The sequence below is a fragment of the Sylvia atricapilla genome, chromosome 16 (genome assembly GCF_009819655.1).
Source record: "Sylvia atricapilla isolate bSylAtr1 chromosome 16, bSylAtr1.pri, whole genome shotgun sequence".
Taxonomy (NCBI): Eukaryota; Metazoa; Chordata; class Aves; order Passeriformes; family Sylviidae; genus Sylvia; species Sylvia atricapilla.
In genome coordinates, this window is record NC_089155.1 from 3,960,997 (window position 1) to 4,032,401 (window position 71,405).

Consider the following 71,405-nt stretch of genomic DNA (forward strand, 5'->3'; position numbering starts at 1 on the left):
GGATCCCTGCCAGTGTCCAAGGCCAGAGTGTCCAGCAGGACTGGAAAACAGAACAGAAAGACTTTCAAGTGCTTCTGCATCTTTCCTCTGTAGCCTGTGCTCATTCTATCCTGCAGTTATTTTTAATTATAATTCAGTCCAAAAAAAATTTCTGAGACACTTCTCTGCTGCCACCATTGCCCAGCCTGTGTCCTGTTGGGGAGCAGCAGCAGCTGGCCCTGGAGCAGACCTGCCTGGCTCTCTGCAGGGACACACACTCACCACCCCCACGCTGGCCAGGCTTCTTTTAAAAGCACAATTATTCAAAGGAATCTTTGGCTTTGCAGCAAACCTCGCTGAGGCACAGAGGCAGCGAGAGCATCCAGCAGCAGAGGCAAAGGGTGCACATTATTCCTCATCATTTCATTTGTGCTTTAAGGATCTGCATATTTGTCAGAAGCCTTTTCCCCTGCCCTGTTCTCCTGCCAGCTCTTTGATCAGAGCCCCTGGTGCTGAGGCAGGGCAGATCCGAGCTGGGATGCCCAAGGCCAGCAGGGCTGGAGCCGTGTGGTGGCTCAAAGCCACCCTGGCAGATGGCACTTCCCCACATCCAGGGGAGAGCCCACCACATCCCCCCGCAGCAGGAAAGGTTTGCTAGCAGGGCACCCAGGCCAGGGACAAACCTGCCCTGCCATGGCACAGCGTGGCCAAGGCTCCCGGTTGTCTCTCAGGGGCTCTGCCTGAGACCAAAGAGAGAATTCAGATAAAAAATTTAAGTATCCAGATTTTTAGATTCAGCAACACCCTCCACTATTAGATTTAAGCTTCTCAGCTCTGAGGAAATAAGAATACTCTGGTGCTCCACAATTTTTTCTTATTTTTAATATTAATTTCTGAGATTATTATGGAATCAGGAAGATTTGCTTTCAAATGCTAATTTTTTTTTCCTTTATTTTTCTGAAAGCACAATCCTCTGAGCTGGCTGGCTCTGACTGTTTGAAGGCTTTGTTTTAAAATTATTCTTCCCTTCATAGAAATTTCAATAGCTACAATATTTCCATGGCTTAGGTGAGCCAAGAGCAAAGACGACCTCAAAGACCTGTAGCAACCCAGCTAAGCTGGGCTTTGCTTTGTGCACCCAAGGAGGCAAGAAATAGCCTGGAACTAAACTCAGGGAATGGAAAGCAGGATGGTTGTGTCTGGCAGTGCTAAAAAATGCAAAGGCACCAGGAAGGCACCTCCTGCATAACTCATCTGCCTTCGAGCAGCAGCTCAGGAAGAGGAGTTGCACAGAATGGGGGCCAGAAGTGAAGCCAGCTCACTGAAGCAGCCAAAAAAAAGCAGGATGGGCAAAAAAAGAAAAAAGGAAATATTTGAGTAGACTCAAGTATCCCAACAGATTTTTCTATTTTACCCAGTAACAAAGGAATAATTGGAAGGGTGACCAGGGTCCTTTCTACATGGCAGCACTCCCAGCACACAGTTCACACATCCAGCAATATTCTCAGGTTTAATTTTTTCCCTATGCCTTGCAGAGGCACCTGTAGGTTCTGGGATAACATCTGCTCTACCCAATGGAAGACGATGGAAAACCAAAATGGCACCAACTGCTCTAGAGGGAAGGTGGTCCATGGGTGGGAACTGAGTCTCAGCTGTGGGGAACTGGGCTCAGCTTTGCTCCACGTGGTGTGTGTGTGCACAACTTCCACCAAACCATTTCATTTTTCTTTATCCCATCCACTGTCTGTAAAGGGCAGTGTCTTGGGTTCCAATGCCAGATGTAACCAGAGATGAGCATTCTGTTACCAGCTGTTAAACCAGCTGGGGCAGTGTTCTTTATCCCTTCCAGGACCCATCCTCCCTCCAGGGGTATCTGCTGTTCATGGGCCAGCCAGGCTCACTGCAGGCCTGAGACAATTCCAGCATCCCACTGGCAGAGGCTCCACCCAGGGGGAGGAGCCCAGCATTCCCACCTGGATCAGCCCTGGGATTCAGAACAGCAGCACAGCCTGTGTGCACTGGATTCCCAGAGGGAGACCAGACCCAGCTCAGCCCCACTGGACCTTCAGAGGAAAACTCCATCTTCTACAGGATCATTGCTCCAACAGCCCCACATCTGTCACTGCAGGAGGACTGGACTGGACTGACCCCAACAGCCTGACCAACAGGGGTCAGGGTGTGTTCTGACTCTGCTGGTAGTTTCTTTTTCTGTTTTCTTTTTTTGTACTACTACATTTTTATTTTTTATATTCCTAATAAAGAACTGTTATTCCCATATCTTTGCCTAAAAGCCCCTTAATTTCAAAATTATAATCATTCAGAGGGAGGAGGTTTACATTCTTCATTCCAAGGGAGGCTCCTGCCTTCCTTGGCAGACACCTGTCTTTCTAAACCAAGACAGGTAGATAATCACATTTACCTACCACGGTTTTTGTGAGCCTAAAGACACAAAAGCAGTGAGGAGATCATGTTCAGGCATTCAGAGATACCTTAGAGCCACAGATACCACTAAACATTTTTTAAAAGAGCAGGGCAGTGCTGAGACCTGTCATCAGCAAAAGGATTTGGCTCAGCAATGACCAACCCCAGCTCCCAGACAAACACACAGTGACAGTGTTTTGTGTTTCAGAAATGCTGAGAGCATCTGTCAGTGAGCTTCCAAAAAAGCCCAGAGTGTTTGGAGTCACTTTAGTGTTGGTTACTCAAAGACACAAAAACAACTTAAAGAACAAGCTGTACAAGTCCCATAAGCCGCACTTCTGCCCTTTTCTTGCTACTCTTCACAAAATTAACTCAAAAAGCCTCATCTCTGCTTGCCCTTGGAACAGGGCCTCCAGATATATTTTACTGCCCAGTAAAGTGCAGCAAGTCCTTTTTATTTTATTTTTTTTTTTACTGGGTTTGCAGTCAGTGGACACCCAGAATAAACAAGGACCATTTTATTTACGGTTTTAATACTGGCCAGTGACTCCAAGGAGCTGGGTGGTGCTGCAGGGGAATCCCACAGAACATCTATTTTTACTCCAGGGACTGATGGAGCTTTTTCCTCTCAAGGCCCCCCTGCAACCCTGACACAGAGCAGGCTGCAGCATGAACCTGGCCCAGCAGCACTGTCAGTGCATTGCTGATTCCTGGCCCCATTTCCACCAGGATGAGCACCAAGGGGGATTTGGGGAATTCCATATCTTGTGCACCCCTCCTGCTGCCAGGCAGAGGAAAGAGAAGGCATTTATTAGCTCTGTATGTCCCACAGATAATAAATAAGCAAATAATAAATAGGCAAATGTGTATCCTAGCACTGATAACTTGGCAGCTTGCACCAGCACAGTGCCTGGCATGGGAAAGAAATAATTTATATTTAAAAGAAATAAGTCCTCTGCTGCTGTCAGTTCAATAGAAATCCATTGTACAGAACCCATAATTACAAGTATGGGGTCATCATAAGTCAATTTATTTCCTTTTTTCCTCCTTCCCAGTGGAGCTTTAAGGGAGGGCATATTTCTCTAAAGAACCCAGTGCATTTCAGTGACACTTGCCCCATTACATGAAATAAAGCACACCCCCTCACTTTCTACAGCCCTGCATGGAGCCCAAAGCCTGCACTAGAGTCAATTCACAGATCTGGAATAACTCCTAATGGAGACAGCATGACAAAATTCACTTAATATTCTCCTTGGATTCTAAATAATAATATTGTCAACGAAATGAAAAGCAAGCATTCATTTGTATGTAAAAACAGTTGGTTGTATCAGGCCTATTTATGCCTGCTCTGCCTTCCAGCTACAAAGATTTATGACTGAGCACCCAAGGGACCTTTATATATCTATCCACATTCATGCATTTTTTTCATTAACCTGTGTACCGGCATCTTGTACAACTTGGCATGAAACAATGATATGGATTTTTTTTTTTTCCTTTATATTTAGGCACAGGGAGAAAAAGTTCCTGCCAATAACAGCAATAAGGAACAAACTCTCTCTGGGCTGGTTTGTCACATGTAAATGCAGGTGTGTATTTAAATGTCCACAGATAGGGTGAGTAAACGTCCAGAGACATTATGGACACAGGTGTCTGTACACACACACAGGGGGCTTCTGCTCCTCCCTCTGCCTGTTCTTTTCCATCTCCCATTGCAATTCTACCCCGGCCTTCCCACCTTCTTGCAATGCCAGACTTGTTCTTTCAGAATCTCCCTGGTGACAGGACAGAAACAGCTGCAATAAATTACTCAGTGTGCCTTTTCTTTTCCCCATTAAATACATTTTTAAAAGTGAAAGTTTGAAAGACAGGAGTGTGTTTGTATAGAGGCAGAACAACCACCTTTATAACCCCTGGGAAATTACTGCTGGGTGAAGGAGGTGAAAACCAGGAGGATATGGAACAAAACCCAGGTGCTGTTCAGACTAAAGATACCACAGTTTCTTCGCTTGACCATTTGGGGTTTTTTCTTAATTTTTTTGATCAGGTTGACTATAGAGTTTCATTTGTTTAAGTTTTCAGCCCCCCAAAAAGAGACTTTACCCCTCACATCCCTGGCAGCTGCCTGAGCCCAGAGGGAGAGAATAGCCAAATCCTGCTTTGTATTCTGGTGATGAGGAGGGCAAGACTCAGGCGCAGGAGGGGCTGAGCTGGCTCCTGCAGGGATTCTGGAGCCATCAGGAAGCTCTACAAAGGAGAAGGATGGGACAGAATTAATCCTCTGCTCCCAACACCATCAAGTCACTGCAATTCCACCTCTAGAAGATGCCACTCTTCTGCCAAAGCTGACTGTTGAGCAACCAGGATCCCAACAGCAGCAAATGCCTCCTGCAGCTCTGGGACTTCCCTGCTTCATCCTAAATCTGCCCATCACAACCAGCCACTGCCACTTGCCTCATCCCTGCTCCTTGCTGACACCTCTCAGACACAGCTGAGGTGCTGGAGGAAACTTTCTACTCTATGTAGGATTTTTTTTTTTAATGGAAACTGAGCATTCTGCATTCCTTTGCAGAAGGTTGGGAGAACAGTCAGAATTTTGAAGGCATTGAGGAACAGGAATCCAGGAGATGTCTGTAATTCAGACCCTCGTGTGTATCAAATTCTGGTAAAGTTCAGATTTTCTACTTTAAAAAAAGGAAAAAAAAAACAACAAACAAAAAAAAAAAAAAAAAAAAAAAAAAAAAACCAAAACAAAACAAAAAAAACACCTCCCCAAGAGAGCCTTATTCTTCCTTCCTTTCTGCTAAGAAGTGCTAACGTTTGTTCTTTGAGGCTTGGCAGAGAGACAGACAGGAGAGGTTGAGGTTTTTCTGGAACAGCAACGCATCCAAGGAGCACTTGTATCCCAGCCATCCTCAGAGCTGGACTTGCACCCACCACAAATGCACTGAGAGTGCTGCTGCTGAGGCAGCATTACCCAATTGCTGTCACCCAGAGCAGTCCCTCCCTTCCCCAGCAGCAGCCAGGAATCATGACACCTGCCTGAAGCACTTGGCACCGAGGTGACAGGCTTCTTCTCCACCCTCTGCTTCCTCCAAGGCAGAGCTGAGCCCCTTCACTAACCAGTAAAACAAACACAGGAGCTGGGTGGAAAAGCCCAAGTGTAAATCTTTGTGGTTTTATACTCAAGTACTGTATTTTTTATGTTTAATAACACCGGTTGAGGCAGAGCAATCTGTCTCAAGACCTTCCCAGGTGTAGCTGTGGCTACACAGTACTTGCTCTCAGGCTTGAAAATTTCAGAGTATCTTCAAATTTTTTCTAGAAGTGGCTCTTCAGGTACAATTTTCAGCTAGGTTTCATTCAGTGCTCCTGCTCCATGGGTGCAGCCCATCTCCAACCTGCTAGCTGCAGGGGAATAAAGATGAGAACCAGCATCTGGATTTGAGAGCAGAACAGGGTCAGACAATTAGGATGGGCCACTCAGTTGACCAGGAAAAATCTTCCCACCCCTGGAGTTTTGTAGGACTCTTGCTGCAGAATTCAGGCCCTGATCTGACATCTGTGCCTTTGAGATGTGTCCCTAGGACCCACATCAGGGGCTCAGTGTGTTGGATACTTCAGTGGATCTAAGCAGCTTCCACAGAGGCTGTCCCAGGTTAAACAGCACCATGGAGGAATCTCACTTTTATTCTGCCCAACCCTTTTCTTCCTGTGGGGGAGTTTTTGGTCCAGAGCTCGTCCAATAAACACTTCAGCAATCAGCAGGACATGGCACTGCTTTATCCTCTGATAATGAGATAATTGCCCAGAAGGTCTGGGAACCCATTTCAGTCCTGAAAATTCTATATTTCTGCTTTCCCTGATAGAATTCCCTGCTCTGCAGGCTGTCATGGCTCTATACCCCATCCATCATGGAATATGGTGTTTTGTACACTGACTCTCAGAGACAAAATTTGGACCTCCAGGGGAAACTTCATCCTCAAATTTGAATATTCATTACACAGCAAACCTGCATCCATTCTGCCCTGGGCTAGGCTGACTGACAGATCTCCTGCTCTGTGAGGAGAACCCCACTTTGTCCCTAGGACAGCTGTGAAAAGTCACCATTGGAGCCCCTCCAGCCGCCAGCACAGGGTGTCAGTGTGTGCAGCAGCAGGGTGACAACATTCCACCCCTGCAGGGAGCCGGGCTGTCCATCCCAGGATGGCTCCTGACTTGATGGATCCTTCTCTCTCTCCAGGGAGAAGACAGGGAGCCTCTGCTTTTGTCCCTGGCTCTGGTCCTGAGACCACAGGCAAAACCAAAACCCCACAACATCCCTGTTTGCTGCACCTTGTCCAGTCACTCTCTGGGATCCTGAGCCATCAGGGTGAGAGGAGTCCCCTTTCCCTGCAGCAGCCTGACACAAGGGACTGTCCTGGGTTGTAGTTTAGGATGTATTCTGTCACCATCTTCAGTTAATGGCCCATCAGTTCCTTGTGCATGATTCACAGATAACTGCCTCCGGGTGTTATCTCTCTTAAATGGGCCGTCAAGGACCTCCTCTGTGACTCATCATCCCATTGGGAGATGCTCCACCCATGGGGAGGAGCCAAGCATTCTCACCTGGATATAAGCTGGGATTTGGGACAGTAGAAGCAGCCCTCACCTACTGGATTCCTAGAGGACTGGAGCTACCAGACCTTTTTATGAGATCACTGCTTCAGGAAGACCACCTCGTTTGGACTGCTTCCATCACCCTGATCAGGTTGTATTCTGACTCTGTCAGTGGGGTTTTTTTGTGTTATTGCATTTCTTTTTCTTTTTCTATTGTATTTCTGACTTGGAGACTCTCACTCTGTTTGTTTTCAAACCACAACAGGGACCCATCCCCTTTTCAGCTCAGGGCAGGCTTTGCTGAGCTCTGCTGTGACAGGCAGCGCCCCTGGGAGGACACACCGAGTGTGGAGCACAGGGAGTGCTCACTCCCAGGAGAGCCCAGGGGTGGGGAATGCAGCCAGTGAAGCATTGCTCAGCAGGATTTCCTCTCAGAAGCAGAGCCAAGGGCAGCACCATTTCCCACTGCCCAGGAGCAGCCAGTGCTGTGCCTCAGAGGGTCTCACCAGGGGGGAGAGGAGGACCCAGCACAGGAGGCACACATAGAAATGTCCTCATCCAACAAAACACAGGGTTGGCATTCCACAAGTCACATCTGCAGCCTTCCTGTTTGCTCCTCATGTACAAAACACCTCCGAGGCTTGATAAGGATTGTGCCACACTCTTCTCTGGTGCAGCTGCCCAGGTACACTGAGAACAGTGGTTTTCATGGCTAAATGGAGGGAAGAGTTGCAGAACATGATGTCAGCTGGCTAAGAACCTCCTCCCAGAGCTACACACACAATTATTTTCTCTACAAAAAAATCAAAGGTGATCCATCAATTACTGTCTTTTTACCCTACCTACTTTTCTATTATTTTGTACTTTTAAAGTGTTATATGTATTAACTAAACAGAATTTACAGCACACAACACTGATTTTCCATTAATCTTGCTTTGGCTGAGTCTGAAAAAAGTCAAACCTTTTTTTTTTTTCTGCCACAAGTCAAACATTTGCAATCATTTGCAGCACAACTGAGCTCTTTGCAGCACACTTGCTGGCCACCAGTGGCTCCCAAACCTATAGCAAAAGAGGTTTTTAATATTTGATATCCAACAAGGCTGGGTTGGACGGGGTGAATGGATCCCATGGCATGCTCATGGCAAACGGGTTGGAACAAGATGATATTTAAAGTCCCTTCAAATCCAAACCATTCTGTGGTATGTGGCTGTATCCATAGAAAACTCTGGAAATGCACATTACAAACCAGATTTCTCAACTGCAGACACATAAGGACTGTTGTCTCTATGCACCCTTTCAAGGGTGGGGAGTAAGAGGAAGTATTCCAAGGCAGGGATGACAAGGAGGGGCCTGGCTTTCTCCTGGGAAGTTCTTGCAATGCAGAGCTGGGCTGTCACACACACACAGGGAACATGGGTTCATCCAGCCCCATGGGAAGAGACCACCCCTGGGCTATGGGACAGCACCCACAGCCCCACAGAAATGTTCTGCACCTCCCAGAGCATCACCATAAACTGTCCCTCCCCCCAGCAGCCACTCAGAAGTTCCCAGATAAAAAGCCATCGATGAGGGTTAATGCATAATTAAGGTCACGTTTTCACACACGGGCAGCTCAGCATATCTGGCACTAACACCTTCAGACTTTTAAATGGCCAGAGACAAAAGTGACAGACAACACAAAAACCTGCTGCTCTCAGAGCATCCCAAAGTTCCCTCATGCCCAGTGCCACCAGGCAGCCTGGGGCACAGCTGTGCCACTCCAGACAGGAGATGCCATGGCTTGGGGACATAAAGCAGCACCAGGGGCTGGGGTCAGCCTGAACTCGCTCTCAGTGACCTCCCAAGCTCTGCATGTACCAGGCACAGTGCTGGGCTTGTCTGGGACGGGGGTTATTCTCTCCACAGGAAATGCTGTGGGCCTGCCCTGGGTAACACAGGGATGTTTTAGTCCCTGCTGAGCAGGACTGGCACAGACAAAGCCTCACTGCCCCTCATCCCACCCCAGCAGGGAGGAGGATCTGGGTGCACAAGATGTCAGAAGGGGATCCTTGGGACCAAAGGGACATCCCATATCACATGGCATCATGCTCAGCACGTGATGCTGGAGAGAAGCAGGAGAGGGGAACTCTTGGAATGCTGGTATTTGTCCTGCCAAGCCAACATCACCTGTGGCAGAGCCGTGCTGCCCTGGGTGTGGCTGAACACAGGCCTGCTCATGGAAAGTGGAGTGGGGAATTCACTCCTTGCTGGCTTTGTTTGTGTGCACAACTTTTGCCTTCCCTCTCGTGCTGTCTTCATCTCAGCCCAGAGGGTTTTTTTTTTACTTTTGCCCTCCCAATTCTTCTCTCACCCCTCCCATCAGAAAAAAGTAGGGAAAAAGCTGAGGGGGAGCTGAGCTTCTGACTGGGGTTTGATCACAACAGTGATTTAATAGTGAGTGAGGCAGAAAAAGAATTGCATCAGCCACAAACCACTTTTCCTTTTTAAAAAAAAAGTTACAGTTGTTCTGCCTGTTGTTTCCTGGTGTTCAGTGTGCTGCCCCAGGTGAAGTTTGCATCCAGCCCTGTAATGGTCCCTCACCAAGTCCCACCTGAGCAAGCCCAGCAGGGAGGGGACTGAGGGGGCACCTGAGCTCCCTCCCTGCCCCAGCAGTGACATTCCAGCCTGAGGAAATCAGGGAGGCTGCAGGTGCCAACCATCCCTGCCCACACTGACAATCCCACAGCAGTCGGTGCAGTGATTATCCCGCCCTGCAGAGAGCTGCAGGCACACCTTCAGAATGCACAGGTGGATATTAAATGCTCAGCCTTGCGCTCCTACTGCTCCACACCATCATTAGGACGAATGGGGGACTGGGAGAAAGTCAGGGAAGGTTGTGTCTTTTCGCTCCCCTGTGTGCTGAAGATTAATTTAGAACACATTAATTACATTTGGATGTGCCTGAAAGCCAGCAGAGCAATGAGCAAGAGTCCTGGAGGCAATTACTGCAACGAGAAAGTTATTTTGGCTGGGTTTGCTTTGCAGAGTGGGGCAAAGCAGGGGATGGGAAAAGGGGCAGAGCACGGAGCATTCCTCCTGGGCACAGCTCATCAGCACCGTGGGGTTCAGCTGCTGCAGCACAGGGACCCAGCCAGCCCAGAGCAGTGATCTGCCTCCTGAAGGGCTGGCAGGAGTGAACTGACCCAGCCAGCATAGACCAGTAATCCTGAAAGACTAACAGGAGTGAGCAGAGGATATCCAAGGCACTCAAGTGTAGGAATGTCCTTCTTGGTGCTCAGATCTCTATCCAAACACACATCCCTCATACAACTGCCCTCCTTATCCCTCATCCCTGCTGCCTCTTCTCCTTCAGAGGATTCTGACATCAAGAAATCCTGGTGAAAAACATTCTCAAAGCCAGAGGAGGCTAAAACTGGGACTAGGTCAGGTCTGTGTCCCATTTCAAAGCGCTTCACCTTCATCTCCCCCACAGCTTCTCACATACACCCAGCCCTCAAACACTTGTCTTGGAGCAGAGACATTTGACAGGAGAACGAACTCAATTTTGTATCTGTATCACCCAGGTGTTTTTCCCCTACACACCTCCAGCATTCATCTCACAGCCCTGGTGACTTAGGGGGAAAATAAAAAAAAGTCTGCTCTCACCTCATCCAGAGAATCAACAAAACTGGAGTTTTAGACCTGAGGAAATGCCCTTTGCACCATTGCAGCAGCTCCAGAAGTGGGGTGGAAATTTGGGATCGGGGTATTTTGTGTAAATGTTCCAAAGCAGGGAATATTTTGGAGGAAATAAAAATTTCCTTTGCCTTATCCACCATGTGAGGAAACTGCTCTTCAGGCAGAAACACTTTGTGCTCTGCACCTACTTAGTCCCTTCCTGAGCTGCTCCACTTTTCCCAAAATTCTCTTAAATTTCGTACAAAAGAAAAAATGCAAACTCTCTCCCCCATTTTTTGACCTACATTCATTTATCAAATTGTGGCTAAAAATAGCACAAACTATGCAGAAACATTTTAAACTGTTGGGGTTTTTTTGCACTTTTTCTCTTTAACCATCTATTTTAAAGGCTGCTCTAGCACTTTTCAAAACACAACAAACAAGGGGGATGTGGTGGGTGGAAGGGGACGTTGCCATCCCATCAGTGGGGCCACAGATGCTCCTGTAACTCAGAGACAGAACCCCAGGAAGAATGGGATCAGCAGAACTTCTGCACATCCCCCTGGAGCTGCTCACCTCAGGTCTGGTTTAGGAGCTGGCCCTGCCTCACTCCAGGTGCAGCTTGAACAGAACCAACCCTCCATCCCTGCCCCAGGGGCAGAACTCATGGAGAGCTCACTCAGGGAGACCCTGGGCAAGCAGCAGCTCTCCCTCACTGTCTTAGAGCACAGAGACCCTGTGGCCAGTGATGGGAGGCAGGAATGCCTCAGGTCCCAGTGCAAGTCTGCCCTCAGCCCCAAAATGTTCCCAGCACCTCCACAACCTGCTCACCTCCATGGTGAAACACCTTTCCCAGCATGGAAGGGAAGGTAAACAGCCTTTCCCCCACGCTTACTGAACTTAGAGATGAAGTCTTTGTGGGCATTTGTCTGGAAAAACTCCATTTGTCTGGATTTTAGATGAAGGAGGAACCTTTTCTGGTGGCTGCCCAGCTGCTGGAGGCCAACCCACAGCACATTCACAACCTGACAATGACACAGCCTGCCAACCATTTTCTGACTGCAGGAATCTCTATTATTTCCACACAGCAAACTGGCATTCTAGGAAAAGCAGAAGCAGGAGGATTGCCACCTGTCCTTGCCCAAGGAAGTAAAACCAGTGACTATTCAGCCAGAGACTGGAGAGAAACTATTGAATAAGTGGGTTAAAAACAAGGACTTTGCATGGAAATAATTACAGACAGATGCACTTGTGAGCAAAGCAGCTGCTGAGCTGGGGCAGAGGAGCTCTGGTTAGTCCATTACTGCTCTCCCAGCTCCTCTCACTCCTTACTCTGCAGTTGTTTTTGCAGCTGGTGGCAGGGCACAGGAGGAGGATATCACCTGTAACAGGGCCTGGAGGAGCAGTGAGGGCTGGAATGATCTCACCCTTGTAGTGCAGCAAAGTGCTGAGTGTTCCTGTCATCACAGCTGTGCAGAGGAGACTTTAACCTTTCTGTTTCACTCTCCTGGCCACAACCCAGCTCTCCATCTTCCTCCAGAGCTCTGGGCTGGTCCAGAGGCACAGAGGGAAGCTGCCAGCCTGAGGGAAGGAAGGATCTTGCCCTGGCACTAAGCACAGCCCTCCAGGCAGGTGAAGCACTGGGCTGTACCTCAATGCAGCCATAAAAACCCACAGCAGTTTCACCACAAAGCAGCTCAGCATCCCGGTGAGGAGCACCAGCACCTCCCCTGAAGCCCCAAACCCACATTACAGAGTGGTTTTAGTCTTGCTGCACACTGGGTTTGATTCAAACCCCACAGCTCAGTCCTGCCCATCAAATCTTCATTTCTCTCCTCTCCAAGCCCAGACCTTCTCCAGGCTGGCCAGAGCAGCAGGAAGCCACAGTGACCACGGATTTGGGAACTGATCATCAGGGCAGCACCGGAGAGGGGCAATTCAAGTGGATTTCAGTGTCAGCTTTAGGCTGATACCAGGAGCTGAGCAACCAGTGCTGAGGCTGGGGACAGCCATCCCTGGGAGCAGAAGAGAGGGGCTGAGCTGCAGCAGCCCAAATGCCTGCCCAGGGACCGTGTCCAGCCTTTCCTCCCCATCAGCCTGACCAAACCCTGTCCCAGCAGCCAGCCTGAGCCTCCTCCTGCAGGTCCCAGCCCAGCTGCACAGGGGCAGGCAGCCCAGTGCTCCCAGTGCCCACAGCCTCTTGCACTCACCCTGGAGTTCAGATAGTGCTGTCAGGTGCCAGGAGAGAACTGGGGGGACTGGAGCACCCTGCCAGAGCAGTCTTCTGTATATTATTATAATATTTATTTAAGGAAACCAACCCTTTCACTTCTCAGCAGGCAGCATCTCATTAAATGTGTTGGGTTACTGGCTGCACCAAGCAGCTGCTGAAGTGTTAGAGCTTCTTGTCACCTTATTACAATCTCCTGCCAGCTGCTTCCAGCACTCCTGCCCTCCCCTCCATCAGCCTGATTTTTGCACTCATGCTCTCCCAGTTCTTGCACCCTTCCCTCCATGCCCCAGCAGTAGCTGTGCTGCGGAACACACCATGGGCAGCCTCTCCTGCCTTAAAACCCTGCCAGCAGCTGGCAGCAGAGTGGGATCTTGCTCTGAGACCTGAAAATCAGCTCTTAAATCTTGCAGCAGCCTGGCACAACCAACCCCTCAGCCTTCAGGGGCTGGGAACAGCAGAAAGAGGATATGGTGTGGGGGGAAACTGAGTGAAAACATTTCTTCACTCTGGACAAATTCCAGTTCCCACAGAGCGTGGTCTGCACAGCCACAGCAGGTTTTGCTCACCTGGAAATGGTCCTGAGGGCATTGGCAATTTCCAGGGTTGTGGCATTAACACACAACCCCTTCCCCCTGCACAAACCCCCTACACACCCTCCCTGCTCAAGTTCTGCACTGGCATTTCACTGCTCATCTGCCCATGCTGCAAATAAGACAATTTCTGGGATAAATGAGATCAGCCCTTCCATTAATGAAAAGCATTAAGGACAAATAAAATTATACAAAAGCTGACTCACCTGCAGATAAAGTGTCGAGAATCAGCAAGAAGAGGCTGCTCTGACAAGGAAGATGAGCCAGGAACTCAGTCCCAGAGCAGGGAGAGACAATTTTGGGGGCAGCCCTGAAGCCAGAGCCAAGAAGCAAGGCCAGATAAGGCACCCACACCGCCCAACCAAGAGAAAGGAGAAAACTGAGCTTAAATTCACCTCCTGACTAAAGGCTGAAGGTGTGTGGCTCACCTGGTCCCAGGAGAGGCTGCTCAGGCTGTTGGAGCTTGGAAAGGTGTGCAGATCTCTGGGAAAGTTCCCCTGAACAGTCCTGGGGCTTGGCCTCCACCACAGCAGGCTCCAGAACAACATTAAGCTCCTCTTACACTTTGAGATTTCCTGTGGGTAATTTCACCCTACTCTCACTAATTAAGCCACAAACCCCTAGATTGAGTAATTATCAATGCATTCCCTGAAGGAGCTGTCCCCAGAGTCCTGCCTGTGTAGGAGCACATCACTCTGCTGCTCCTCAGCCACTGCTGTCAACCCAGAGCCACCAGAGTGTCCCAGTGTGACCAGTCCAGCATGGGGGCAGCAGAGTGAAAACCTCATCCACCCTTCACCATGGCCATAAATCCTGATTGAAACCTCTCCTCCAGCTGAAACCACACACTGCTGCACCCTCTCTCCTCTGGAGCCTCAGCACGTTTGTCCTCACGCTGGTCACATCCACTTGGGCCAAATTTTCTTCCTTTGTCTTTCTCCTCTGCTTCACTTACTGGGTGCCTTGAAACTAATCCATAATATGCAAGTTGTTGTTTTTTAGGCTGCGCATTTGCAACAGAAACAATCCAAACTCTTCCTGCTCCTCTAACAGAAAATGAATAAGTAAAAGTAAAAAAAAAGTAAAATCCTCCGAGAACAAGACAGGAGATGGAATTGCAGGTTTCAGGCAGAGCCAGATAAACCACCCCAATTTCTCTGGGCTGGGAAATGGGACAGAAGGGGGATCAGGCTGGGGTTCCCACACTTACACCAACCACCCTCAAATGATTCTGCAGCTCTTAACGACGGTATGAGAACGTGAGGATTTGTGCTTGGAGAATTGTTTCCATTAAAACCCTTTGGGTGCTTTTAAGGGCTCTAATTCATTAACCTTTCTTTGGCTGAGAACAGCTAATGGATATCCAGAAATGCAAGAAGCAATTAGACAAATTCATGGGGAAAAATGCCTATCAACATTATTAACCACAGCCCCTCAAGCAAGTGCCTGAGCTGCAGCAGAGAGAGCTGCTGTGGGCTGGGGAGATACAGCTGCTCTTTCCCCTGAATTCTCCCCATTCCCTTGGCTGCTCTTGGATATGGGGCAGGCTGACCTTTGCTCTGACAGGTAATCACTGTCCCCAAATTAATCATTATTGGTGGCAAAGCCCAAGGATGGCTGACCTTTTAGAGCCCTCACTCTATACAGGAAATATTCAAGTTTTCATTTGGCCACAAGGCAGCTCCTGTGGAGAGTGAGACTTGTCAGAGAAGGTCACTTTTGAGGTGCTGGTGCAGCTCAGCAAAGCACAGCCTCACATGGGCACCAGCCAGACACAGCTGGGACAGACACCTCACACTGGGCCTCCTCCTTCATCCCAGAGAAATTCCCACCCACCAGGACACAGCAGCACGGGGTGGGGTGGGCTGGCAGCTCTGGGATGATGCAGGTGATGGTGACAGGACTAATCCTGCCTGAGTGAGGCCTCTCCAAAAAGAAGTTCATTCGTGGAAATGGGAAAAACAAATGAGAGATGATGAATGAGAACATGACCCCTCAGCCCTGCCCCAGGGGATGAGACAGGATGAGGTCTGGATGAATCCTCTGGCTTTTTAGGAAGCAAAGAACCACCTGCAAATGCACATCCTGCTCTGCCTGGGACCTGGGCTATGCCAAGATGGAAAGTTAGAATTTCTAGGGTCCTTTGAGCCTTTTATGAAACTTGTCTCTGTGTGATGATCTCCAGGGAGACCAAGTTATTATTAAACCAGAGTGCGCCCCCTTCTTTCAGGATGCCCACAGTGGTTCCAGCTGGTTTTGTGGTGCTCCATGGATGTGGGTACCACCACACACCCAGCAGGGACCCAGTTCCCTCAGCTGCCACACAGGGACAAACAGAGAAAACCTAAAAGGAGACACAGACCAGAAGTCACAGCTATCAGCAGCCTTTAACAAATACCTTAGGGCTGCAGGGGTTTGTGTTTCCCAGATGTAATGTCCTGTGTACACAGTGTCCTGTGAGCCTTCTCCCTGGCAGTCAGGGTGTCGCTGTTAGGGACACAAAGAGCCACACTCACTCAGGTAGAGAGGTGAGCAGAGAAAGGAGGGCAGTTTATTATGATTTGGGGTTTAAATATGATTTGGGATTTGGTCAAGGACTGGGAGATGAGAGGAACCCCTCTCTGACCCCAGTGGTCAATTCAGCAGTCCATCACAGAGAGGCATGGGAAAACAATCTACTTTTGTTTATGTCACATTTGTGAGAGGCTCCACTAGAAATATGTAAATAAGATCATCAGAAGGCTAAAGATTCAGGGTGACATCAGGGCAGAGTTCAGGGCATGGCAAACTCAGAAGTGGGAGCCATGGAAGCTCCCCCTTTAGCCAGTGAGGGATGGAGAGCCCAGTTGAGGGTTCTGGCTGGCACCTACCAAATTTTTCAGGTCCCTTACACAGTGGGGACAGATCCCTGCCAGCCTGGGCTGCCTGACCCAGCTTCCCTGAGGAGGAGCTGCTGGATCCATCCTGGGCCCTCCTTCCCTCCATGTCTCTGTACATTTCCCAGCAGTTTTCAGGTGGCAACAGCAGATGCTCAGCTCTTTGCTCCAGACCTTCACCCAGAAGGTGAAGGGAGTAGCAGACGCTGGTGGATGTGGGTGAGAAACCACAGCACTGGCTCCCACAGAGGACAACCTGCAGGTTGCTGGAAGCTTGTCAAGAGACCTGGATCTCTGCCAAAGTGTTTCTGGGGCAAGCACAATGATTTCCAGCTGGGAAAGGATGGGCCAAGTCCTTCAGAGAGTGACATCCCTGCAATGCCTGAGGGAGAGCTGTGTAATCCTGCCAGGGGGGCTGAAGGCAGGAAGGCTGGGGCTTGGAGGTGTCTTCTGGTTGTGTGTGACAGGGACAAGACTGTGGGATCATGGAGGGAAGGCTGGAAGGAAGGAGCTGCCCCTGACAGATGCTCAGGTGGAGGAGTGGAGATGCTGAGCTGCAGCAGGTCCATGGAGTCTGTGCCAGATGTGTCCCCAGGAGCCACAGCTGGATGGAGGCTTTGACTCAGTAGCTCTGTCCCAGTTGCCTGGATCTGCTGGAGCTCAAGGAGAGAGATGTTCACTTTCTCCTCCTGCCTGCTGCCTGGGCAGGTCTGCAGGGAGCAAAGGTCTTGAAGAGGAAGAAGAGGAGGGCTGATTACAGCGCAAAACCAAATTAGAGTGCACTGAGGGGCATTTCTGAAAGTGCTCTTGTCGTTATTTAGCAGATGCAGAAGAAATGATATCAAAGAGACTGAAAGCTCAAACTAAAACAGACTTTGATGTCAAAATGGATTTTTTACAGTTGTAACAACAAGGCCCTTGGGAAAGTGCTGCATGGCAGTGTCAGGCTGTGCTGGCCCTTCCCTGGTCAGGCCCTGTGGCCCCAGCAGCAGCCCTGCTCTCATCCCTGCCCAGCTCAGGAGGGCAGGGACAGGGTCACAGTGCTGCTGCTGCTGCAAAGGGCTCCAGCTCTGCTCAGAGCTCACTCTCAAAGCTCTGCACAGGGGGGCTCAGCTCTGTGCATCTTCATTTTTGTTTCCCCTCTTCCTTCTCCCTTCCCCACCTTACATCTCCTCATATCATACCAAATCTATCATACCAAATCTATCATACCAAATCTATCATATCAAATCTATCATATCAAATCATCATATCATATCATGTCATATCATATAATTTTGTATTATCCTTTCCCCTGTTTCTTATAAAAATGCAAGAGTCTGATTTCTCTCAGATTCCCTCTTTGAATCACTTCAACATTTCTTATCAGGCATTCAGCATCATGAGAGCCTCAGCTCTGCTCTGGAGCTGACCTCCCTTGGCATTCCCAGCAGCTGCTCTGTCCAAATACCTGTTTCCAAGTCAAGGCACTCCTGGGGCGGGCTGGTGTTCTGGCTGTTGTGTTGTTGGGTGTTTTAATCACAGTTTATGAAACATCTGCTGTTTATAAATTATTTCTTTTGAATGTCATAATCTTTTCAGTTGTGTGAGCCAGCAGGCACCTTGGAGCAGCAGAGCAGAGCTGGCAGCTCCTGGAATTGGCAGCTATTCCAAGGGCTGTGCTGGGATGAGGTGTGCAGACCCCATCCCTGAGCACACACGTGTGTGCATGCACGTGTAGAGGGCTGGGAGACCTGGCACAGGGGGCCCAGAGCAGCTGTGGCTGCCCCTGGATCCCTGGAAGTGTCCAAGGTGAGGATGGACAGGGCTTGGAGCAGCCTGGGATAGTGGTGGCATCCCTGCTTATGGCAGAGGGTAGAACAAGATGAATTTTGAAGTCCCTTCCAAACCATTGCCTGATTCTGTGTACACACACAGCCCTTCTCTGTGCCACAGGAAACTCTTCAGAGTCACCTCCAGGCCACAGAAATCCTCAGAGACAACCACGACACGGGCACAAACTCAGCCTCCATCAACCCTGACACCCAAGGCAGGGACACACACAGTCAGCCAACGCACAAACACACTCATGCATTTGGGAATTCAGATGAGACCTTATCAGACAGACTTTTCCCAGGGGAATGATGCCCAAAAGCCTCTGATACAACACTCAGCCGAGCAACCAACCCACCTGTGCCCAGCCCAGCTCCTGTTCCCTGTGCAGGGCTGGAAATGCTGATGGACTGTGGAGGAGCAATGCCTGGTACTGAAAATCTGCTTATGAAAAGTTAGGAAAGTACAGGAAAATTCTGAGGAAAAGAAGCACGTAACTGATGCATTTGAACATCAAAGTGCTCTCAGTCAGCTCTACCCCATTATTTATGGTTTACTCATGGGTTTAATTTTTCTGCTTTGTTTTTTTGTTCATTTGTTGTTATTTCCTCGAGAGAACATGAGAAGCCTCTGGGGGATCAAAAGATTTTCTCATTCTGCTCAGTGAAAATTCTCTAATGGTTGTAAAAACAAGGCAAAAATCAATAGAGAATTATTATCTGCAGGGATTCAGCTGCTTTCTGCCTGAGTGGCAGCAGAGCTTTACCAGGCTGTCCCCTGACACTGGCTCCTGCTCTAGCACCAAGGAAGGCAGATTTTCACTGATTTTTATTTGGGCACATCCGAAGGTGTTTTAGCCCCAGTCCAAACCTTAGCTCACATCTCTGCAGGATGGAAAAGCCAAGTGGAGCTGGTAAGATCTAACTGGAGCTGGCTGGTTGAAGCTTACATCAGCTAGGAAGGATCAGCAGAAGACTCAGCAATTTATCCGCTTCTTTAAAAAAATCATCTAATTCCTTCTGCAAAAAAAACGCGAAGGAGAACCCATTTCTGCATTTGCAAGCTTCACCAAAAGCCACAAAAGACTGCTCTAGGGGTGATTTCTTTTTGGTTTAGGGCTTTTTGGGGGATGGTGAGGGTGTGCCCTGTGAACAATGACCAAGGTGTTGACACAACCACTTCCCAGAGTCAGGAGCAGGTAGTTCTTTGGAGGCAAGGACAAACTCCAACAGCTAAATACCCACTGATGGGGCAAATCACACTTATCCCCTAACCCTACAACTGCTCTCAGGAAGTTCTCTCATAGAGCAGCTTCTCCAGAGCACATCCTTTCTGTGGTGTGACATTGTCTCCGAGGTCAGGCAAGGTGAACACAGGGACAAAATTGGGTGAGAGCTCTTTGGTGCAGGCACAGGGGAGATGACCCACCAGAAGTGCCAAAACTCCCAGTTCTTTCTGCCAGGAAGGACTTCCCAGAAAAGAATCACAATTAAAAAATAAAACCACAAACTAAACCTCTTGAATGCCTTCAAATAAGAGGCTAATGATATTTTACAAATAAAACCACCAAACAATGAATGAGGAGCGGGAGGAGAGGCAATATAATGAATAATTAGACAATTAGGTTAATCCTCAGGAAATGAGCTAATTCCCAGGTAGATAACAGCCGGGGACTGATTAATTGTTATGCCCCAGGAGGTGCCACGCAGGGGACACATCCTGATTCAGATCTTCAGCAGGCAAAGTTCATCCTGCGGGTTTCTCCTCTCCCTTCTGGGGCTGGGTGGGCCCTGGGATCCTGCTCCACGGGGCTGAAGGAGGGGACAGTGCTGCAGGAGGTCACCACACACCTCCAGAGCCAGCAGGAGCAGGGACACAGAGCAGGATAGGAGCAGGAACTTGGATTTAATGGCTGTTCTGTGCAGCTGGGCTGAATTGAGCTCTGCCTGAGCACAGTGGAGGTTTAGGGACGGGAGGCACGTGCTCAGCAGGGATGAGGCAGCTCTTCCCCTGACCTAAGAGCCAGGACAAACAGCAAGAGCACTGTTGTGCCTACAGGCATTGTTTTTATCTCCTCAAGATTAGGATGGAATTTTAGAATCATATTTATCTTGCTTCAATGGAGATATATTAGGGATATAATGAAAGTGGAGTCTGACATTCAGATATGAATTCACCACGTTAGATCTGCGTTATGTTACCCTTTATTAGCCTCTCGTATGACATGATTGTTGTGGTTTAAAAACAAACCAAGTAAGAGGCTCTAAGTCAGAAATAAAATTTAATGAGAAGAAAAGGAAAATAAAATAGAATAAAATAAAATAAATACAAAAAGAAAAACCAGTGACAGAGTCAGAATACAACCTGATCAGGGTGATGGAAACAGTCCAGACGAGGTGGTCTTCTTGAAACAGAAATCTTGTAGAAAGGTCTGGTAGCTCCAGTCCTCTGGGAATCCAGTGGGAGAGGGCTGCTTCTACTGTCCCAAATCCCAGCTTATATCCAGGTGAGAATGCTTGGCTCTTCCCCATGGGCGGAGCATCTCACAATGGGATGATGAGTCATGGAAGAGAGCCTTAATGGCCCATTAAAGAGAGAGATAACGCCCGGAGGGAGTTATCTCTGAGTCATGCAAAAGGCATTGATGGGCCATTAACTGAAGATGGTGATAGAATACACCCTAAACTACAACCCAGGACAATCCACCCCTTATTCTATTACCATCTACAACATGCCTAAATCAATACATTCTTACAGATGAATGCATATATACATACAGAATGAAACCTTACACACTGCTCTCACTTAAAATTAAGTCTCCCTGTGGTACACAACGGGTTTCTCCATCTTTCTGCATTACCCACCAAGTGTAGCCAGGTCCTTGAGCAAAGACAATCCCATGGACGGGTCTGCCTTTACCTGAAGTGGGATTAATCCAAACACTCTTTCCTAAAATGCCCTTCATGTGTACCACAGGTACTTTGTCTCCATCCACTGTGTGTAAGGGTTCAGACTGGGCAGGACCACCTCGATTGACAGACCCTCGGGTGTTAACTATCCATGTGGCTTTGGCTAAGTTTAGTTCCCAATTCTTGAAGGTTCCCCCACCAAGTGCCTTCAGGGCAGTCTTTAATAGTCCATTGCACCGTTCAACTTTCCCGGCAGCTGGTGCATGATAAGGAATGTGGTATATCCATTCAATACCATGTTCTCTAGCCCAGGTGTTTATAAGGTTGTTCTTGAAATGGGTCCCATTGTCCGACTCAATTCTCTCAGGGGTGCCGTGTCTCCACAGGATTTGTTTTTCAAGGCCCAGGATGGTGTTCCGGGCAGTGGCATGAGGCACAGGGTGGGTTTCCAGCCATCCAGTGGTGACTTCCACCATGGTCAGCACGTACCGCTTTCCTTGGCGTGTTTGGGGAAGGGTGATATAGTCAATTTGCCAGGCTTCCCCGTACCTGTACTTCAGCCATCGTCCACCATACCACAGAGGCTTCATTCGCTTGGCCTGTTTGATTGCAGCGCAGGTTTCACAGCTGTGGATGACCTGTGAGATGCTGTCCATAGTAAGGTCCACCCCTCGGTCACGGGCCCATCGATATGTTGCATCTCTTCCCTGATGACCAGAGGCATCATGGGCCCAACGAGCTAGGAATAATTCTCCCTTGTGCTGCCAATCTAGATCCACTTGTGATACTTTCACCTTGGCAGCTTTGTCTACCTGCTCATTGTTGCGATGCTCCTCATTAGCCCGGCTTTTGGGTATATGCGCATCCACATGTCGAACCTTCACGGTCAGCCTCTCTACTCGGGCGGCGATGTCTTGCCAAATGTCAGCGGCCCAGATGGGTTTTCCTCTGCGCTGCCAATTGGCCTTTTTCCAGCGATTCAGCCATACCCACAGAGCATTAGCTACCATCCATGAGTCAGTGTAGAGATAAAGCCTCGGCCACTTTTCTCGTTCAGCAATTTCCAAAGCCAGCTGGACAGCTTTAAGCTCTGCAACTTGACTCGATCCACCTTGTCCCTCGGTAGCTTGTGCAACTTGTCGTGTGGGGCTCCATGCTGCAGCTTTCCATTTCCGGTTAGCTCCTACAATTCGGCAGGAGCCATCAGTGAACAGAGCATATCGTCTTTCAGTCTCCGGTAGCTCATTATATGGTGGGGCTTCCTCAGCGCGTGTTACTTGCTTTTCTTCTTCTTCTTCTTCAGACGATAATCCAAAAGTTTCACCTTCCGGCCAGTTCGTTATAACTTCCAGAATCCCAGGGCGATTTGGGTTTCCAATGCGGGCGCGCTGTGTAATGAGGGCAATCCATTTGCTCCATGTGGTATCGGTGGCATGATGTGTGGAAGGAACCTTTCCCTTAAACATCCACCCCAGCACTGGCAGTCGGGGTGCCAAAAGCAGCTGTGTTTCAGTGCCAATCACTTCTGAGGCGGCTTGAACTCCTTCATAGGCAGCCAAGATCTCCTTCTCTGTGGGAGTGTAGTTGGCCTCGGAGCCTCTGTAACTTCTGCTCCAGAATCCCAATGGTCGGCCTCGAGTTTCCCCAGGCACCTTCTGCCAAAGGCTCCAAGACAAACCATTGTTTCCAGCTGCGGAGTAAAGCACATTCCTCACATCTGGTCCCGTCCTGACGGGGCCCAGGGCTACTGCATGAGCAATCTCTTGCTTGATCTGAACAAAAGCTTGTTGCTGTTCAGGCCCCCAGTGGAAAACATTCTTCTTGCGGGTCACCAAGTAGAGAGGGCTCACGATCTGACTGTACTCAGGAATGTGCATCCTCCAAAAGCCTATGGCACCTAGGAAAGCTTGTGTTTCCTTTTTGTTGGTAGGTGCGGACATGGCTGTGATCTTGTTGATTATCTCTGTGGGGATTTGGCGACGACCATCCTGCCATTTGACCCCCAAGAACTGGATTTCTTGAGCTGGTCCCTTAACCTTGCTTCTTTTAATGGCAAAACCAGCTTTCAGCAGAATTTGGATAATTTCTTCTCCTTTCTTGAAGACCTCCTCTGGTGTATTCCCCCATATGATGATGTCGTCAATGTACTGCAGATGCTCTGGAGCCTCACCCTTTTCCAGTGCAGCCTGGATCAGTCCATGGCAGATGGTGGGGCTGTGTTTCCACCCCTGGGGCAGTCGGTTCCAGGTGTACTGCACGCCCCTCCAGGTGAAGGCAAACTGAGGTCTGCACTCCGCTGCCAAAGGAATGGAGAAGAAGGCGTTGGCGATATCAATGGTTGCATACCACTTTGCTGCTTTGGACTCCAGCTCGTACTGAAGCTCTAACATGTCTGGCACAGCAGCGCTCAGTGGTGGCGTGACTTCATTCAGACCACGGTAATCCACCGTCAGTCTCCATTCTCCACTGGACTTACGCACCGGCCAAATCGGGCTGTTGAAAGGTGAACGGGCCTTACTGACCACCCCTTGGCTTTCCAGTTTGCGGATCATCTCATGTATGGGGATCACAGAGTCTCTGTCTGTGCGGTATTGCCGACGGTGTACTGTTGCTGTGGCAATTGGTACTTCTTGTTCTTCTACTTTCAGCAGTCCCACAGCAGAGGGGTCATCTGAGAGACCAGGCAAGGTATTCAATTGTCTGATGCCTTCTTTCATCACTGCGGCTATCCCAAAAGCCCAACGATATCCTTTTGGATCTTTGAAATATCCATTCCTGAGATAGTCTATGCCGAGGATGCATGGGGCCTCTGGGCCAGTTGCGATAGGGTGTTTCTGCCACTCCTTCCCAGTTAAACTCACTTCGGCCTCTAATACAGTCAGTTCCTGGGACCCTCCTGTTACTCCTGTAATAGAAATGGATTCTGTTCCTACATACCTTGATGGCATCATGGTACATTGGGCCCCAGTGTCAACCAATGCCGTATATCTTTGTGGGTCAGATGTGCCAGGCCATCGGATCCACACAGTCCAGTAGATCCGATTGTCCCTTTCCTCTTCCTGGCTAGAGGCAGGGCCCCCCTATTCCTGGTCATCGCATACGTTGTTCTCTTCCTGTAAATGAGTTGCTGAGGTTCCTTCAAGAGGATCAGTCATATCATCATTCCTGTAACGTCTGGAGTTCTGTGCACGAGAGACCGGAGCAACACTGATTCTAGATGAGCTTTTTGTGGTAGGTATTTCTCTTTTCAGTTCACGTACCCGGGCTGCTAAGGAGGAGGTAGGTTTTCCATCCCACTTCTTCATATCTTCTCCATGCTCCCGAAGAAAAGACCAAAGGTTACCTCGGGGTGTGTATCCTCTCTCCCTGGCTGGGGGACGCCTGCTCCTAATCGCAGAGACTCTCGTCGGCTCTGGTGAAATATCGTAAATTTCTTCCTTAAGTTCTTTTTTCAGTTTCTGATGGCCTTCTTCAATTAAGTTCCTGACTTGCTCAGCCAGTCTTGTTTCCACAGATGAGACATGGGCACGAACTGGGGCGGTGACAGTGTCCTCGTAAATCCTTAGTTTATTAGCCAGGACACCCACCTTGTCCTCACCTTCTCTCCATTGCAGTGTTGCCAGGTAACGTGAGTACATTTCTGGTCCAAGCCGTGCAAATCTCAACCACATCCGTGATGTGCACTGGACATCATCTGGGCTCTTAGGAAATCTCTCATCTTCTGCAAAAATGATCTCCAGCACAGCCAATTCCCTTAGGCATCGGATACCTTGTTCTATTGTGTTCCATTTTCCTTGGTGCACTAGGAGGTCTTCTTTACAAAGGTATCTGTCTTTCACACTTGTTAGCAGTCGCTGCCAGAGGCTGAGAGTTTCTTGGGTTTTTCCAATTCCCTGGTCAATGACCACATCGCGGGACAGTGATCCCAGTTGCCTGGCCTCAGTTCCATCCAGAATGGTGTCATTGGCTGCAGCATCCCAGATGCGGAGCAGCCAGGTGAGGATGGACTCGTTGGTCTGACGGGTGAATTCCCTTCGCAGGTCACGCAGCTCACCCAGAGATAGAGAGCGGGTGATGATCTCTGTCTCTGTCTCTTCAGCTGAGTGCGAAGGTCCTGCTCCATCCTCGTCAGTCGCTATGCGGACTGATTTGCTCCTTGATTTCTTCTTCTGAGTGGTGGCAACTGCTACTGGTTTAGGCTGTTCCGGTTCAGTGACGATTTGTGTGGAGATGCTGACAGCACTTTGGGTTCCTTTTTCCTCTGTGAGAGTCTGTGTAGTCGTCGATGTTATTGCTTTGCTTCTTTTTACCTCTTCTACTTCTTTAAGAACATGCTCCAACACACCATGCAGTGTTTTGATTCTAAGCATGGTGCAGGCTGTACAGAGAAAACCAAGCAAGACTAACAAGAACATTATGCTGTCCTTGGCATCCAGAGGGTACTCAATATTTTCAAAAACTGCTGTGTCCTTCCTGAAAAGCTGGAAAAAATCATTCTTTACTCCTCCCCACAGGGGCTGGGTGAGATTGTTGAGGCTCCAGACGTAGCATCCTAGACTAGAACAAGAATACAAAACTGGGTATATATTTTGAATAATGTTCATTGCCTCAGATTTTATCAAGCAATGGACATAATAGACCAGTAAAGCAATTTTAGTACCATATCCTGGTCTATGCAGGAGTATTAATGCCGGCAGATAGTGCCCCACGTTTGGAAAAATATAGAGAGATAGGTATAAGACACATGTAAGCATGTTGGGCATCATAACAGACAGGTGTCCTCAATAAGATTGTAATTTCTGACTTTTCTTATTGCCTCTGCCGCACGTTGGGCGCCAAAAATATGTTGTGGTTTAAAAACAAACCAAGTAAGAGGCTCTAAGTCAGAAATAAAATTTAATGAGAAGAAAAGGAAAATAAAATAGAATAAAATAAAATAAATACAAAAAGAAAAACCAGTGACAGAGTCAGAATACAACCTGATCAGGGTGATGGAAACAGTCCAGACGAGGTGGTCTTCTTGAAACAGAAATCTTGTAGAAAGGTCTGGTAGCTCCGGTCCTCTGGGAATCCAGTGGGAGAGGGCTGCTTCTACTGTCCCAAATCCCAGCTTATATCCAGGTGAGAATGCTTGGCTCTTCCCCATGGGCGGAGCATCTCACAATGGGATGATGAGTCATGGAAGAGAGCCTTAATGGCCCATTAAAGAGAGAGATAACGCCCGGAGGGAGTTATCTCTGAGTCATGCAAAAGGCATTGATGGGCCATTAACTGAAGATGGTGATAGAATACACCCTAAACTACAACCCAGGACAATGATTAAACAACATTAGTTTAGTCTTTTACCCTGAGCATCCTTGCTGGCATGGATTCTTTGAGCTCTGGGGATTTCTTTTCAGCCAGTTTCTAAGGATAAACGCAGGCACACAAAGAATAGGCTGCCCATGTCACTGGGAAGCTGTGAGGTTTTTATCTTTTATCCAGAATTCCAACAGAAAGGTGGGTCTTTTTCTCCATTAGTGCAATTATGAACTAATGATTAAGGCCCCAGCCTACCCAGTAACTTCTTTTGGATAAGCAAAGGGATGGGCAAGCATCTAACAATTCCTGCTGGAGCTGGCAGGCATCCCTCCACTCCCAACTGGAAGTACCAAAGCACATGAGGAAGCAGCAAAATGCAGGATGCAAGCAGCAGGGTGAGGTTTTCTGTCCCTTCAGGGAACCTACAGCTGCCAGCTGATGTTGTTCCTCATTAAATCACTCATTAACACACCAGATCTGGGCACTCCTCACATGGGGGCTGTGGCAGCCCCTGGTCCTGCTCCAGTGAGGCTCCCCCATCTCTGCACACCTGGACAGCAGCTTTGAACCTTTTTTAACTTTTCCCAGCAGATGGAGTCACAAATTGAAGCTCCTGCCAGTGGTCCTACTTTGCTGTGGCTCTCAGCACAATCAGGTCAGAGAAGTTGCTCTAAACCAGATCTCCAGGGCTGTGGTGATGGTTTCTGTGGCAGTGATGCCAGAACACCACATCAGCAGCACACACAGCCAAAAGCTTGGCCCAGGCTGCCCAGGCAGCTGCAGCAAACAAACCCCAGAGAGCTGAGAATCCTCACTGCAGACCATCCTCTGCAGCAGCTGCCAACACTTCAGCCCCTTGTGGATGTTTGGGAGAAAGGGATTCTATTCCTTTGCCCCACTGCAAGGCTGAGGATTAATCCTAACACTGATATAAAAAAAACCCTGCAAATTGGCATTTGGAGGAGAGGAAGGGGTAAGGCCAAGGATAGATTTTCTCCCTGCACCTGCTCTGGGTGTCTGGCCAAGCACCCCAGAGAGAGTTCTTGTGTTTGATGCACTGGTAATGCTTTGTGAAGTAATGAACACATCTCTGCCAGGACATGAGCTCCTACATATTTGACAGTGATGCTGTAACATTGCTTATTCTCCATTTCTCCCTCTCTCCCATCTCAACAGCTTTCCCTCGCACAGCTGCAGAAAGAAACCCTGGAATTTTTTTGTGCTTTGGCAATCTCCAGACATTGTGTGTTGAGAACCAGGATAGAAATGTGTTTGAGCTCACACCCAGCAAAGCCACCAACACCAGCATCATGTCAATGGAGTGACACTTGTATTTACATTCATCTGCATAATGCTGAACATGGGGCAGTGTTGTGGTTATCCCACAGATACAGCAGCACCAGCTGGAAGCCCCCAAAATCCAGGTATTGCACTGGGGATGGGCTGGGAGGGGCATCAGCAAGGCCAAAACAGCTCCCTGTGCCTCCATCGCAGGGTCACACACAGTGAAACCCTCTCTGGTGGCTGCTGAGGGTGCAGAGCTGAAGCAAGGAGGGTTTTCACAGACTCAGGCAGCTCTGTGAAGGAGGCAGAATGGAGGGATGCTGGGAGAAGGGTCTGGAATTCTGACATGATCACTGGTGGCACTTTCACTGCAGGCAGTTCCTCCACTTTGCATTCAAGTCCAGAAATAGTCTTTGCTGAGTAGTTTCTGCCTCAAATCAAACTACATCCAGGCTCACAACACAAACATGGCCTTTCCCAGCCCTTCAGCTGGATGCAGGGGCCCCCAAAACTCGCCTGTGTAGGGTCTCAGCTTGGCAAGAGGCAGCACAGCTCCAGGAGGGGAACACCAGCTCGTTCTTTAGACGTGCAAAGACAGCAGCACATGCCTCCCAGCAGCACCAGCTGTGCTACTCGGGGCCATCACTGATAATGGTTTGATTAAGAATTTATACATGTGTTCTACCTTGTCTCTCTCGCTGCTGGCACCCGCAGCCCTCAGCTGAGAGCTAAAACCTCACAGCAAAGACACTACAGGGTTTAGCTAAAGGTAAACTCACTTTTCTTGGAAATGCCTCTGGGAGAAAGTTTCTGGATTTCCCAGAGGAAGTGAGGTCCTTGGTGTAGGCTATGGGAACACCTTTGTCTCCTACATTCCTGTGGGGACAACAAAGCCACTCAGTGGGGACTTGTCTGGGTGTCCCAGGTGGGCAGCAGAGATTGAATGACAATCTCACAGGTTATTGGGGATCCCAGAGGCCAAAGCCCTCATTCTCCACACGGGGGAAAACCCAGTCCTAATCTCTGCCTGGATGCAACAAGGACGCAACTGGAGAATCAAGGAGGTTTGGCAGTGTCCTCTGTCTTGCCAAAACGAAAAACAAAAAATTCCCAACAAACCCAGACACGTACAAAAGAAAATCCAATAATTTTTTTCCTAATGAATGCCGGTGGGGTTGCTCTTTTTTGGTACTTTGGGCATTTACATATAAATTGCTCTGTAATGGCTCTGCCCTCCTTCTCTTCAGTGTGTTGTTAATGAGCTGTACAAAAGGTCAGGGGCTGAGCAAATGCTGCTGTGGGCAGTGGTGTGATCCTGTCCTCCTTTCCCTGCCACATTCCCTGCTGGCCACTCAGGGTACCAGACACCCAGCCTCAACGCTGCCAGAGGAATGGATTTTGCATCCCATTCCCAGGGAGGTTTTGTCCATCATGTAGATGTGTTGCAGTGGCACAGCTGGCAAAGGCTCCTGGGCTCTGCTGGCACCAGCGACAGGATTAATTGAATTTCTCACCAGCCTCCTCCAGCCCAGAGTGGCCATGGCTGCCAGGATGATGAACCCTGGGCTGACAGCACTGCAGAGCCCAGCATCACCCTGAAAGAGATGTTTGTCCTGAGACATCTAAAATTCTAGTTGTCTTTAACCTTGTTTTTTACCTCTTACCCAGTACATCCATGAGGTAAGTCAACCAGAGGAATGGTTTGAAAGTCTGAAATAAATCTTTGCTGCAGCTTTTAAACTGAGTGGCACCGGGATGATCTCAGAGACAGAACACTTCATGCAGTGCTTTGGTAACTCCATCATGGGCAGCTGTAGTGGTGTGTTTTGAAGTTTTCCCAGTTTTATATACATCTGTTTGTCCTTTACTATTTCAGAATGGTTTTTCCCATGTACCCATCTGTTTTCCCAGAATGGTTTATCTCAGTTGCCTATTATTAATCTATCGTTAGGTAACACTTGGGTCCTGCCTGTCACTTCGAAGCCTCACCCTGATCTCTAGAAAGTTCTGGTGAGGACTTCAGGTGATTGGTGGGGTCCAGGTTCTCCTTCCCTCTTTGTTTCTTGATTTGTTCTATGGGTTGTCAGTTGGGTTTGGGGTCACTCCCTTCCCGTTCTGGATTGATTCCAAGTTGTACCCCCCCCCCACTCCCCCATCTCATTGGTTAAGGGAAAAAAGTCCACGAGGTCGGGGCATGCCACTGGCAGACTCCTGGGGGGAGAGAGGTCATGTGGATTCAGTAAAACCCAGTGGAAGTTCCCCACCAGAGTTCCATCTCTTTATTTCTCGTATTATTCACACTTCTGCTAAGGCAAGGACTCAAAGGATCAGAACTCTATTTCCAAATACAGGACTGTACCTTTTTTGCCACGTTGGTGCCAGAGCTGGCCAAGAGGAGAGGGCAAAAGCCCCTAGGCACTGCACATTCGCAGGCAGCTCTCTTGGGTTCCAATGCCAGATGTAACCAGAGATGTGTACTCTGTTACCAGCTGTTAAACCAGCTGGGGCAGTGTTCTTTATCCCTTCCAGGACCCATCCTCCCTCCAGGGGTATCTGCTGTCCATGGGCCAGCCAGGCTCACTGCAGGGCTCAGACAATTCCAGCATCCCACTGGGAGAGGCTCCACCCAGGGGGAGGAGCCCAGCATTCCCACCTGGATCAGCCCTGGGATTCAGAACAGCAGCACAGCCTGTGTGCACTGGATTCCCAGAGGGAGACCAGACCCAGCTCAGCCCCACTGGACCTTCAGAGGAAAACTCCACCTTCTACAGGATCATTGCTCCAACAGCCCCACATCTGTCACTGCAGGAGGACTGGACTGGACTGACCCCAACAGCCTGACCAACAGGGGTCAGGCTGTGTTCTGACTCTGTCGGTTTTTCCTTTTTGTTTGGTTGGGGTTTTTTGTACTACTACATTTTTATTTTTGATCTTCCTAGTAAAGAACTGTTATTCCTATTCCCATATCTTTGCCTGAGAGCTCCTTAATTTCAAAATTATAATAATTCAGAGGGAGGCGGTTTACATTCTCCATTCCAAGGGAGGTTCCTCCCTTCCTTGGCAGACACCTGTCTTTCCAAACCAAGACAGCAACTTATGAGCTTAGAAAAACAGAACAAGCAGGTAACAGAAAGATAACGTGGGAGAGATAGCTGCTCCTTCTTCCCTGCAAATAAATGGGAGATGCCAGAAGCAGAAGTTTCCCCAGGGATCTAAAGGTACTAAGGAACAAAAAAGGGACAGGGAGATGAGGTCCCAGGAGTCACCTCAGGGTACAGAGTTGTGGCTCTGGGGTTACCCTGGTCCCTCCAGGACTGCTCAGGCATAGAGAACCCTCAAAAGTAAAGTCTGTTAAGAGCAAATTGCTATTGTGTGAAGCAAAAAAGGCTACATAAATTACCACCAATTTAGTATAATTTAAAGGACAGCCTTGTCCAAGGAGACAATTAAGCATTTCTCAGAACAAAAAGGGAGGTAAACAGGCTGAACAATAGATTTCAAAAGCCAGAGAGAGTGTGAAATCCCTCTTTTTATTCGTACTATCATAGTACTGCAATTAAAATTGTCGCCTGGAGGAAGGAAAGGGAAGCTTGAACCCGGCTGGGTTGGATGATCCAACCTCAGCACTGCCAAGACATGGTTCCGCTGCTAATGCAGACCCTCAGAAAGCCATTGAGGGACACATGTGGTGGTGATTTCCACAGTGATCACAGGGGCCAGGGCCAGGGTGGGCACAACAAACTGCAGGAGAAGCCGTCTGTGATGTCCATGGATTCCTTGAGCCTTCAGGGCCAGCTAAGGACCATGAATATGAAATACCATGAGCAAAGGGGTGCTCTGCATTCCTGAGGATTTGCTGGGTACAGGCTGGTGAGGGAAGCTCGTGTCCCACTCATTACTGTTCCCTGGAGCCCTCCCATATGAGATGATTAGCAAAAAGACAGTTTAAATGATCAGGGCTTCTCCCTCTCCTGTCACCCTCCCAGGAAGCAAACCCTATTTGCCATAACTGATGGACACAGTTCCCTGCAATTAGTATTCCAGCAGCAGGTAGTTAACCCTCAGGGCAGAGCTGGATGTCTCTATTTGGCTCGCTCTGCCTGGCCATGAATTCAGAGCAAGCTCTTCAGATCCCTGTTTGTTTGCTGACCCATCAGAGCAGGCAGCCCTCTGCTCCTCCATCCAAAAAAGGCTCACTGCTCAGGACAGCAACGTGCTCCCTCTATCCTCCTTGGATGCAGAGCCCATCCTAAAAAAACCCTGAGCCATGACAGCTTCCTGCTGCAGTACCAAGGCTTAGGTCCTTTCCCTGCCAGAGTGAATGCAGATACTAATGCAAAACACCCTAATGACCCCAGAACCCAGGCTGATATTTAGACAAAAAGAGATTTGTTTATCCTCTAAGTTCCAAATAATCTGCATTTATTTTAATTGGCACTCATGGCAAGAGCATTTAGAGGGAGCAGCTGGGAAGGTGTAATTATGTTACTGTCTGAGGCACATGCACAGCCTATGGGGATTGTGCTCACAGAATAAAAAATCAAAAAAACCCAAAACCAAAGAAAAGGGACAGCCATGAAACCATGGAACGGGTTGTCCAGAGAGGTTGTGGACGCCTCATCCCTGGAATTGTTCAAGGCCAGGCCCTGAGAAAGTTGGTCTAGTGGAAGGTGTCCCTGCGCACAGCAAGGGGCTGGGATGAGATCATTTTTCAGAATTTAAACCCCTTGAACCCAAACCATTCTGTAATTCTGTGGCTTCTCATCATCTGGACCAGAGCCAGGCCAGCACAGAAGGCTTTGGATATCACACAGACATCACAGACAATGCTGGACAGAGGCTGGTGTCTGCTGGGATTTCGAGGGCAGTGAGGGACAGTGACACACACAGTGCTCTGCAAGGGAGAGGAAACCTCTCAGGGGTTATGAAATGCAAGAGTTTCCCGGGAGATATAAAATATCATATCATCATAAAATAGCATGGGTTGGAAAGGACCTTAAAGACCACTTTGTGCCAAGCCCCTGCCATGGGCAGAGACACTTCCCACTGTTCCAGGGTGCTCCAAGCCTTGTCCAACCTGGCCTTGGACACTGCCAGGGATCCAGGGGCAAACACAGCTTCTCTGTGCCAGGGCCCGCCCACCCTCACAAGGAACAATTTCTTCCTAAAATCTCACCTAAGCCTATTCTCTGTCAAATCTTCAATCTTTCCAACTCATATTTTGTAGACTTCTTGCACCGTGTGATGCCTGAAGGCATGGAAACACATAATGGCATTTCAGTGAGCCGCTCCTCATCAGCTGAGTTCTCTTGCTCCAAATAAAAGGTGAAATGTGTTGACTTTACACTTAAAGGCAATTTAAGCCAAGCCCTTGGGTTTGCAGTTGGGTTGATCCAGTAGCATGCACAGAGGCCATGGCAGCTCAACACCACCACTGGCAGCTCATGGAGATGCTGCTCCCCAAACTACAGGTAATTGTGTTCATATCTCCCATATTCTAATTAAAGCTTGGTTTTCTATTTCCTCCTCACAAAATAAATGGCCAGTCTTTACCAGCTGAACTCTGTCCCAGAAAACTTTTTGCTTGTGAATAGCAATTTCTTTTCAGATAATTTTTAAGAATATCACAACATGCCTCAACCTCTGTCTTAAATCCTCCCTGTCCTGGGTATATTAACAAAACAGCTGAGAGCCAGCCTGGTAGGAATATTTAAAACTCAAATGGAAAACCTACCCAGGTTAACCTAGTAAAATAACAAACAATATACCACAACTTGCCCAAATAAACAAGAAGGAAACGCCAGAACACAGACAGAAAACTTTACCTGCATGAATTTCCTCAGCCCCACTGTAACAGGGCAGAGGCATCCCTGAGGCTGTCATGGGGCTGCACCAAATACTGTAGGGTCAGAGGCAACGCCCCCATTCCCAGCCTGTCCCCCTCCCCAGCACCCCTGTGTCACCATCACATTGTCAGCCACACTCAGAGGAGCCGACTCCTTAAAGTGTAATTTGTTATTCTGTTACGGTCATTTTCTATATTAATTTTATGCGGCATCAAAAGCCCTTTCATATGTTAAACTCTAATTCATATGCTAATACCTAATTTATGGCAAGTTAATTATTTTTTGTCCAATTTATTACTCGGTGCTCATTGATGAGGGAGAGGTGGCAGCGGGTGGATTTTGGCACCCGGCTGGGCAGGCGGGCAGGGCTGAGCTGGGTCAGTCCCACTTCCCGACTCTGATCCATAGGGCAAATCCCTGAAACCCACTGGGAGCTGACCCAGCATGCCAGGGCCCTCCAGGTATTTCCTCACTGGTGGCATCTCTGACAGAGAGGCAGGAAAATCTGCTCCAGAGCTGTGAATGGCACCTCTCAAACCACCAGGGCTGCTCCACTCGGGTCTGGGGCTTGTCCGAGGGCTCCAGAGCATGTGCCAGGAAAGCAGGGATTGGGGATTACTGGGGAAAAAATGGGATTTTCAAATGGGTAATGGAATGATCCAGGAGGAAATCAGAGAAAAATGGAGCAGGCACCCACATCTGCTCATGGCAGCCGCATCCTATCATCCCGTTCCGTGGGTTTTGCCCCATCCTGCTCTGTGCAACACATGAGGAGCAGCCAGGCTCTGTGCTGCTCAGGACAGGCAGGAGGGGATGGGGACAGCCAGGGGTGCTCCAGCCCCCGACCTGAGTGCACAGCCCACATGCAGCCCTTTATTCCAGCCTCCCTCCATCCCAGGAAGAGTTTTGCAGTCAGGAAGAGCAGCCACAGCTTCGCCACGAGCGTGTGACCAGAGCTGTGACCAGTGGGACACACGGGAGCTCAGAGCAGTCCCTTGGCCCCAAGCCCCCATTCCTCAGCCTGGCACCACCACGGGTGGCATTGATCATCCAGCACCACACCAGAGCCAAGCAGAAAAACACACAGAGGGGGCACAGAGCAGGCATGGAGAGCATATGCTAAACATAAAAAAACCTCCCCACCGTAGCAGTTTAGCCTTCACCAATTTTTTTTTTTCCTTTAACAGTCTATTTTCTGCTTGAGGAAGCAGGTGCATTTCCCATCCTCAGAGCATCAGCAGCCGACAGGCTGTCAGAGGTGTGATGGCTCCAGGACAGTTGCACTGCCTGGGATTTCACATTCCTGACACATCCGATAATTATGCCAAATGAGCTCACCTCATCTTCAGCCTTGTGAGCTGCACAGATTAAATTAAGTGAAAGCTGTTAGTGTCACAGATGAGGAAGGCAGGAGGGGAGAGGCACCAAGACCCTGCTGTGCAGCGGGATGGGGCTCAGGGGTGAGCAGATGATGCACCTGGAAGAGCAAGGGTCACTCCTCTGTCTCCTCCCAGCTCCCAGCAGTGCCTGGGACACACAGACAGCACCACTGTCCCCTTCCCCAGAGCCAGGCAAGGCTTCTCCCACCTCCCCAGCTCTCTTTTCAATTAACCCTTTTTCTCAAATCCCACACGTAACACCCCAGCCCATCCAGGGGATTTTGAGCATATATATTTTTTGATTCTCTGTCTTACATTTTTAGCATGGAAACCTCTATGATTTATTCCAGTGATATGAAGGAGCTTCCACTAGGCAAAATGAAGCTGTAACTCCCTCAAGCTAAACTCCAAATTCATTTTATAATCCTTAGATAAAAGCTTAGAATCCGGAATATTCATTACCAACCCGGGCTCCACGAGCAGCTGGGGTAGTAATGGAAAGGAGCAGATTTGACACAGGGGATGTTGCTACAGAAATTAGCCTGTCATAAGATTACGGGGACTAAGTGTTATTGGGTGATAAGGTGTGATGTGTTAATATTAAATTATCTCACCAGTTTAAAAAAAATTAAACAAAAAAAAAAATGGTGCTGATGAAACTTACATTTATTAAAAGCCCTGAGTAGGATATTAAAAGATCTAAGACAAACCAGTTTATTTCTGTGCTGGAGACCAAATTGAAAGAATTCTCCAGGAGGGATCCCTTTGAATGGAGCATCACAACAATAAAGCAACAACAAAAAAGAGCCTTTAATAAATGTTGGGACTAAAGCCTTAAATATTCCAGACTAATCTCTCTTGGGCGAATTCATTAACCCTTCATTCCCTTCCTTGTTGCATCAAAACAAGGATTAAGCAGAGAGTATTTCCATAAAGCTCTGTACATCCCAAATTCTCTGTCTACAGCAACAATCACACTGTGCTTTGTGTGACACAAGGCAGGGACAGGATGCTAACAAAGGTTTCTGGGAAAAAAAATAATAATAAACCAAGGCATGAAGCTTTTGTCCGAGTCACTGGGATCAGCAAGAAAACAACAGGGCCATTGAGTATCTGGGGTTTGCTTAAAATTTTGATTTGTTGCCATCAGACAGCAACAAATAACAGTGGGAAGTGCTGTGCATTTGTCCTGAGCCATGTGGTCACATCCATCACAACCACCTCGTGCTCATCCACTCACCAGTTTAACTCACCACAGAGAAGCCCAGGGTGAATTCACAGCTGAATTTGTGAGACATTGGGACAGGGAAGGATTTTTGAGACAGGCACAGAGCAGCAGGACAGGGGCTTCAGGGAGCCCAGCTGTGACCCACATAACCCCTACAGACCCCGGCAGTGAGAGCTGGGGGCTCTGTGGGGTGACCCTGCCCTGCAGATCATGCACAGAGCTCCTGTGGGGCTCCTTGGAACCCTGCATTGCCCGAGGGCTTCACCTGGAGTTATACCTAGGTCAGGAATTAGAAGAAGTTCTCTAATCTCTTGGAGCGCTAGAGCAAGAAATACAATTAGCTTTAAGAGCTGGGAAGTTCATTAAAATAAAACACCAGCCACTACCTTCAAGAGGACAGACAGGATCCGCCAGCTCACACTCCCCACAGGCATTTCCCTGTCTCTCTCACCCACAACTAATTGTCACCCCCAGGGCACTGAAGCATCTGTGGGAGGGGTCTATAAACGTGGTCTAGAGTCCTAAGCCCCCTAGATCCCTAAAGGAACCTCTAGTAAGGTCCCTCTAGTAAAGACCTCTAGTAAAAGGTCTGTAAACTCCTAAAAAAACACTTGTGGTGTTTTCTCAAGTCCCAGCTATTTTTCCTTTTCCCATTGACAAATCCAGTGCTCTTCCCCCCGATGGCTGAGGAGGAAGAGGATGGTGAGGTCACCCTGTGAGGGGTGCAGGGAGCAGCACCTTGCCCTAGGAGGGCTGGGCTGGGCAGGCAGAGTGCAGCCCCTCCCTGCCCACCCACAGCTGCTTTTCAGAGGGTCCCAGTTACTGCAGCTCCTGAAGCTGTGTTTTGTCCTGCTGCCCCACCACCTCTCTCTCCATCCCATCGTGTTTCCCTCTTGTTGTTTAATTCCTGTACAAGGTCAGGGCACAGCCCCCCACCTCCTGAGAGATAAAACCACCTCTCCCTCTCCTCACACACCCTGCAAGCTGGCAGTGAGGATAACACAGCCCCAGGAAGGCCAAGGACCCTGCCCAGCCTCTGCCCTGGGATGAATGGCAGCTCTCGGGCTCCAGAGATGCCACAAGTGGCATGTTCTGCCCATGACCCAGCCGAATGAATAATTCAAATCTTTTCCAATCCGGCTGTGTTGCCTCTCACTTCTCTTTGCTCTGGTGCACTTGGCACAACTCTGGCTTCACGCGAAGCAGAGGAGCTGCAGCCGTGAACCTGCACTACCCCCACACCGACTCCTGACCCACAGATTGTTCCATCCCGAGCTGCCTGAGAGCTGCCCTGAAATCAAACTGCCAGGAAAAAGAAGATGTTTTTTTTTCTCCCCAGTTACAGCCAATTGTACAGTTGCTGGATGCTTCTGTTCTCTCCGCACAAAGGATTACATTTTTTAAAATATTCTTTCTTTGAAATCTTTTGTGACCCTCGAGCAGCATAAAAATAAAACCCAGGGATGCCGAGCAAGGCTGGAGATCCACCGGGGGGACTCGGAAGCGAGCACAGTGTCGGCACTTAACAAATAATAAATAACCAGCATTAATTATTGATCACAACCCCAGCTAATCAAGTTTCATCCCTGTGGTTACCACGCTCCCAAAGCCCCCTTTGATAGAGCCCACGAACGGCCTTGCTGCGTGCGCCCGCACGGCGTGCGGAGCCCCGGGAGCCCGGCGGATGCTGAGCTGGGATTTGGGAGGATGACACCCCCACACACACAGCCTGCCCGCCCCCAGGCTCCCCCAGGATGTCTGCACATCCAGAGCATGCCATGTTTCCAGGGAAGCAGGGCTGTGACAGCACCCCGGGGTGTGGCTGGGCTGGCACAGGCTGGAATTCTGGCGGAGCGAAGCACGGAGCACTGGCTTTGGCTGCACGGGGGGTTCACTTGTACAGCCTGGAAATGGGGCCAAGAGAACCCCCAGGAGAACATTCCCATGCAAGGATGAACAACCCAGACCCAGCGAGGTTCTACCCCTTGGCCAGACCCTCCCAGGGAGCCCCAGCCTCACAGGAGTTCAGGACTGCTGTACAACCAACCAGTGTGATCGAGCAGGAGCCATTCCTTGTTTATATTAAGCTATTTTTATTCATTCTAAACCCACTGTGAATACAGTGAAATAATGTTCACGTGGTCATGCATTAATTGGAGGCTCTATCTTGTCCATGAGTCCAGCACGGACTCTTCAGGATTGGTTACAGGTCATTGCTTTGTGTGCCTCCTTTATCTAGGACTTGCATTCTTGGTATTCTGTTTCTCAGGCTCCTCTTATTTTATCACTATTTATGTCTCAGTAACCTTGATGAATTCCTGAGAGTTTGATGAGAATTACTACAAGCAGTTTGGCTGGAGCATGTTATGGCCTAAGCTAAACAGCCTGAGTCCCACCAGCCAACACCAGTTTGTGGGGCAGGGCAATCCCCCCCAGGGGATTTGGGCCCCTCAAAGCCCACCACAGTCACCTCTCACCCTCCACCCACCCATGGCAGTGGTTCCTGCTCTGGCCAAGGAGAGGGAAGAGATATAACACCTCTTTCTGCCACTGCCTGCCCCAATTTCACAAGCAATTTGTGAAAGTGTAATACAAGAGAACTCTGTCTGTGGTCCTGACAGGAGCTGCCTGCCTGCTCCCTTGACGGGGATGTTAAATCCTGTTATTAAAGGCAGGCCATTATCAGGATGTCACTGTTGCCTCCAGATGAAGCTCTACACCTGTGCAGACAGACAGCCCCCATTAGCTTATTTACTAGTCATTATGAATGCTCCACATTGATTTGCCTCATCCCAATCTCTCTGTGGCTCGAGGATTTGTTTTCCCTGTGTGAGTTCAGCACACTGGACTTCACTCCCTCCTTCCCAGAGAGGTGTTGGAATCCCCGTTGCCATCCTGCCCCAAAACTGCACAGTCTGAGGGGAAGAAAAAAAAAACCACGAAGGTTTTGCTCATCATGTCCATGAGTTTTTCCTCAGGGAGGAGAAAAATCAGAGCTGGAAGTCAGGAGAGCAAACAGGATCTTACCAGGACCAGAAGAGGGACTCGAGTTCCATGCTCATTGCAACAGGAGATGCATGAAGCCCATTCCCTCTGAGCTTCCCAAACAAGCCAACTACTTAGCAAATAAGAATAAAAACCAAAAAGATTTGCTGAAGGAAGAGTTAAATACACACTGCAAGTCCTAAAAGCAACATTTCTGGAAGTTTTGATAACTCTGCAAACAGAAGATTGTGCTACTCTTTTACCCACATTCATATTTCCCAGTAGATGCATCCTTCCCCCAGACAATTTATGAGCCTTCATCCAAACCAAACATCCATCTTTCTTTCAAAGACATTATGACCCTTTCCAAAATCTCCTTGAAAATGTCCATTTCAGTGATTCTTTCTTGCTGGAAGCAATAATACCCGTTCCAAGAATTTTAAAAATATAAATATCAGACCTTCTCAAAGTGCCAAAGACCTTCTCAAAGATGAGGTTAAAAATCAGGAGGTGTTCCTGTAACTTGCACAGGTCTCTCACTTCAGGACACCAGGGACTGGCAGCAAGCCATTCCCAAGGAAGGATTTACTTCCCAGGGCAATTGTGGCTGCAGATACTCACCAGAGAGATGGGAATGTGCTGGTCCCCATCTTTCCCTCCTGCAGGAAAGGGCAAAGACATCTCAAAAGCCACATGTAGTTTTTAACCCTCCTCTACTGATATTTAAACACCCACCAGTGCTTCTCACTCTGGGGAGTCCTCCCCACACAACACCAACATGAGCATGGCCAAAATTCGAATTTGCTTTTTGTGCCAGGTGTGTTGGGAAAGCTGCTGCAGGGACACATCCCAGCCAGGGAGTCAGCACAGTGACACAGACATGTCAGAGACACCAGGGCTGGGAGTGCAGCAGTCCCTGCCAGAAGAGCTGCCTCCTGCCTTAGACAAGTTTCCTGGTCACATTATATTCTCTGCTCCTCCTCAGGCAATATGCATTTGCTAATTTGTGCTGGAAAGGAGGGAATTCAGTATTCCCCTTCCTCACTGCATGGGGAATAGCCCAAATTTTCCAGAAATCTCCCTACTTTAAATGAAGCATAAATAATGCCATACTGTCCTTTAGGCAGCCTATGTCAGATATATTAAGAAATACAAATATATCTATTAATATGCTACACAATACCCTCTTTCAAGCTGCCCAGCAAGTACAGCAGGAAAACACACCAATTTTCAAATGTCTACTGATGAATATTGTGGGTCAGGCCCTCAACCCTTCCTTATCCCCACAGGATCCCTGACAGACACTTTGGAGAGCTGCTCCATTGCAAGGCACTGCCCCTGAGCAGCCCCGTCCCACTCTCCCTCTCTCATTATCACCCAAGGGGTCAGGCAAAGCGCAATGGAAAATCCTGTGATTATTTCCTGGGAGGGAGCAGGAGTTTTTCAGCCTGGGCGGTGCTGGGAGCTTTATCTCCCATCAGATAAGGAATCAGAGCTGCCTGGAGCCATGGTCAGCCCCACAGAGAAGGGGGACAGGGAGGGGCCGAGACCCTCCTGCTCCATGGACAGACCCGGCCAATGCCACCAGGCTCTGGTCATTGCAGCCACGACCCTCCTCTCTGGTAGCCACCAGCTCCTAAAGGTCTCCAGAGCATCCCATCATCTGGGGCTCTTTTTAAAATCATCCCCGGTGTTTGACCCCGAGGTGGGTAAAGCACATTCCCATCCCCGCAGGAGAGGAGGAGGTGCTGCAGACACAGATGTCCCAGCAGGAGACGCGATGGGGCTGCTCAGGGACCAGACACTGCTGGTGGCACCCATTCCCACCCAAGCTGGGGCTTTTATCCTCCGCAGCAAGCCAAACAGGGCTGGGAATCTTCCCTCTCCTCTTGCCGTGCCTTTGGCCCACAGAGCATCCTAGAGCTCCACAGATCTCTTGCTGCTCCAGGGTTTAAGGCAGATTCTCGCTGCCTGACTCAAGGGATGTGGAAATCAGCATAAAATGGGATTTAGAGAGCAGAGCTGTTACTGGGATAACTGTGAGCAGAGCAGGGGCTGTCTGTGGGAGCCGGGGACCCTGCACGCTGTGCTGCCGCCTTCCCACACCCGCTCAGGGAAGGAAGAGGCATCCAGGAAAGAAATTCTCCTGGCCATGGGGCTGAGCATCCCTTCTGCCGCGCTGTCCCTGCTCAGCTGTGCCCGAGCCGCAGGGACCGGAGCCCGGCTCCAGCCGAGGAGGGCAGAGGAGGACCTGGCACGGACCGGCTCTTTTCTCTCAATGGCATCGATTATTTCTGTAATCAGCACCTCGTTGCCGAAACTGAACATCCATTATTACAGGATTCTAAAGCAAAAATAACCCAGGGGAGGGAAAGAGATGTCGTTCAGGCGCTGCTCCTGAACCGTGCGCGTTGGGTCAGTGCCATCTAGAGGCAGCAAACAGTCCAAAAGGCCAAAACAACACCATTCCCAGGGTTCTCCCGCTGTTCGGAGACCTTGTGGCCCCGGGATGTTGGGAGGGGAGCTCGGAAGGGGTGGTCTGTTCCGTCCCGGTGATACAGAGCCACAGTCCGGGCTGCTGCCCCCGTGGGCACTGACGTGTGAGACACACGGAGGCCAGGAGAGCGAGCAGCACTGCACCCCACATCGACATCCCACATCCCAGCCCTGCATCCCACATCGACATCCCAGATCCCACATCGACATCCCACAGCCCACATCCCACATCCCAGCCCTGCATCCCACATCCCATATCCCACATCCCAGCCCTGCATCCCACATCCCAGATCCCAGCCCTGCATCCCACATCCCATATCCCACATCCCAGCCCTGCATCCCACATCCCACATCCCAGCCCTGCATCCCACATCCCATATCCCAGCCCTGTATCCCACATCCCACATCCCAGCATCCCACATTTCAGCCCTACATCTCACATCCCACATCCCACATCCCAGCCCTGTATCCCACATCCCACATTTCAGCCCTACATCTCACATCTCACATCCCACATCCCACATCCCAGCCCTGTATCCCATATCCCACATCCCAGCCCTGCATCCCACATCCCACATCCCAGCCCTGCATCCCACATCCCACATCCCAGCCCTGCATCCCACATCCCACATCCCAGCCCTGCATCCCATATCCCACATCCCAGCCCTGTATCCCATATCCCACATCCCAGCCCTGTATCCCACATCCCACATCCCAGCCCTGTATCCCACATCCCGGGACGGCACCGGGGGCAGCCCCAGCCCCGGGGTGGAGGCAGAGCGGAAGGTGCAGGCAGCCGCTATTGATATGCGTGGAGCTGCATTAATAGAGCTGCTAAACACCGCCTCGGGCCACAGGAATCGTTCAGCGCTTCGTTCTCATCCCAAATTAGACTGAAACAGCCAACAGGAACTTTCATTTTTTATTTTTCCTCTCATGATCGAAAGTTCAGGGAAAAAAAAACACCAAATGAGAGAAGGAGGGATGAGCAAGTGCCACATCATCGCTGTCGGTGGGATCCAGGCTGGAGGTGTATCTGTCTGTGCTGCCCTGCCTTGTGCTCACACCCCTTATTTCAGTGTGACAGACCTGTCCACCCAGTCTGGCATCCCCAAAAATGGCTGGGGACACCCCCGGGGTTTATAGCTGGCCTGCAGATAAGGCCAGGATAAAGCCTGTGTCAGCTCCCTAACCAAATCCTTGCCATCATCCAGCCCAGAGAACCCTTTGGCACAACCATGTAGTTCCTGCTCTCATCCCCCCAGAAACAGTGAAGGCCTCCAAAAGCATCTTCCCTGTACATTTCCATTTCCATTCACTTCTTGTTTTCCCCCAAAAAATAATTTTTTTCCTCAACATATTTAAGAGCGAGGAGCCTGCATAATGAAAGAATAAAATTGCCTCCTGTCCCTGGAAACGCTGTCCTATTTTGCAATGATTAACTCGCTGTATTTGCATACTGCCCATTCTTGGCTAAAGACTCAGGGGGACAGTTTCCAAACACTTTCTAATCTCACACGGAGCCTGCATGCAGTGTTGTCATTTCCTGACAACCCCCAGCGTGGCTGCATCTGGCAAGCTCCACTTTTGCTCCCTTTTATTGATATTATTTCATATTTCTGCTGCTGGCTTGCCCACAGCCAAGGCCCTGCCATGCTGGGTGCTGCACTAATGAGAAGGATGATGCTTTCCTCACCATGGAACTGCATAAATCAAGTGGTGCTCACATGAGAAATGGGCTATTAAGACCTATCACAAGGGCACCATGGGTTTTGCTGAGTTTTCATTCCCATGCTCCCTGTTGGGATATCAGGAATTGCTGTTCCTTTTCTCCCCTGAGCTTTGCAGTGAAGGTTTCCTGGGACAGAAACTCCCCAAACCACCTAAACATCCCAAGATGCTACCTCTCTACTGGTACCTATTTCTGAAAAGCAATGAGTCAGCTCATGCAACCCCAAATTATGCATTATACCCCCCCAGGCTCTTAGGGGAAGTGTAGGAACACCAGTGTCTTTGGGGCTGGGAAAGCAATTGGAAATCAAAAGGGTTGGGCACTCTCTAATCACTATAGCAGGGTTTTATTAAGCAAATTATTACTGAGCGAGTAAATAAAGCAGCAGGAATCAAAGTGGTAATCAATAGGATGGTTTGATCCAGGGCAGCCTGGGCATGGCCTCGTGCAGACCCCACAGAGCTGCCAAAGCCAGCGCCACAGCCAGCACTGAGGGGGACACCCCAGTGTACAGGGCTGGAGGGGGAGCCAAATGGGAATTAATAAAATAAACCCCCAAAAAAGAGCTAGGCACAGGCTGGGATGGGAGTGTCTCAGGGGTCTCCACACCCTTTCACTTCCCACTTGCACACTGACCCCACTGCAGCTTTTCCCATGAGATATCCCCATGGGGAGGCAGCAGCACATGCCCCCTTCATCACCCTTTTCCTGCTCCCAAAAGCACCAGCAGCCCCCAGTAGCTGTGATCTGGTGCAGTCCCCTCCAGCAGAGAGGCAAAGAGCCTCGCTGGGAGTCCCCAACTGTTGGCATCACCCCACACCCCCCGCAGGTCTTTCCAAAGAGGGAAAGGTTTAAGACTCACCCCTTGTATTTCTTACAAGGTGAAGGACCCAGAAACATTTTGCTGTCCTGTCAGTAATTGACTCAGGGCCAGAACAGAGATATGCATTGGGCTCCAAGAGTGTAACTCAAACCTGTTGCTGATTTCATTGGGCCAGGAGCCAAATAGCCCACCTGGACTATTGAGCACTAAAGACAGAGAACAAAGAAGCTCAGCACATTTTCGGAGTGTTGCAGCAGGTATGGAACCTGTCCCTGCACTGTGCTCAGCTTTGCTCTGTGTGTTTGTATCATTTTCTTTCCTTATTAAAACCTTTTTCCTTTTTCAAGACATATCCAATCATGCTGTCTCACCAATTAATTTATGCCATTTCTCTGCAAGGGCTGGACCCTCAGAGGTGTTGGGGACCCTAGTACCTAACCTCCTGTGAAAGCTGCCAGGCTGCACTGTCCCCTCTGTGCAGATGCAGGAGCCAGCCCAGAGCCTCCCGAGCACCCGAGGCAGAGCTCTCCATCTCCCCCTGAGCCTGCCCTGTGTGCTGTGCCACACTGGGGTGCAGCAGCCTTGGTGCCCAGGCTCTGGGTTGGGCACAGGGGTTTTCTCCCCTCCCTGAGCAGCTGCCCCACCAGCACAGAGCATCCCACAGCCCCAGCCCCACCCCAGTGCCCTCGAGGCTCATCCTGATGCCTTAAGTTTGAGCTTTCATGTTTTTCAGATTCAGTGCTGCCCAGGGATGCAGTTCTGAGCCTCATATTAAGTGCTGGTGAGTCCTCTTCACAGAGCAGGGAGACAAAACAAATCTTTTTCCCGCTGAAGACCAAGGACAACGAGTACAGTTTCCATGCCCAAAAGCACAAACAAGGGTGGACTGAAGAGAGGAACAAGGATGGGACCTCACAACCTGAAGTTGTAACTGGGCAATTAAACCCCAATATGCAAATGGACCAAAACTTATACAAGTGTGAGATGTTGTGACTGGTGGCCCATTTCTGTGACCATTCTCAGTCCACCTTGGGTGTAGCCCTGGTCAGGCCCTGTCCTGCCCAAGGTGTACCCTAAAGGCCTTTCAATAAACGTCTAATTTATTCTCTAGCTCTGTCCAGTCTCTGTTTCAGGTCAGCCTTCCCAAAGCAAACCCAAACCCCTGTGCCGTGCACAGCACCAGTGCAGCTCCCCTGGCGTGCATTTGTGGGACTGGAGGTGATCAAACCCTGGCTATTTGTTAACAGAGCACAACAGAAGGGAGAGACACCCGGGTGCCCTGGCAGGGATAAATCCCAGCCCCAGAGGGAGCAGTGATGGATGTGCTGGGTGTGCTCAGCCTGCATCACTCACCAGGCCAGCACAGCAGCATGGCCAAGGCTGAGGACATGGATTTACTGGCTCGGGAGTGTTGTTTGTGACTGACCCGTGCCCACAGGGAGCAGCCTTGGATGGGGATTCTGTCACAGCAGGGGAACGTGAGCTGGCTGTGGATGTGTTCACCCTCCCAGCCCCGTGCCCAGACAGAGCAGTGCTTCCCTGCTTTCCACCTCTCCTTGTTCACTCTTATCTCCTTTCTCCCCAGCCACCATCTCAGAGGGAAAGGGTCACTGTTTGTCCCCTCCGTGCAAACAGGGAGTAGAGCCCTCCCTCCCAACATGCACCGACAGCTTGGTGCCCCTGGGAAGTGTCAGTGTCCAATATGTCCTGAATTTCCTGCTGCACCAGCCCGGCTGTAATCAGCTTTGGATTACCGTAGTCTCCTAAAGTACCAGACTCTGATAACATCCCTTCTGTTACTGACTCTCTAAATCTCCCCAGTCACGCAGATGGTTTCCCCCCAGCAACCCAGCACCAATTACCAGGAAGGGAAAAGAACCCCGAAATAGGAAAAAAAAGAAGTTAATAATAAGGTGAAAGCCAGATGCTGTTGCAGTGAGCAACTGGGGGTTGGTGTTTTGGAGCAGCACAAAGCCAAGAGGACATGAAGTGAAATCACACAGCAGTGAATTTAAAGCTGACCACTTCCCACAACGTGTCGTTAACCTTCAGAAGATGCTGCTGCAAATTATCTCCGAGGTCTCAGTGGTGCAGGGCTCAGGCTGATCAGAGGCTCAGATTGATGGCGAGGGGAGCCACAGCCACCTTAAGAACAAGAGAAAAAATGCCATGTGGGTTACAGGGGCTTATCCTTCAGGACACAGTCCAAGGGTTGTCAGGGCACATAAAGAATTTCCCTTTTCTCAACCATCACCATTTCTTCTCATCCTCTGAAGGATGAGAAGCAGGAGCATCTTGTGAAGCAGCTGGTTCTGTCCCAGTGCTTTGAGCAGCCTGGTGTGTACTTCTCTGATTTTCCAGCAAGTCCCCAGAGGCTCCTTACCTGAGCTCCTTGTACATCAGGATGCCCCTTTTGTCTCCAGCTTCCCAGAAGGTGCTGTTTTCCAAGCAGGGATGTGCTTTGAGGAGGAGATGCACCCACACCAGCACAGCCCAGGAACTGCAGGGTCACAGCACACCAGGGCTGGCTCCTCTCCCCATCATGGATTGGAAAGTGCAGACCCTGAAAATCAATGACTGCTGCTTCCTAACACTTCTCATTCCACTTAATTCTGGCTTTAAACAACCTTGCAGAGGGGTTTTTATCAATCCAGTTGCCTCACTGGTAAAACTCAGGCCATGTGGGAAAGAGGTGGGGTCCAAAAATAACTGCAGCAGCCAGAAAACAGATAGAGATCATTAATAATTGTTTTAAGTCTCTGTCCTTTGTGGTGCCTGGAGTTACTCACACACCACAGCTGTGGGTAGGGGCAGCTCTGTGAGGGACAAACAGCCCTGGCATGGAGCAGCACAAAGAAAACTGTCACCCACTGGCCTGGGACACGGAGACTGACACTGAGTGTTGTCACTAGGGATGACATTTTGCAGCATTAATGTATTTAAAACCCCCATGCAAAAAGCTTGGGAGAGCAGGTGCTCAGGTGAAGGTCCCAGGGGGACACTTTGGTCCCCAGGGCTGTCCAAAAAGCCTCACCCCCACAGCACAGAGTGCCTGTGCCCGTGGGGAGGGACTCTGCTGGTGGCACTGCTGACGGAGCACAGCATGTCCCAGGAACACTCCCCCAGTGACCCTGCTGTGGCCACTTGTCACCTTGGCCAAGCAGCCAGGGGCAGAGAGCCCAGCCAGGCACAGAGGACATAAAGGAGGGGGGAAAAGCTGACAGACAGCAGTGTGAGAAACTTTACAGGCTCTGGCTTTTCTCCTCTGCACAGCGAGGGGGAAAGGACAAAGGGAAAAGCTCAGCACCTCTGCGGGGACACAGCCTCTCGCTGTGACACACAGACCTCAGCACTGCCAGCACAGGGTTTTCCTCTGGCTAAGGCAGCTGGGGTTTTAAATTCTTTAACACTTTCAAAAGACCCATAAGGTAAGCCCTCCAGGCCCCAAGCAAGGCTCCCTCTGGACCCCACAGGAGTTTCCCTGAATACCGCAGGGTTATTATAGCCAGAATATTCCTGTGCATTCAGATCTGAGCTTTTTCATACACAGCCTGTAGCTGCAAGTTTTGTCAGTGAATAGCCCCGATAAAGCCTTCCTGCTTTTCCCCCCATTTCAATATAATTGGTATTTCTCTCCCTGTAATCCAGGCAGCTCCTTTTCTGTGCCGTTTCACACCAGCACTGAGGATTTACTTTTTTCCTCACAAAAGTCAAAATTCAGTTTCTCCACCCTGTGCTCCAAATGTTCCTTTTCCCCCTGAAGCAGCCCCGAGTGGAGCCTCTGAGAGTGCCACAGGGACCCCAGAGCTGAGTGGGAAGAGAAGAGCAATCCCAGCCCTGTGGGTCACACCCGACCCAGTGGGGTGGGAAACACGGCCAGAAAAACAGGGGGGGATTTTGTAGGCACCATCCACGTGTTGAACTGCTGCCCAGCAGAGTCTGCCCTTGCTGCTGGAGGCGTGGGGCACACCTGGATGGGTCTGTGAGGTCGGGTCACCCCAGGAGCTCTGGGTGAAACATGCAGCCCCAAGGCTCGGGGACAGGGCAGTGACAGCACTGGGGACTTGCTGCAGGCAGTGATCACACTGTCCCAGCTGCTGTGAGGTCCCCAGACAGCAGAACTCAGTCTATCCATTCGGCTTAGTGCCCTGAGCTGCTCAGCAGCCGTGCCAGCTCCTCCTGCAGGGCAAGGGGTGAGGACTGAGGGAATGCTGCTCGGGAAGAGATGCTGAAACAGCACCTGGAGGGAGGAATTTCTTCTTGGTGGTCTCTTTTGAGTCATCAGCATTCATGGCACCTCCTCTTAGTGATGTCCTGGGACACGCCATCACCCAGCAAAAAGGTGGAGCTTGGAAGCTGCTTTAAAAAAATGCTGTGCCGTGTACAACTCCAAGGTGATACTTCAGAGAGGTTTCAGAGGCTGCATCCTCTCTCCTATGGACCAGCACAGAGGAAAATAGAGCCTGAAAGGAATAAAATAAATTCCCTTGCTGGAATTTATTATTCCCTCGCAGTGCTGCCCAGAGGTCCCCAAAGGAGCTTTGTCCTGAAGGTCTGAGCTTCACTTGGGGGATCATCTGCAGCCACAGCCCAGCTCTCCATTCCAGGCAGGGAGGGACAAGCACTGCCAACATGTGCCAGCAGAGCTCTGAAGCGAATGGGAAGGAAGAGGAGCAAGCCTGCAAAGCCCAGGTGATGTGTAAATCGATAGCACGGCAGCTCAGCAGCGTTTCCCTACAAATCCAGGCAGCCACGCTTACAAACACCTCCAGTTTAACAGCAGATTTCTTATCAGCTCAGCAAGCACCACTCCTCAGGCACAGGCCTGCTCTGAACAGCCTCTGCCTGCCTGGGCTGGGGGAGGAATAGCAGCTGCAGCCACAGAGATGGAGTGTCAGGGGTCCCCAAAAATACCCAACACAGAGCTGGAGACAACCCTGATGTTCCTGCCCATCTGTGTTTCAGTGCTTGGTCCTCCCACATCACACAGGGACACCTGAGACCACCTGCATCAGCTCAAGGGAAGAAAAAAGAGAGTATCCATAAAGGAATTAGCAGTGTTGCTAGCTGGGTGTGTCAGCCAGGCTGTGGCTCACCCGGCTGTGTTATCCCAGAGCAGGAGGCTGCCCAGCACCCAACACCCAGCTCAGTTTGGAGCTGGATGAAAGACCACGGAGTGGCACAGCACCCCGGGGAGGTGGATTGGCTCTGGGGCAGGCACACAAACCCCTGTGTGTGTAACAAGGTGAGCTGGGGTCAGTCCCTGCTCCCAGAGACTGCTCTTCAACTCCTGGGGCAACTCCCATCCCACCAATCCCTCTCCTTGCCAGCTCTTCTCACCTAGTTAAAACCAGATTAAGCTTCTGGGTTCAATTTACTTTCAGCCCCTCTGTGGCTAGTGGTAAAAAGTACAGTGCTCCCTTTCCACCTGTAAAAATCAGGCTCCAGCTGTCCCCTGGGTTCTTATATCCCTGTGAATTTCAGAAAGGATGAAATGCATCACTGTGAGCCAATCCCCACACCTCTGGGTGCCACATCAGCATTTCTCTCCCCACGAGGAGTATTTTCTTCCACCCTACAGGGAGCCACAGCAATAAACAAAACCCCCGCAGACACAGCAACTGATTTCAGCCTTACACTTGCTACTCTCTGCTTTTACCTCAAAGAGATGCTACAGAAACAAAGTGCTGATGCTTCTGTCCTGCCCCTGTCCCCAGGTCCCATAGCCCTGATCTTCTTCCATGTCCCACAGGACACCCCTACAGTGTCCTTTCCACTGCCTATCCCTGCGTCAGGAGCTCCCAAGAGACAGGCAGGATTTGAGATGGAGCAGTAGGGGAAAAACAACTTGGAAGATGGGAAATAAGCATCAAAAGGTTCTTCAAAGCACTCTGGAGGCTGTGCACAACCACAGAGGTCCTCTTCCAAGACAAGTTTTCAACTTAGAGAGTTGAGCACGTAACATCTGGAAAAGTTGTTCACTGGATGTAAAATTACTCCACAACCCCTACAAAGGATGTACCCATACCTCTAATTTCCCCCAGGAGGATGGGAAAACTGTCCTAACAACACCCTGCAGCCACTGCTTCATCCTAAACCTGCCAGTTTATTCTCTCTGCTGAGGGATTGCACATGTGGTTCCCCACTGGAAGGGACCAACAGGAGCAGCTGTGGAGCTCCAGACATCACTGGTTCCTTCCTGGCAGGTGGACAGATGCTGGGATTTGCTATGCCTGCAAATGCACCTCATGGCCAGATCAGGACTCCACAGAGCCTGAGCAGCACAGCTCTGCTCTGAGAGCATCATTGGCACATCATCAGCTGCCATCTCTGCTGAAGGGAATTAATTTTTTATTTGGTTTTATTAACCTTCACACATCTAGACCCGAGGCCTGTGCTTTGCACAGGAAAATATGAAATCGCCACATCTCCCTGTTTAAGATATTGGCAATCACAATGTGCCATCTGCCCTGTTATTAAACAATAATGGTCCTAAATCCACTGATACAGGGGAAGCAATTTCCTAGAAGGTGGGAGAGCCCAGCTAACCCTCCACTCCTGCCTCCACCACATCACCCTAGGCCTGCTCCCATCCCCTCCAGAGCTCACCCTGCTTCTCTCTCACCTTCTGGGACAGGGTCTCATTCCTAGTATAGGAAGCCATCACATCTGATTTATTGCATTCAATATGGAGAAGGAATTTAAAACAGAAAGTTTATCCAGAGGCAAGTTTTGGAATGTTTCTGCATCTCTACCTTTGTTACTGGAAAAGACTGGAACTTGGTTTGAGTGGAAGAGGCAATTAGGAACAGTTTGCAGCTATCCCTGGGGCGCAGCAGAAGCTGAGAAGCTGAGCTAAAGTGCACCTTAATGATGTGCCCTTGTGCATGCTTTCAAATACCTGTATCTTAATTACTTCAGAGGACACATTTCTGATGCTGGAAATGCAGCTAACCCAGCTGGGGTGTCTTTCATGCCTTCCCATCTCATTTTGCCACTGGTTCCTTCAAAGCAAACCATAAACCAAAACATTTCTTTAATGCACTTGATGGGGGTTTGATGTGAGTGGTGGGCTCTTTCATCTGCTGCTTCTTCAAAAAGAGGATGTAGATAAAAGGATGAGAGGAGAAGGGATCCTCGTGCATGTTCGTGCTGCTCCCAGAGATTCACTTGCTTGGCCCTGGCTCCATCAGCACTCGTTCTCCGTCTTGGGTTGAAATGCAAGATGTATTCTATTCCCATCTGTTGAAACTGTTTGACGAAGTGTTTTCCTTTATCTCATAACTCTGGGGGGATGGGCAAGGGCCTTCTGTTCATGGGTCAGCTGTTAAACCAGCTGGGGCAGTGTTCTTATCCCTTCCAGGACCCATCCTCCCTCCAGGGGTATCTGCTGTTCATGGGCCAGCCAGGCTCACTGCAGGCCTGAGACAATTCCAGCATCCCGCTGGGACAGGCTCCACCCAGGGGGAGGAGCCCAGCATTCCCACCTGGATCAGCCCTGGGGTTCAGAACAGCAGCACAGCCTGTGTGCACTGGATTCCCAGAGGAGACCAGACCCAGCTCAGCCCCACTGGACCTTCAGAGGAAAACTCCACCTGCTACAGGATCATTGCTCCAACAGCCCCACATCTGTCACTGCAGGAGGACTGGACTGGACTGACCCCAACAGCCTGACCAACAGGGGTCAGGCTGTGTTCTGACTCTGTCAGGATTTTCTTTTGTTTTGTTCATTTGCTTTTCTTGTACTACTATATTTTCGATATTCCTAGTAAAGAACTGTTATTCCTATTCCCAAATCTCTGCCTGAGAGCCCCTTAATTTCAAAACTACCGTAATTTGGAGGGAGTGGGTTTACATTCTCCATTCCAAGGGAAGCTCTGGCTTTTCCCTGGGAGACATCTGTCTTTCCAAACCAGGACATGCTCCCACGTCACAGCTCCAGCCCCAGGCCTGTCCTGCTGGCCTTTGCTGTGGGACTGGGACACTCTGTCACTGCCACCTGCAACAACAAAAGCACAGGAGGATGGGGACAGGGCCAGCCAGCGTGTCTTGCTGGGACCAGTTCCCAAACACCTTTTTTTATTATGGCAGAGGTATCCAGGGGTTTGGGGCACCACGGCCCCACTCTGAGTCATGTTTCCACAGGCCTCCAGCATCTCAGCTCCCACAGCCAGTGCCAGCACAGCTGGCAGGGCAGGACCCCAAACCCTCATTCTCTCAACCTTCCCACACAGCCTCTCAGGGACTCCCTCACAGTTTTTCCCCATTGCTGTAGGGCTGAAGGGTCACTCTTCCCAGCAGAAGCACTGGGAGTTGAAATGAGGCCCTTCCACTCCTCTCCTGCTGAGGGGCCGAGTGACCAGGGAAACACAGCACCAGGAGATGGGCCAGGCTGGGGCACGGCAGCTTCCGTACCCCAGTTTTGTCTCACGCTGTTTGTGAAGGACTCTGAGCATCCCCTTGTCCCTCCCCTTGCCACTCCACGGGCACCAGGCAGGATTCCAACTTTCCTTCCTTGCCCCAGCTTTGGACAACTCCCTGGGACGTGCATATGCCGCCTGAGCCCAGCACAGGTGACAGGGACAGCACAGGTGACAGGGACAGCACAGGTGACAGGGACAGCAGCTGCCTGATGGTTCTGTCTGAGCAGCAGAGTGGCCACCCCTCCACTGACCCTTGTGGGTCCCCACCTGTGCCACAGGAGCATCAGGGACACGGGTCCCCTTCCCAGGAACCACGGGGACAAACAGGAGAGGAGAGATAAGGGTGAGACAAGGATGGGAGCTGACAGCACTCCCATCTATCACCTCAGGTCTGCGCCTCAGCACTCATTCAAGCCCTGAGTCTTCAAGTCATGAGATTAGATTAAAAAAAAAAAAAAAAAAATCAAAACAGCCTCTAATGGAATGGTTTCTTGTAGAACAAAGAAACAGCACTTCTGCTGAAAAGTGAAAAAAAAAAATCTGTTTTGACTTAAAAACCTTTTGCTATTGTAAGCGAAACAGAGAGATAAATATATTATAAATATATTTCATTTAAGTTTTATCACTACAGCTCTAACATTTACATTGTATTAAAGTTTTAATATTAATACTGTGCCGCTACCTAATATTTAATACAAAAATTAAATATATATATTTAAGTTAATACTTCATATGCCAAAGCCCAAATGGCAAAATCCTTTTTCTCCACCTAAGATAAAGTCACTCAGCTCTAATTAAAAGTGATCTGAAGCTCAGGACCAAGAGCAGCACCAAATAAATCCCCCGGAAATAAATTGTAGTCATGCCAATAATGTTTGTAAGAGCATCTCAGGGGCTCCTCACTGCCCTGCACTGATGTGGGGATCATGAAGAAAATGCCCCCTGTTGCTCTCACACCCCTGTTTGTCTCACCTTGTGAAGGCAGAGCAGGAGCAGCAAAGAACACGTGGAGCAGTGGGATGAGGAGGGAGGGTCGATGGCATTTTGCAGGAAAAACCTCAGCTGTGAGAATGAGTGAATGCAGCCAAGGCTCAGCAGGGCTGGGCTGGAGCTGGTGGGCTGGGGACCCCAGGGAAGGGAGAGCTGCCTTGGGGCACTGGGTTTGGGCTGGATGCCATCCCTGTCCCCATCATCTCACAACTGAGATGTGTTTCTGAACCATTCCCATCCACGAGGCCGGCATCCACACCAGGAATCCAGAGGAGCTGTGCAATCCTACGGGAAAACCACCACGGAGTCCCCAGGCTGCCACCATGGCCAGCAGAAAAGGGAGCCTCATGCTGAGAGTGGAGCAAACCAGAGTCCCCAGCCCAGCCACACACAGCCCATTTTGTCCTGGCAGAGATGGGGGTGCCCATATTTCCATGCACTCTACAAACCCTTTGGAGCTATCCAGGGCTTACCTCCCCATGCCCATGACACACCACCTCCAGCACAGCCCTCGGTCCTCCCCAGGCACAATGAGTTCAGAATTTGCAGGCTGACACACCTCAAAATGAGAGAAAACTGAGGGGAGCACAGGGCACATTTTATTCCCCTGATGTCTCAAGCTGCCAGTCCAGCCAGCAATATTCCCTCAGCCCCCTGTCGTTCACCTCTGAAGCCTCCAGCCTCCATCTCCACCAGTTAGAGGACCTCCCTCGCTCCCTTCCTGCTAGAAAATGAATTTAGGGTGGTTCAGCATGGGGAAGCAGGACCAAAAGCACCCTGCCCAGAGCTGGCCAGAGGCTCCTTCCCAGCAGGGAGGAACTGCAGGCACAGGGAGCTGCTCCACAAGTCCCCCTCTCCCCCCAAGCTCCAATTCCTAACTGCCTCTGCTTAATGAGAGGCCAGCTTTGAACTGCCTGTGTATAACCAGACCTAATCTTCAAACTGAATATATTTAATGGGCCTGATCTCCATAATGGCTGTGTCTGAGGCCCTGGATTTCAAAGCAGCTCCACTTAACAGGACTTTGTCTGGAAGCTGAGGCCATATAATAGGGCCTGGTTTTAAACCAGGAGTGTTTAATAGGATCTGATGTTTAAAGTGCACGTAACTAATTGGACCTAATCTTCACAATCCTCCTTTCCTCCCCCTCTCCTGATGTTTTTCCTCCTCCTTTGCTGCTCTCCCTTCCTCCAGCACAGAGATCCTCCATCCTTGCCACGGCAGATCCTCATCAGGATCATGAGCTGATCTCACAAGGATCATACCAAAGTCTTTCAGAACTCTCCAGGGTTACCCAGACAAGCCCTTAGTTCCTGCTGCAGCTCCTCTGCTCTCACCGTCTCCTCCTCAGGAGCTCAGCCAGGCTTGGCTTGTCCCAGGGGCACAGGCACTAGCCCAGCATTAAAGGCTGGTCTTAACAGGAAGGTGAAAAAACCCAAACACCTGATTTGGGGAATGGAAAACACACGGGGAGTTTCCCTCTCTGCAACAATCACCAGCCTCAGACTCTTTTACTTCAGTATTGCTCCCTCTGGTGCTGTGGTAAAAGTTGCAATCTTTGGAAGAAGAGTCCTCTCCAGAAGCAGCCAAAATGTTCTGGTTTTGAGAATTGTAATTGTCTGAAACAACAAATCCTTTTGCTTCATTGTTTATGAAATTGAAATATATATATATATAAATGTTTTCCTATCATCCCTTCTTCACAAATTTCAGGCATGAGGAGTCAGCATCTCTTGCAAGCAAAGAAGCCACAAAATACACACACACAGTGTTTCTAGAGCAGCTCTGGCCAGTTCCCTGCCCATTTCCATCCAAGTCTCAGATGTGCCCACTGTGAAGGACAACAAACCTGTGCCTCAGTTTCCCCTGCCCTCACTCCCTGCAGTGCTGTGGGAGAACAAGAGCAGGAGGAATTTGTACTTCATGGTCAATTACTGTAGGACCTTTCAGCAACGCTCCTCAGACCCAAGAGAAAAATATTGTTGACCCCAACTGACCAAGAGAAATTAAAGCAGAGGGAAACCAGAGGTTGTCCTCAGCAGAGAAGCTGGGGCTGCCCCAACCCTGCAAATGTTCAAGGTCAGGCTGGATGGGGCCCTGACCAACCTGGGCTGAGAGAACTGTCCCTGCCCATGGCAGTGGGGCTGGAACGAGACGATCTTTAAGGCTCCTTCCAACCCAACCCATTCTGTGTTTCGAAGGGCCAAGAAGGGCCCTTGTGCATCCTTTTCAAATACCTGCATCTTAATTCAGAGGACACATTTCTGATGCTAGAAATGCAGCTAACCCAGCTGGGGGGTCTTTCATGCCTTTCAATCTCATTTTGCAGAAATGGAGTGTGCAGATCCTGAGAGAAAGGACATCTCACATCTCCAGGCCATCAGGTGATTGAGGAACCCCTCCCTAAGAACACTTTCCTACCTCCCTGTGCCAGCTCCAGCAGCTCCTCAGGCAGAGCAGCACAGCTGGGGCTGTGCCATGGGCTTACACACCCACATCTGTCCACATCTGCCCCATGCTGCACCTCCACCTTCGCTCACCTTTGCTGAGTATTCCAGTGGAATCAATCCACTCTTTTATTTGCCACTGAATCCAGCTCTGGCACTGCCCTGAGATTTATGCTCCACACAAGCAGTGACAGACAGACAGGGTTGGGAGGTTAAGGAAGCAATATTTCCAGAATTTGCATAAAACAAGGGCATTTCATAATTCAGCTGATGCAGATTTGGATAAGATGAAATTGTTGGCCATTTTATAATTAGATGGCTAATCATAAAATAACCTTTGCAAGTCATCAAAAACCATTATTATACAAATGAATTCCTGCTTGGTACTAAACTTACTTTACCCTCGTCCTTGAGGACCAGAGACAGTAAAAGACAACCTTTTCTTTGGTAGAATTCATTCTGCAGCCAGCCCCATGGTTTTACTATGTTTTATGGATCACAAATGCTTAATCAATAATGCAGTGCTTTCGGGAATGATGTTCTTTCTCATGTCTCTCTGTCTGGAATTGTTTGGCTGGCTGCTCACAAATCTTTTGACTGGATTCATTGTTCTGGAGATACCCTTCCCTGCATCTCAGGGCAGATTCATCAGCTGAGCTGGAAGGAGTGGGAAGGTTTATTGGGGTAAAAAGAGACGTCATGGCAAGCAGGTGGAATCATTGTTCTGGGTTTGCTGGTTGACTCGTCAGGTTAATGAATGGCCCTAGAAATCCACTGAGTATGCAGCTGCTGGAAGATCCCTTCTTCAGCAAATAAAATCAAAGCTGGAGCACCTTTTCCCACATGCCAGTGCTGCTTGTCTCAGAAAGCAAGGGTAAGAAAGGCAGTTGCTGCCCCCTTCAAGCCCAGGAACCTTGTGCATCTCAGTGCCTGTGTGTGGAGATGACGTTTCCCAGAAAAGCAAGTTTGCCTCCCCAGGGGTTTAATTTCCATCCAGTTACAGAGGGATGGATGTGCTGCTCCATCAGAGCTCAAGAGGGAGGTCCAGCATCCCCAGCACAGACTCATCTCCCCCCGTATCACATTGTTTCTCTGCCCTGTAGGCTGTTGTGAGAGCTGCACTAAACATCACACAAAACAAGCTTCAGCAGCACCCTGAGCTCCTGTCACCACCTCCATCCCACCACCAACAACTTCTACAACTCAGACTCTGCTTCAGGATCAAAGCCTCAGAGGCACTCAGAACAGGTGCAGCTGTCAGGAGAGGGGAAAAATTAGGAGAAAATGGCTGGATTTTTTAGACCTGGAGTCAAAGCAACAGCCATGGTCTGCAGGGCAGCCCCTACCCAGAAAAGGTGGTGAGAAGCTTCCTAGGAATAGTGGCTGTGAAATAAAGCCACCTCATTCCTGTTCTCCCCGTTTGACTTCCCATGCCCTTTTTAAGAAGAATTAACTGTTGAAGCTCAGCCCTGATTTGTGTGTAATGTGTCGCAGCTACTGACTGTGTCTGACTTGGCCACCTGAGTAAATGTGGGACCTGCTCAGGCCCCATGGACAGGCAGGAGGGAGAGCAGGCTCTGTCAGGCTCTGGCCCATCACACAAATCACCAGAGACTGCATTTCTCCTGGTGATCTCAAAACACTCTGGCCAACAGGGATTAACCCAAAGCCCCCCACAGCTGCACGTGCAGGTGGGGCTGAGCAAACCCTCAGCTCACAGCAGCAGGGAGGTGTCACCCCGGGCCACCAGAGGCAGCAGCTCCCTGGCCATCCCCTCATCCCCACTAGGTCACAGCCCATCACTGCTCCCCAGGGCAGATGGATCATCCCACTCATCCCAAACATACCAATCCACACCTTTAGACACTGTTTTAGTGTAAACTAAACCAAGACTTTTTCCCGAGCTCTGCTGCAGCCACTGGGATGAACCCACTGGGATGAAGACACAAGGACCACCAGGTTGAGGAGCCTACAGAAGTGGGGGGCCCTCAAGCTTCCAGCCATGCAGCACAGAGTAGCTGCAGAGCACTGAGTGTCTCATCAGCTGTGCAAACAGTGCATTTCAAGGTCCATCACACCAGCCCCTTCTCGCTGCAGTACACTTATATTTTAATTAGTAGCTTACGGGCTGATTACCCTGTTGTTATCCTGCAGTGTGTGCAGGGCTGGCAGGCTCCCAGCAGGCAGGTGGGCTCCAGTGGGGCAGGCAGGGAGCACACACTCCTCACAGGGGGCTGCAAAATGCACCCTTCATCATGCAACCCTCATTGCCCTGGGGCTGCTTCCTTGGGGCTGCAGGAGAACTGAGGTGGGAGAAGCAGGAAAGAGCCTCTGTCAGTCTGTTGAGACCTGAGATGTCCCCAGCTCCTCAGCTGGAATTCACCCCTGCAGCACATAAGGCAGGCATTTCATAAAATACCACTGGGCTTTGGGGCTGGGTCATCTCACCCCAAAGCCATCAGTCACCTGATAACACTGAAGTCTTATTTTTATCCTAAATAAGAGGGATTGAATAAACTAGGGCAGGTGGTGGAGGAAGAGGATTAAGTCCAAAAACTTTTTTTTTTTTTTAAGACAAAAAAGCTACTTTAATATGTGGGTCACACATCATTTACTGCCACACACCTGCCTACCTCTGCACACTGCAGCTCAGACATGCACATGATCCTCCTCTAAACCTGGTGCTAATCCTAAAATCCTAAAAACTGTTGACCCATCATTATTAATTAGCTTGCTTACCAAAGCACACAAGAGAGATGATCATGTTATTAATTTCTGTGCTACCTGCTGTGATGCCATCTTGGGCAGGGGGAGCCTGACAGGAAGGATTTCCCTCCCACACCCCCCACCCCAGGAATCGGCTGTGCCCCCAGAGCAGAATTCCAGCTTGGAACTCCACGGTGCAGGACAGTGTGTCACCACAGCAAATGTCTAATAAACATAATTATAGAAGAAACTTATGATTATTCAGAAGAGCGTGTGGGCAGCAGCAAGCAACTCATGATGTAAAAGCATTTCAGTAACTGCAGCCGAGCTTTCCAGATCTCCCAGATCCATATTTTATGAGAAGAGCAGACGGAGGCATCAGCAAAGGGTCTAACAGAGCTCCCTCTTTAACCTCAGTACTGCCACCAAAAGCTCAGCATAATCAGGGTTTGCTGACACCTCCTGCCATGAACGTGTCTGGGTGTCACAGAGCTGATGGCACCCAGCTGTTTGCTCCCAAGCTTGTTCCAGAATTTTACTTTCTCCCGAGAAAAGGATGCCCTGGTGCCTTCCCACTTTGCTTTGCGTCTCCCAGCACTCCAAAGAGAGAGCCCAGTGGGGTGCAGGATGCCCGCTGGCAGCAGCAGCTGGGAGGACACTCAGCTCATCTGGGAGGACACCAGGCACTGTCACACAGCCCCAGCCTTGGCTGGGAGCCCACCCGGGCACTCTGGACCACTCTTTGGCCCGTGGCCTGAGCTGCTTTCCAGCCCAGGCAGGCTGGTATTGTGTGGGCTTCACATTATTTATGGCTTGGGCGATGGGAAGTGTACCAGACACACACACTGCACCCCCACGAGCTGATGTGAATGCCTGGGGCATGTTTCCTAACAGAGCTATTATGGATTTAAATGATAGCATTTTCCGAGCACTTGCAGCAAGATGTTTTCAAAAGCCCCATGTGCTAAGCCTTAGCTGAATAGCTGAGTGATCTCTTGCAGAGATGGGGACCCAGAAAGGAGGAATTTAGTTGATTCCTTATCAGCAATACCTAAAACGACTTTTTTTTTTTTTTTCCCCCACTAGGAGAACGACTTATCCTTAGAAACAGCAGCTTCGCCTTCCTGTCCAATGGAGAGCTGAAGCTCTTTGTCCTCACTGCATCATCTCACTGTGCTCACATCAGCTTCCCACCCTCCCCTGGCACCTTCTCCATCTCCCAAAGTCCATCTGAACTCCTGGACTCATCCCTGGCCCAGTGCTGTGGCCACAGGGGCAGGAGAGGAGAACAGCCAGGCCAGAGTCAGCTGGGCACCAGTAAAACCCTCAATGGAATCTTAAAAAAATACAAGGGAGGTGAGGAAGGTTTTGCATTTCAATGTGGCCTGTCCTGATAACAGAGGAAACTCAGCAGGTCTCCAGCCAGCCAGAGAATGCTCAAAACACCCACGACAGACACAGCATGGCCTTCTATCAAACTGAAAAAATGCTCACCTCCCTTCCCTTTATCTTTAGAGACCTCTCTCGAGGTCACTTACCCAGAGAAGGCAACAGGAAGAACCACACAAACCTGTTGTGTTCAGAGTGGTTTTCTAACATAAATGCCATGTGTGAATGCCCTGCCTGAGCCAAAGCCAGGCCAGGCTGTGTGGGGACAGCTGAGAGAGCACCCAACAAGCCATCCTCCCTGGGGTCAGCCTCTGCCTGGGCACAGAGAGCAGCACAACACCACGACAGGCCTTTCTCCTCGGGGTTTCACAGCTTTGGATGCACAGGGTGGGGTCTGCCTGGGTTTGACCTGGGAAAGATCCAAAACCCCAGTGTGGAGGAAAGTGCTCTGTAAGAATACGGTTGATGTGACGGGAGGATCCAAGAGCCACAAACACCAGCCTGGACAGAGGCTGGGATCAGCCCCAGCTCTTTGGCCAGCAGGTTCCCAGGCACCAGGAGGCAACAGAGGGCCTTTCCTGTTACACCAGCATCAAAAGCATCACCAGCTGTGCCTGAAGGCAGCAAGGGATTGATTACAGCTCCTCCTCCCTGTCCCCTTTCCTTCCCCAGGAGCTGGGGTTTGCTCCAGTGCCACAGCTCTGACACCACACCCAGCAGAGCTCACCTGTCCCTCTCCGGGGATGAAGCAGCACAAACGTTTTTCACCAAGAGCTGGCAGGTTCTCCAGCCTGCTGTGTCCCCCTGCCTTTGGGCTGTGCTCCTATTTACCCACTCCTGAGGTGGATACAGCAGCTCCTCCCTGTGCAGGTCACCCAGCACACTGGGAAGAACTCTTGATTTCATGGACAAGTATTTGTAAGAAGCTCGTGCTAGAGCCTGTGCTTCACCTCCCTGTTTTATTTTTAATCTTCGTTTCATAGAGCTCAGACAATTCTTTCAAGGTTCCCATCCATGATCTTTATCCCTTTTGCAGCTCATTCCAATTCTGTGAATAAAATCCCTGGGTGGCCCTGAAAGAAGAGAAAAAGGATGACATTTGAAGTGAAGCAAGAAACTGAAAAGAGAACATATTTTAAAGAAAACTCACAATTCTAACACCAGCAAGCCATAAACAAGCGTGTTTGGCATCTGCAGATCCCAAAACCCCGTGCAGGGAGAGGTAAAAAAGAGATGAAGGGGAGGTTATCTGCAGTTCAGAGGACTGGGGTTCTAAGGAGGGAAAGTTTGAGCTGCACATATATTTTGTGTCTCTCTCGGGGCAGGGGAATGACCTTGAGGTCAGCTTGAGCACATCAGTGATGACACAAGCATCAGAGCACATGAAAGCTGCCAGAGGCAGAGATTCTGAGCTGCCCTACCCCAGTGAGCCTCTGAGCCCCATTTTTAACTCTCCTCTCCAGGCAGGGAAGGATGCCTTCCAGAGGCAGGTTTGAGGCATCTCTCTTCTTGATCCACTCCTTTCTGCAGCAGAAAAGCTTTTCACCACTGCCAAAGGTCCTTCCACCTGCACCCTCATCATGCCCTCCCCACTCTTCACCAGTTTCCATCCCTCTGGGTTCTCTTGGGTCAACCAGTGCCTCAGCCCACGTCAAAGCCTTGTGGTTACAAAGGATGAATCGCACTTATTGTCCAAGACAGGTCTGAAATTCGTGTCACTCCCCACTTTGTCACCGAACAGGAGGGGGTTTGCCCTCCCCTGGGTGATGTGCGGAGATCCCTGCTTCACTCCTGCCTTTCCCACCTCTCCAGGAGGGAAAAGCAGCTGCCAGCAGGGAAAGGATGCGCTGCTTCGGCCTCATCCAGCTGCTCCACGGCGTGGCAACACTCCCCCTTAGCGGCAGGAGCGGAGAATCATCCTTCAAAGCAGAAATAAACCCTAAAGAAGGGACAAAACGATCTCCTGGCTCTGCCCGGTGTTAATCCAGCTGCATTTCCACGCCCTGGGACTCGGCAAAAAAAGAAGCCTGACATCTGGAGAGGGGGAAAAGATTTCCTTCCTGGCAATGGGAGGAGGCTGGGTGCTCTCCCGAAGGCAGAGCAGGGTGGGATTTGCAGGAGGGGGCAGGAAGTGTCCTCACACATCCCCTCGGGATCATGGGCAGCACAGGAGCCAAGACAGGGAGAGCTGCAGCTGCAGGGATTATTAGGCAGAAATTAATCTGTAAAGAAAACTTAGCAACAGTTAGAGCAAATATTGATTTTGTGTTTGTCTGCTTCTGCAAGGCCTGAGAAATGGCAGATCTAGACATTAACTGGGCTGTTTTGGCTTAATTCAAACCTCGATTTACACTGACCCTGGGAATAGACCAGTCCATCAGCAAAATTGAATCTCAAGTTATTATATTTTTTTCCCTCTTATCTGGTCCTTTTCTGCAGATCTGACAGCAATTTTGGCACCTGTTACCTCCTGTACAATTACAGATAACTCACTTTATTTTCACAGCCAGGCACTGGGCTCTCCCTTCCCCAGTGGACTGAATTAAGCACTTTCAGCAGCCCAGTGCCCCTGACTGAACTCAGAACTGGGCATAGCACATTGGCCCAAAACTTCCCCCCAAAACACCCCCAAATCCCATCTTTAAAGACATCACTGTTGTACAAGGCATCCCGTTCCCTGGGCTGGTGCCTTGCTCAAAGTCAAAGCTTTGAGTGAGCTTCCCAAAACTGAACACATTTTGAAAAATTCTGAGGGGGATTAAGAATGCAACATCTATTTATTTTCCTACAGCATCTATTTAGTATCTTGGGAGAACAAAAAGAAACATAATGCATTTACAAACCCAAATCTGCTATAAAATATTAGATTTGCCTTTCACAAGCTATTAGGTCACCAGGTCACACACAGTCCTGGTGATGATTCTGGCCACTGCCAGCCACACTTGTACAGACCAGAGGCTGCCCATGGCCAGGGGACAGGAGTCTGTGCTTGTCCCTTGGATAGTTTTGCTGAGTCTTTTCACAGCTGGGCTTTTAACTCCCTGAAATTTCTGGTTCCTAACATCTTCCCAGTGGATACATTTATTTCCTCACCCTGGACCCTTTGGTTTCCACAGCAAAATGTTTTCCCCTGGCCAAGCACCATATTTTAATATTTGATTATTCTGTTCAGATAGAGATGAAGAACTCCAGTTTTCTCACCCCAGAGATAGGAGCAGGCAGGATTTTAAGTTTCCAAAGCACAGGTGTTTTCCCTTCCAGCTGCAGCCAGCTCTTAGCACAAGTGGTCTCCATCTCTTGCAAAACCCAGGAGCAGCTCAGTTAATCCTCAGCAGATGCTTGCCCAGCTAAAATCACCCTTTAAATTTCCCAAACCTCTAAATCCACAGGTCAGAGCACACAAAAAAAAAAAAAAAAAAAAAAAAAAAAAGGCAGGAGAGATTTTACAAGGTTATTGCTGAGCAACTACTCAATAAAAACCATAAGCAAAGGCAGGAGAGGAAGCACTTTGCTGCTGTCAGTAATGCCCAGGATCAAAGCATTTTTTGGCAAAGCAGAAGCCCTGGAGCCCCCACCCCAACCTCCCCTTGCACTCAGCACAGGGTCCTCTCCTGCCCTGATAAAGCAGGAACACTTTATAGCAGTGATAAAGCCCATGGAACATCACTGAGGTGTAACCAATTAATGCTGAGCTACTAATGATCCTGTGATGGAGAATTTCCTCACTCTGTGCCATCACATCTGCTAGTAAGGAACTATCAAGGGTCAGCAGGGCAAGGCTGGGTTGCAGCAGGAGTTGCAGCCAGGCCAGCAGAGTCTCCTGCCAACACCTGGGGAACTCCAAGGCCCTGGAACACAAACCATGGAGCTTGAGCCCACAGAGCTCCTGCTTTGCCACGGTGGTCTGATACCCTGGTCCCTAGCTGAGGCCCATCATTTGTCTTTTTCTTGTATTTCCTTCAGATGCAAGAAATGCCCAAAATATGAGGAATCTAATTTCTCTGTTCACCACTTGCATTTGTCCACAGCCAGATGTCACTCCCCACGGGTTTGGAACCAAAGAGTCCTCTGTGAGCAACTTGCTGTTTGCACAGGCTTTAGCAGAATTAGCTGTGAAAACAAGATAAAAAGGCTGTGAAATCCCTCTGAGTAGCAGGAAGGAGCCCAGCAGCCGACAGCCCTTGGAGGGACACACAGCAGCTCCCACACTGCTCACCTTGGAGCTGTGTGAGCTCAGTGCTCCTCACCACCTCCTCACCCACCAGGCTGCATCCAAAGTAAGATTGAAAAAAACCCATGGATGTCCTTTTTTAATCTCCTTACTCCACTCTTTTCATTCTTGCCAGCTCTTTAAAGCTTGTCCTAGCTGGAAACAACATTCTCGTAGCAGTCAGAGGACTGCCACAGCCCAGGAGCTCCAGCTATGATATTCCCTTCCCACTTCTGGTAAAAATCACTCCTTTTCCCATGTCTAGACTCAACCAAGGAGTCATCTGACCTGTTGTGGAATGCAAACTACCAAAAGACAAACTTTAAAATCAAGCAGCAACATGGGGTTTGTGTAACAAGCTGGGCCATGGGAGGGGATTCCTCCCACACACAGCCAATGCTCCTGGAACATCTTCACCCTGGCTTTTCATTTAAAGCTAAATTAAACATCCAGATTTCCCTTTGTGAATGAAGGTTGTGCTGCTCTGTGTTACTGCAGAGGCCTCAAAGGGACAGCAGCCAGAGACATGGAGCCTCAGACTGAGAGGGGTCACCAGCTCCAGTCCAGCAGGAAGTTCAACCTCCCTGAGATTTTTACTGGAAAGAAAGCAGAGCATCCAAACTCACAGGAAAAACAAAGCAAGTGCAACCTTTTTTACCTCACCTGTAGAGCACTGTCTGTTCCTGGGCCCCAGGACAATCAAGCCAGGCTGGCAGCACCCACACTAGAAGAAGCTCCCTTTTCCAATTAAAAGCTAATTCTCTTTTTTACTCATCAACTATGCTAGACCTTGGGATTTTTCTGCCCCTTTCCATAAATGTTCTGCAATGCAGGACAGCCTGCACTGCCGGGATTTACAGCCCCAGAGAAGCAGTTAATATTCTGTCTCATCCTCCTTTAATTTGGGGGCAGCTCTCAAACAGAGGTGCCAGGCTCACACCCTGATTTATCCTCCAGCAGACCCTGCCTGCTCAGAGCTCCCAGCTCATGTCAGCTCCAGAAAGGAATTGTAGTTCCAGGCTTGGGTTTGTACAGTCACCCAGCACAGGAACAGCCGAGCCCACCAAAGCCCAAGCAGAGAGGTATGGGTTTATGACAATTTCTCTTAAAATAACACCAGAATGGAAGCAGCTAAAGCCCAGCTTTCAGACAAATGGTCCCAGCTGTCTTTCCAAAGCAAACACTGCAACACTGAGAAACAGAAATAAAAATTACTTCATGGATTTGCTCTGGCCCTGAGCTTGTAAAAATGAAAAATGAGCTGGGTTTCTAAACCTCCCTCATTTCCCAGGATCCAAGGTTTTATTAACAAGTTTGCCAGTAAGGATTTTCTGACTCTATTTCCAGCGTAAGCCGCAACCTGGAATGAGATTTGTACAGACCAGCTCTGGTTTTCCACCCTGGGGTGAACAGATCTTTGCTGTGTGCACACCCCCAGCCAGAGGCACATCTGCCAGGATGGCTTTGGCCAAGCACAGCACAGCTCACTCAAAAAGCTCTTCCTGTTCTGCCGAGTTGCTCTTCAGTTTTTCCAACACCTTTCCAATTGCAAAGTCAATATGTTGCTAAGATTACTACATTCCATTCTTGGCTACCTCAAACCAGGGCAGTGCTACTGTTCCCACACTGGAATAGCTCCGTGGGTGCAACTTTAGCCTCCAAAGGAAGGGCAACAAAAAGGCTCTGCTACATCACACACACCTCCAGCCTCCATCCACCCTTGCACCCAACACAAACACACTGTGGCACCTGCCCACAAAGTAGCCAAAACTCCTGAACAGCTGATGAAACTACTAAGAGTGTGTGGGGAGAACATCCCTTCTCCACCATGCTGAGAAGCCAACAGGAATTCAACACCTTGCCAGGAGAGCAAAGAGCCCCCACAAAAACCAGCACTTGGCTGCCTTTCCCGAGTGCTGTGAGGCAGAGGCAGAGCCCAAGGGATGTGAGCACCATCATTTATTGGAAGAGGGAGCACAGTCGTGGGGAGAGGCCCCTGCTGGAGCCATGGCAGGACAAAGCAGCCCCACGGGGAGCAAGGGGCTCCAGGCACAGGTCACCCCACAGCACCACACCCTTCCTCCTCCTCCTCCAGCCCAGGGAGACATTCCATCCCCTGGGAAAGCCAGGAGGGAGACTCAAGGCATGCAGGAACCTTCACACAGCCATTCCTGAGGTACCAGAGCAGCAGCAGGGATCCAGGGATGCTGTGAGGCCAGTCTGCAGCACGTGCTGCTCCAAGGTGGAACACGGCTGCTGCTTCCACTTGTCCAGAGCTCAGGCCTTGCAGAGAGGTCTTGCTGTCAGCTCTCCAAGTCTCCCTTGTTTGTCTTTCCATAATGATCCCAAAGCTTGCATTCCACACACTAGCCAGCAGTTAGCCCGATTTATTATAATGTAGATCTACCTGGGAACTGAAGGGGAAAAAAAATCCACTCCCATATACTAAGGCTTGGCAGAAGATATTTTTTCCTGTGGTTCCCCCTCCACTCATTAAAAAAGTTTAAAAAATAAAATTAAAAAGCAGAACAATCCTTCATGATAAGATTAAGGTCCTTGATGTGTGACTCTGTTTCAACGTGCCCAAAAACTGTCGAGCTTTCTCCTGCATGAAGAGCTGGTCTCGGGTTCCACCACAGGCCACTGCTTTCCAAGCCCTGGTCATCTGCAGAAGGAAAAGAAAAAATGTGTACAATACAGTCAAGAGAGAGGACAAGTATCTCATGGACACCCTGCTCTAAAAGACTGCAGAAATAAACAAAACTAACATAGGAAATAAAACTTCAGAACTCATCTTGCAACCAGGAGGAACTTGCCCACCACCAGTTACTCCTCAGAGCTGAGGTGATAATTTCTGGGGTTTAGGTTCAGCAGTTTCCCAGGTGAGTGCTCCAATTTAAAGACAATCCACATGCCCTTTCAGGGCTTTCCCTTTCTTGCCTCAAGACAAAAACCCCAAACCACAAACCTATTTAAAACTCACTGTCCTGAAGAGATTCTAGAACAATAGAAAGAATTCAAGCACAGCTTTGGAGTTTATTGCCAACCAGTTCAATTCCTATAGGAGCTGCTTGGCCCCAGGTCTGCTTTGATCAAATGCCATCCTTAACTGGTGCCTTCAGTATTCAGAGTCCCACAGCACAAAGGAGGAGCCAAAACCCAGGTGGGCTTCAGTCTCTGCATGCAGACAGGGCAGCCATGAGGTGTTTCTGCACTCCAGGAAAGGCCCTGAGAATCCTCTGGTAAATGCAGGCAGGAGACAAGCAGTGCCCTGAACTGCAAATACCAGTTCACATGCACTGCAGGGAACCAGGGCTCCAGTGCTGGCCACAGCAGGAATGTCCCCTCAGCCCAGAGTGGCTTTGGGCCCACTGAGGCTCACCCCAGAGCTGGATGAGCTTCTTTAATAAAGAACTGCCTCTGCCAGCAGCACGAGAGCAGCACAATAAATCCCCAGAGCCCAGCAGCAGCACAGACAGCCCTGCTGGCTGTGGGCAATGGATTTCACTGCACACCTGTACTCTGTCACCACACCAGCTGCCTCCCTGTCACCCCCGAGTCACTCCTGAAGTTTATTTATACAGAGCTATTAGCTCTGGGAGCAACACGACCCTGGAGAGGACGGGAGGAGAAATGGAAGTGTTTAAGAAGGGTTTGTTTTGGGAAAGGGAAAGAATTACTCTGGCTGAAGGGTATTTATTTCTCAGAAGAAAGAGGTTTCACAAGACAGCTCTAATGCAGTGACAGACTTCACTGCAGTCTTCTGAGGACAACACTGCACCTTCCTGGGATGGGAAAACACCATCACAGGAGCCCCCAGTTGCAGTTTAACCCCACAATTAGGACAGCACATGTTTCCAACCCCACTGAAGCTACCAGAGACCTCAAGTGACTCTACCCAAGCAAACACCTACAGAATTATGGTGAAAATCCCCATGTCTAAGCTACACTGCCCAGCAAATAAGGGAAACTCCTCCATGAATGCATCCTGCCTGTGAGTGGTGAGGATTGTAGAGACCTGTTTATGCCCCAGAGGGCATTTGTAGGCTGCTGTGAGTCCAGTACAATCCAGTTCCAACTGTGCAGAGCTGAGGAACAGAGCTGCTGTAACAGCACCAGGTACAAGGTGCTCCACAGCCTTGGAGCTGTGTACTGCCACAGGGCAGGATAAAGCAGGATAAAGTCAGCCTATGCTGCCTAAGGCACACAGCCTTCCCCAGAACCCAGAAACACCCTAAAAAAATACAGGGGTGGGAAATACCTTCCTGTTTAACCTTTATATAGCACTTCAGAGTTGCTCTGTCCTGAAAAGCAAAAAGATGAGCTTGCTGCTGTCCATTCAAGGAGTGCCCACTGGAAAAAGGAAGGTTTGCTTTACTGCCAGAGCAGTCACCCAAATTTCCTTGATGGGTGAGAATTCCCATGAGGAAATCCAGGGGCAAACATGATGAGCAGGCCACAGTGTGGCTTCGAGGAACATAAAATGACACCTCTGGCTCAGGATCTGCCAGGTGTAAAGACAGTCCTGACAGTGTAGGGATGCCTGTGCAGAAGCTGAGAATTCCATCCCTCACTCCTCAAGGGACAAGGGCTGCACTGCTCAGTGAACTCCTGCCTGGGAGAGCAGTGGCTGCTGCAGGGCTTACCGGTGCTGGGGGCCTGAAATGGCTTGGCATTTTCCTGTAGGACATTTTCTCTGGCTGCACTTGCACGAAGGCTCTGTTGAGCAAACCACTGTCATTCTTCCTGTTCGAGGAGGAGAGGTTCAGGGACCTTGACAGGAAATTCACAGGCTGCACCAGAAGAAAAAGTGTAAGGAAAGAGAAATGCAGCCCTTCATCCACATTCACGTGGACTGTTCAAAAGCAGCTCCAGGCTGCTACTGCTGCTTTGCACAGGTTTTTCCAGAGCAGAGCCAGCTCTGCCCCTGCTCTGAGCACACAACCCCTCACCTGGGCTCGTTTGAAACACACAGTCTTGGGGAGGGCAGGCAGGTTTTGTGACACATCTTCATCCACAACATCCAGCGCCAGAGACTTCCGGACCTTCTTGATGGGACTCCTGCGCAACTGGGGAATGTAGGAACACCAGTGTCACCACGGGCCCAGCCATGACCACAGGAACACCAGTGTCACCATGGGCCCAGCCATGAACACAGGAACACCAGTGTCACCACGGGCCCAGCCATGACCACAGGAACACCAGTGTCATCATAGGCCCAGCCATGAACACAGGAACACCAGTGTCACCGTGGGCCCAGCCATGAACACAGGAACACCAGTGTCACCACGGGCCCAGCCATGACCACAGGAACACCAGTGTCACCGTGGGCCCAGCCATGACCACAGGAACACCAGTGTCACCGTGGGCCCAGCCATGACCACAGGAACACCAGTGTCACCGTGGGCCCAGCCATGACCACAGGAACACCAGTGTCACCGTGGGCCCAGCCATGACCACAGGAACACCAGTGTCACCATGGGCCCAGCCATGAACACAGGAACACCAGTGTCACCACGGGCCCAGCCATGACCACAGGAACACCAGTGTCATCATAGGCCCAGCCATGAACACAGGAACACCAGTGTCACCGTGGGCCCAGCCATGAACACAGGAACACCAGTGTCACCACGGGCCCAGCCATGACCACAGGAACACCAGTGTCACCGTGGGCCCAGCCATGACCACAGGAACACCAGTGTCACCGTGGGCCCAGCCATGACCACAGGACAACCAGTGTCACCGTGGGCCCAGCCATGACCACAGGAACACCAGTGTCACCGTGGGCCCAGCCATGACCACAGGAACACCAGTGTCACCGTGGGCCCAGCCATGACCACAGGAACACCAGTGTCACCGTGGGCCCAGCCATGAACACCAGTGTCACCACGGGCCCAGCCATGACCACAGGAACACCAGTGTCAGCATGAGTCCACTCAGCAAATGCCATCCTGAGGGCCCAGGTGCACACCAAGACCACATCACCCCAGCTCTGCATGGCATCAGCTCCTCAGGATGATGTGTTGCAGCTTTCTGTGGGCCTGATATTGCTGAGTCTGAGAGATTTTAGCCTGCTAGCAGCTGCTAACTTTTTCCCAAGAAAAAATTTCTCAAGAAAGTTTCTTCTCAAAATAATCTTAGCAAACAACTCTCCTTTCTCCAAGCAATCTTTCTCCAACTGGTGTTTTGCTGTTTCTCTAGTTTAAGCAACGGGATTAGAGAGGTGTCATTCCTATTCACCAATCACATTAAGACTGTATCAGAACACCTTATAAAAAGTAGTAAGAATCAGACAATAAAGCCTTTTTTCTATGCTCTTCGCCTTCTGAAATATTTGGAGTCTCTCATCTTTCTTTTGTGTCCTACAGCAACAGCCTTCCCCACCACAGGGCACAGCAGCTGCCAGTGCCCCCCTCCTGGCACCTCGAGCCATCAGTTTAGAGGAAAAGCTTTTAGTAGGAAGGGAAGGCCACCAGGAAACTGAGACTTTTCATGCAAACCCAACTTGGCCCAGGTGCTTGAACTGTGCCAACAAGCCCTGAGCTCAGCATAAACCAGGACACTCCTGGCAGTATTTTAGGCAGGCCTTAACCTGAGGCACCTCTTGCTGATTAAAAGAGAGCAACCACAGGGCTGAAAACATTTTGGCACCAAAAGCAGGATGAATAAATCCATCCAAAACAGTCCTTGAGAGTACAGGGCAGCTTAGCAGCTGGTACTGGATGCACAGGCAGCTTACCCCTTGTTTCCTCTTCTGTTTCTCAGGCTTCACATCATCGTCTATGATGAGTTCAATGCCAGCTTCACTTCGGAGTACCTCCTTCAAGTCTTCTTCCAGGTGAGGAGTTTGGGGCTGGGGTGAAAGGGCAGAGAGAGCACAAGGCAGTCAAAATCTGTATGCTGGGCAGGCTTACAAGCATTTCCCTCAAGGGACAATGGGGTCAGGAGGGCCCACAGTGGGAGGACAAACAGAAAAATCTATTTGCTCCCCAGCTGGAAAAGGTATGACAAGTTTTCTGCTAGCCTGATGGATTTACAGAATCTCTGGGCGTGAGGGAATTATCAGCTGAACCCCAGTGTGCACACAAAGGCT

At 49.8% G+C, this 71,405-nt stretch overlaps 1 protein-coding gene and 1 long non-coding RNA gene across 2 annotated transcripts in view; both read right to left on the minus strand.

Moving 5' to 3' along the window:
- Positions 1–33,797: 33,797 nt before the first annotated feature.
- LOC136368282 (uncharacterized) lies at positions 33,798–59,232 on the minus strand. The gene is made up of 3 exons (XR_010744820.1): positions 59,187–59,232; positions 46,194–46,292; positions 33,798–34,122 (listed from the first exon to the last, which is right to left on the minus strand). It is a non-coding gene; the product is annotated as an uncharacterized lncRNA (long non-coding RNA).
- A 7,024-nt stretch (positions 59,233–66,256) lies between these two features.
- MYBL2 (MYB proto-oncogene like 2) overlaps positions 66,257–71,405 on the minus strand; it is a 13,847-nt gene continuing 8,698 nt past the window's right edge. Inside the window, exons 10-13 of the mRNA XM_066330568.1 lie at positions 71,052–71,165; positions 69,265–69,381; positions 68,959–69,105; positions 66,257–66,977 (exon numbers count right to left, since the gene is read on the minus strand). Coding sequence (XP_066186665.1) covers positions 66,849–66,977; positions 68,959–69,105; positions 69,265–69,381; positions 71,052–71,165 — 507 coding nt within the window. The 3' untranslated portion in view covers positions 66,257–66,848. The remainder of the gene's footprint in view (positions 66,978–68,958; positions 69,106–69,264; positions 69,382–71,051; positions 71,166–71,405) is intronic.